The sequence below is a fragment of the Dasypus novemcinctus genome, chromosome 23 (assembly GCF_030445035.2).
Source record: "Dasypus novemcinctus isolate mDasNov1 chromosome 23, mDasNov1.1.hap2, whole genome shotgun sequence".
Classification (NCBI taxonomy): Eukaryota; Metazoa; Chordata; class Mammalia; order Cingulata; family Dasypodidae; genus Dasypus; species Dasypus novemcinctus.
Genome location: NC_080695.1, coordinates 45,550,979 through 45,623,067, shown reverse-complemented (window position 1 = coordinate 45,623,067; position 72,089 = coordinate 45,550,979). Strand labels below are relative to the sequence as shown.

The following is a 72,089-nucleotide window of genomic DNA, read 5'->3' as shown; positions in this document are numbered from 1 at the left end:
ATGTTTCCCAGTTGTGTTTTAAAAAGAAGATTTTGGAGCTCTTGATTGAAAAATACAGATCCCTGAACTTCAACTCAAATGTACTTTCTTAAAATTTCTAGGAAAGAGATTTGAGGTTTGTTTATTATTTGGGAGATTCTGGGAAGCACCTCCTACTAAAACTAAGGAAACGAGAGCACCTATGTTAATGGTAGTGTTACGGGTATAATGACATAATGAAATAAGAGAATCTAGTTTGGAATAAGCTGATGAAAGGGGAAGAAGAAAGTGATTGTTTTACTTTTATACCTATTGAATCTGAGGTGACCCAGGTAAAAATATTTCATGTGCACATGAAAACATGATTTGGCATTTGAGAACAAGACAAGGGATCTATTTTTTTTAATCTTTCTTTTTAAAGACACATAAATCACACAAAATGTTACAATAAAAAATATAAGAGGTTCCCATATACTCCACTCTCCACCCCACCCCCCACTCCTCCCACAACCTCTTTCATTAGAGTGGTACGTTCTTTGCTTTTGATGAGTACATTTTGGAGCATTGCTACACGGCATGGAGGGATGCTGTTTTAAGAATCATATATGAAGAGAATTAAAGCTATGAGGTGATGATGTAGAGTAAAAGACTAGAAATGAATCTGAAACAGAAAGTGCGTTCAATTATAAAAAGTGATGGAGGTTTGAAAACTAAGCAGTAAAATCTTTTCTACATCTTCAAAATATAAAAAAATTAGTTAAACCCTTACAAAGTAAATCTAACGGGACTAGTGATATTCCAAATATCCACTCTGTCAAGAGACCAACCACCATTGTACCTTACCCTTCACTAATTTTGTAACTTCATGTTTTGAAGTGTATTTATATATCATCAATTCATAGCAGAGAAATCTACTCTATTACTTAAATTTTATCTGTAGGAAATTGTTCTAAAGCATAAATTTGTCTATTATAAAAAGCTAAGGATGGTCATGCAGTTTTGTATGCATTTAAGTTTATTTTGTCTTTTCTGCTGGATGCTTTTTAAACCACAATACTATATAATATTGAATATTTTAAGACATTTTGTTTCATGATATTTCATAATTTTTTGGTGCTGTTGTTTGAGAATAACTGAGACTATGTTGGTTTAGTAGATTCAGGGCCCTCTGTTTTATTAAGTTCAGAGAAGAATCATCGTTTCCATGTTCAGAATGTTTATTATTTGAAAAATCAAATAAAACTAAACTAAAAAGCCTGGGAGAAATAGGGAGCTCCTGTAATCTTTTTTGCATGTGAAGAGGGTCTTCTTTCCTTATCGCAATGCCTTCTGGGTGAATCTTCAAGGACTCAATAGACATGAATTCCCACAGCTGTTTACTCCCCCTGAGGATGGTCCTCCATGTTCCTCCTCTCTCTCTGGTGTTGCACAGCATTTCAACATGTGCACACCTTTCCATACCCTCGCCAGCAGCTTCATGCCTGATTATTCCTCTTTTTTTATTTTAATTCATTTTTTAAAAAAAAATATTACATTCAAAAAATATGAGGTCCCATTTAACCCCACCGCCCCCACCCCCCACTCTCCCCACAGCAACACTCTCTCCCATCATCATGACACATCCATTGCACCTGGTAAGTACATCTCTGGGCATCGCTGCACCCCATAGTCAATGGTCCACATCATAGCACACACTCTCCCACGTTCCATCCAGTGGGCCCTGGGGGGATCTACAATGTCCCGTAATTGTCCATGAAGCACCACCCAGGACAACTCCAATTCCCGAAAACGCCTCCACATCTCATCTCTTCCTCCCAATCCCCGCACCCAGCAGCTACCATGGCCACCCTTCCCACACCAATGCCACATTTTCTCTGTGGACATTGGATTGGTTGGGTCCATTGCACATCTATGTCAAGTGGGGGCTTAGATTCCACATGGATACTGGATGCAATCCTCCTGCTTTCAGTTGTAGGCACTCTAGGCTCCATGGTGTGGTGGTTGACCTTCTTCAACTCCATGTTAGCTGAGCGGGGTAAGTCCAATAAATCAGAGTGTAGGAGCTGAAGTCTGTTGAGGCTCAAGGCCTGGCTATCATATTGTCAGTCCACAGATTCAAATACCCTAGATATAGCTTAAACCCCACCACCAACTACAATTCCAGTAAAGTAGCATGAAAGCCTTGTGAAAAGAGATCCCATCTGAGTCCAGTTCCATCACGCAGAAACACCAGCTCCAAAAAAGCACCATCTGACATGGCAGTGAACCCCATCTGCCATGACCATAGAACCTGTGGGTCTCTTTTTCCCTCAAAAGAACCAATACCTGGGGTTGTATCTACTTTATCTGTCTCTTAGACTCTGCTCAGTTGTGCATAAGGGCAATCCTTCTGACAACCTCCAGACTCTTTCTTAGAGACTCGTAGCCATATAAACTCATTTCTCCTTTCCATTTCCCCCTTACATTAGGTCAAACAGCATTTTAAAGTCACGTTATTATATGTAGACAGGGATATTCTGCTGATCCGCATTGAACCTTTAATTCAAGGTCATTTTCTAGTTCCATCTTCAGCTGGTATTTGGTAGTGATCCCTTGGTGCCAGGGAGGCTCATCCCCGGGTGTCATGTCCCACACTGGGGGGAATGCACTGCATCTACATGCTGAGTTTGGCTTCGAGACTGGCCACATTTGAGTAACATGAAGGCTGTCAGGAGGAAACTCCCAGGCACAATGCTGCTCTAGGCCTTGTTCTTATTGCAGGCATATAGGCTCACAAGCATAGTCATTAGTATCAGGAGCCCACTGTTGGACCCTCATTCCTTCCTGGTTCTTACCGTTGCACCTGGGGGACTGCCGCTGCTCCCCTAGGGACCACGACAGAGCCCCCCCGGCCAGGAACCCAGTAACCCCCCAGCTGTTGTTTTTAATTGTTTCCACTACATAGAAAACCCTGAGAGATCTACAACAAAGCTTCTAGAACTCATAAATGAGTTTAGTAAAGTTGCAGGTTATAAGATCAATGCGCAAAAATCAGTAGCATTTCTGTACACCAATAATGAGCAAGATCAGGAGGAAATCAAGAAACAAATACCATTCACAATATTAAATAAAAAAATCAAATACTTAGGAATAAATTTAACTAAAGAGGTAAAAAATTTATACACCGAGAACTATACAAGACTGTTCAAGGAAATCAAAGAAGACCTAAATAAATGGAAGAATATTCCTTGTTCATGGATAGGAAGACTGAATATCATTAAGATGTCTATCCTACCAAAACTGATCTAACATTCAATGCAATCCCAATAAAAATCAACACAGCCTTCTTTAAGGAACTAGAAAAACTATGAAATTTATTTGGAAAGGAAAGAGGCCCCGAATAGCCAAAGACATATTGAAAAGAAAAACGAAATTGGAGAGGAATCACACTTCCTGACTTCAAAACATACTACAAAGCTACAGTAGTGAAAACAGCATGGTATTGGCATAAGGACAGGCACACAGACCAATGGAATCGAATTGAAAGTTCTGATATAGAACCTCATATATATAGCCATGTAATATTCGATAAAGCCACCAAACCCTCTCAACTGGGAGAGAATGGCCTATTCAACAAATGGTGCCTGGAGAACTGGATAGCCATATGATTATTCCTCTTGACTCCACTCTGCTGAGCAATCTGTCCTGGCAGTCCCATGCAATAGTCATATTACTACTGCCATTCTAGGCAGACATCCTTAAAGCCAAACCTGTGAAATCTTAATAGAAAAATAAAATCATCTTCTGGAGCAGTGATGCAGTCACACTTATATTCAGTCCTCATTCAACTAATATCTATTTAATGCATCGGTTCACTATTACTATACATCAGTATATTCGTGAGCACTCATATTGGTACATCTATTAGAGTGTGTTCTCGTGAGAAAATCTCATGTGGGAAAAACCTTGATTAATAGATTTTATCAGTCATTATAGTGAATTAATGCATTATGATTCAATAGAAACCATTTTCTCATAAGGAAGGGAATGAGAGGGAATCCTAATTTCACAAAGACCATGCATCTCTGAACACTGGTCAAAATGGAGTTTAGTGTGCATGGCAATTAAAAGTATTAACTAAGGTGGATAACCTGAAAGTTCATAAAATATTTCTGAAGGAATAATGTTTTCAAATTGTTTGTCATATTCAACACAAAATATGTTAGAATTTTAAAAGTCTGAAAAATTTCCAAAAGAAACAATACCCATTATTGAACTCTGGTGATAGATTTGAAAAGGAGGTATTATAAATACAGAGATAGATAAATGAATTAGAGGTGTTGCATTTTACACCTCACCTGCCCAGTTTATCATAATTCAGCTCATTTAATTTGCCTTGAAAAGAGCTGCACAGCTAACATGATTTTTCAAATAACTTTTAGTTTTAAAAGTGATTCCCCAGAGCTTCAATTTGTAAGCCACTTTCAATTAAAGGCACAGTTGTGTTAACAGAAGTAGATGTAATTATTACTCAGCTTAATTCTGTTCAAGATAGAAGAAATGAGAAGGTGAACTTTAAGAATGTGAACTGTGTTCATTTACCCTAGCCAATAGGCAGTGAGATCTTCCTAGGGCAGTCTAGGGTGTTGGGGAAGCTGCCTGGAAATCCTGGACTCAGGATCAGGGCCCCAGCTGGGCAACGTTCCTCCACATGTGGCTGTTAAATGAACAACAGCGTCAGTCCCGCGAGGGCATCCTTGTCTCCCAAAAACATGTAATTCAGAAAACTCTATCACGCTAAGTGAAAGCAAGTCTTCAGGACTGAATTTTGCTTCTAATTACAGCACGTAATACAAGTGTTTTACTTTAGTTGCTTAAGGGACTTTTGCTCCCTCTTAACCATGAATCTGCTTAAGTTTAAAGACAATTTATCAAAATGTACCTGTTCCTCCTACATGGAGGCTCTCAGTAAAAATTAAATTAATGTTTATATTTTGGTCACATATCTTTACTAGAAAGTATTTGTTAATGATATGCTACATAATATGCAGAAATAAATAGATCAATTCTCACAACAGCTCTAAAAGTTGATATTACTATTAATTAATTTTTTTAGTAGCTACCACGATGGAACCTGGGACCTCGTGCATACGAAGCAGGTGCTTAACCACTGAGCCCACTTCATTTTTATAAGGTTTAGACCTTACCACTGCTATCAAAAAGCAATAAAACAGAAAAAAATTTTATGAACCATGGTGTTTTATTTAATAGTATCAACAGATATATTTATTTGATCATTTCAAATATTAAAATTTGGACATTTAAAATATGCTGACTTATATAATTAGGATTAAGTATAATATCTCACAATAGATGTTTAAAATCCTGGCACTCTAATGTGGAAAAGCAAAGAAAACAAAACAAAGCCATAAAAAGACAAGTTCCCTAATTTGAACAGAAATACAGTTTAATGACTTCACCCACTATGGACCATAAAATGTAAAAGCTATGAAATAGACACATATAATAAGCCTCATCATGTCTCTGGAATTTATTGTAGGCATTAATCCAAAACCATTACACAAATTTCAAAATATAGTTTGTTTAAAACTTATAAATGAAAATTACTCTGAAACTTATGATAAACTTGCAATTTTTATCAAATGTTTAGAAAGGAAAAATAGGATTTTGTAGGTAAAATGAGTTGAAGTACATTTAGACAACTTTCTTCTACTTGGCATTGTCTTCATATTGATTGAGATGGTGAATTTTACCATTAGAAACTTAAAAAATATGCTATTCTAACTAAAATCTCCAAGTTGCAATGAATGAAGTAACCAAAGAGAGAGGAAAGCAATCCAAGTGGAGAGATCAACTGAGTTGGATTATTTGTTAGGGAAAGAAGTCAAAGAATATGTATGTGAGTACTTGAACATGCAACATATAGGTACATAATCATACACACTATAGAAAATTGGGAAGACTATCCTCTATCTTTATTAAGAAGAAATCTTGCTCACACAGTTTAGCGAAAACAATTAAACAACAAATCTTTTGGAAAAACTTATATTTTGTAAAAATTCATCTTTCTTTATGTGCATTTAAGTATAATACAACCTAAGACAGAATTATTTTCAACTGTCTCTGTAAATCCAGACACAGGTGGAGTAAGAAATCACAGCTTCACTTAGGGAGACCCATGTAAGTTTGATTATACAGAAAATAAATGACAAAATGCCATGGTCTCATAGACATAATATAAATGTGTTACTCTGGATACAGAGTTTTGTACCTCATTGTTTATTAATAAGTTTATAAACTTCCATAACCACAAACGTTATTGATTGAGAAAAGTCCATTAATAAAAATAACATCCAAGAAAATCAAAGCAAACAGTTTTTTCCCCTCATTTAATACCTAAGAAGTCTAGAGTGTATATGGAGCTAAAAATGTTTTCTTTTATCTATAAACTGTTGAACAGTTTCAGCCCACATAATAAACACTATTATGAATAAATGTTATTTCTATTCCTTAATTTCATTAAAGACTTAGTTTTATTATTTTTATTATTATTATAGATTATTGTTATTACATTGCTTGGGCTCTTGAAATCATAGGAGATTGTGTGTCCAGTGTTAACACAGATGATAAGATAACTTGGGGGGAGTTGAATATTTTATCCCCCTTTTGGTGTTTCATAAAATATGTTAGTATACTAAAAACACAGAGAAATCCAGCAGGGATTCACCTTCTTCAACTTTATTTAACTCTGAAATTCAAATATTTAATTGATCACAGAGCAAATTCAGTCTTTGTACCACCCATTAGTAATACAGGGAGCTGGTGTTCTACAGAACATTTGAGAAGCACTGATCTTTTCCAATATTCTCATTTATAGATAACAATGTCAAGTCTCAGAGAGGTTTAAGTAATTTATCCAAGTTCCTATAACCAGAAAATGACATAATGTGGTTATAAGACCCAGATCTTATAAATGTCAGTTTCTTACTCATCCCACTAGCACACAATATAATCCTATGTGTCACAGCAAGAGTAAAATTGTCCTGGACCATTAACTTACTTATCTGGCTTGAGAGGACTATAAATCCATTGAGACAAAAACTGTTCAACTTTGTTCATTAATACACATACTGCAGCTAGCTTGCTGTCCAGAAGAAGCCAAGATGTACTTGATTTGTTAATAAAAAATAGATGAAAGGATGATGAACTTTGACAAAAAATGATGTCAGTCATTACTTTAAGGATATTTTGGCTGCTAAATAATGTTTTTTTTTCATATTTTCTTTTAATAAAGAACTAATGCTATGAAAGGAGTTGCCTTTGATGAAATGTATCTATTTATGAAATAACAATTAACAGGTTAAGAGTGCACAAGACTCGTTATTCAAATTATTCCTCTCTTGCACTGAAAAATGAAACATCTGGCTTTACATAGGGTCCTGAGTTGTGTGTATATGGTTGATTTGAATTTTACGATTATTTTTGTGAATGGGAATTATTTTTTTTCTTCATTTTTTTAATGTTACATTCAAAAAATATGAGGTCCCCATATACCCCCACCGCCCCCACCCCACTCCTCCCCCCATAACAACAACCTCCTCAATCATCATGAGACATTCATTGCATTTGGAGATACATCTCTGAGCACCGCTGCACCTCATGGTCAATGGTCCACATTATAGCCCACACTCTCCCACAGTCCTTATTAAGGATACAGTTGTGCCTTTTTTTCCCCATGGAGCTATTTATTATCAATGCAAACAACTTTTATGCACATGCAAAGTTATTAGACATACATGTGGCTCAAGAAATTTAGAAAATTACAATTAATTAGAATTTAAATATCAAACATTGCAATTGAACTTAGTCTCAATTACACAGAAATGAATTCATTGTATTTTATAGCATTTCTGAGTAAAGACCCATTTTATTTTTAATGAGATAACAATGACAATAATATTTTAAAGGCTTCTTAGGTTGCTTAATTTGTATATCAGCTATATTAAGATGAATAATGACATTAAATGTAGACATTTAATATAAGTGAATATTTGTACATATATGATGCATTACAAATAGTTCATATTCACATGGTTTCTGGATTTTTAATTTATACAGCAAGTACCAGATATTCAGATTTAATTAAAATCCTTAAAACCCACAGGCCAAATCAACAGGGAAACGGACTATTTCAAGCAGTTTTATTGAAATATTTAGTAAAAAATAACCATAATTTTCATAAATGTGTCTTGTTTCAAGGTTTTATAGTTGGAGTCAACATACTACATACTGAGAAAAATCGTTCCATCCCTAACTGTTTACATATAGTTTATAGATGTTACAATACTTATTATCCAGTTCCTTACATAAACATTTCTTGACTTGTTCTATAATGATTTATTTTATGCTCAAGATATAATCCTAAATTTTTAGATATAGCTATTTGATCATTACAATCAGATCTTTTTGATATTTATTGTTCCAGAAATGCGAGGAAACATGCTGGACTAATATATATATTCACAACATTTAAAATATAATGTCAGAAATCTATGCAAAGTAATCATATTCACATTGAAACAAAATGTGAAATAAAGTGACATAGAGGATTTTGATATTACTTAACATTTGCAAGTTATTAACTCTTAACCACATTTCATAACAAAGGTAATATATAATGCAATGATATACAATTATTCTTTGCAAATAAAATTAAGAAATTGATGGTGCAATAATGAAATAAAGGAATATTTTTAAAAATTTCTGTTGCATGAAAAATGTGGATTAATTTACTTAAGTCATTCTATTGCCTGATTCATACTTTACCCCCACCCCAAGATAGCTCTGTCATCTGTTTGCTTGCTGTTTTTGCTTGTTGTTTATTTGTTGTTGTTGTTGCCCATTGCTTTAGCTCATCTGCTACTTTTTTTGTTTAACTTTTGTTTTTTGTTTTTTTGCTCATTGTCTGCCTGTGGTCTGTTTGTTTTTTCTTTAGGAGGTACTGGAAACTGAACTCAGGATCTTCATGTGGGAGGTGGGCACTCAACAACTTGAAGCACATCTGCTGCCAGTTCTTTGCTTTTGTTCATTGTCTCCTTCTTGTTTTTGCTCATTGTCTGCTGGTTATCTTTTCTTGTTGTCTTTTCTCATTGCCTACTCTTGTTTTTGCTCATTGTCTGCTCATGTTTTTGCTAAATGTCTGCACCCCATATGTGTGCTTCACGTGAACCTACCAAGATCTCTGTTTTCATGCCCTATGGAATGTCTTAGTTCTGAAATCCCTGGTATCACCCTTCATTTTTCTGTCTCTTTGTGGAGTGCTCTCTTCATTCTCTGAACTGCCATCAGAGATTCTCTCCTGTCCGTAAGTCCCAGTGAAGCGTATGCCTGACTAAATGCCAGGTGTGTTCTCAGGTCTAGTGGCTGCACAACTTGTGCCCTTTTCGAGTTGGGTTCTAACAATAGCCTTAGTAAATGCTTTTTTTTAATGACTACATGCATCATGTGCACCTATAGAAAATACAAGGCAGTTAATAAATATGTAAAATTCAAAAATTATTCACACATTAAAGAGTTTAATTATAAATGTGTTTAAAATTCAATGTGGAAAGCAAGATATGACCACAGCTGCATCCCTGATCTCTTTAAGCATTTTCCCCAGATTTCATATATCAGTTAATAATTAAATATCAAGAAAACAAAAGAGCCAACAAAATTTGTTGAATTCAATGAGGAGATTAAAGAAAGAAGAAAGAGGCAAACTTGGGGGATCCTAACATTGCCTATGATCCCAAAGGGCTAACAATTTAATGGGGTTCAAAGGACCAAAAAGCAGAAGAACAAAAAGCAGAAGAGGAACAAAAAGCAGAAGAGAAAGGAATGAACATGAATTGATATATTCAGGACTTAGAGAAGGGAACATCTTGAGCAGTTCTAGAAGTATAATAAGGATAATTAGGAAAGTACAGGAGGCAAGGAGAATGCAGTAAGCGTTTATTTGAAAGTGAAAACTTATAAGGCATTTGAGGGACTACATCAGTCTGAATTAAAAGAAAAGAGACAGAGATATATCTTTTGGGATTATGAAGAGTCCTGAGTACCAAGAAAATGACATTGCATAATGGCACAGCACTGAAGGATTTTTAAGACGGTTTTAATCACATGATCAAAGTGACATTATGGAACAATGAAGAGTGTGACACTGTGATTAAAAAAAAGGCAGAGACAGAAACGTCAGTTAGAGAGTTATCACTTTAGTTCAAGAGAATGGAAACATTGTGGAGAACAGACTATTTTGAAATGAAAAATAAACAAGTGCCATAAAAAAAGAAGTGCCATAAAAAGCTTTCTTGCAAATTTCACTTACTTTAGGAAGTATTTTAAGATTTCATGATAACTGTGATGAGTTCTCTAGGAAAGGAAGTTGTTTTTTTTTTAATTGATTTTGTAAAAATATTACATTAAAAAAACAATATGAGGTCCCATTCAACCCTACCACCCCCACCTCACCACTCCCCCCCAGTAACACTCACTCCCATCATCATGATACATCCATTGCATTTGGTAAGTACATCTCTGGGCATCTCTGCACCTCATGGTCAATGGTCCACATCATGGCCCATACTCTCCCACATTCCATCCAGTGGGCCCTGGGAGGATTTACAATGTCCGGTGATTGCCCCTGCAGCACCATCCAGGGCAACTCTAAGTCCCAAAGGCGCCTCCACATCTCATCTCTTCCTGCCATTCCCCATACCCATATCAGCCACCATGTCCACTTTTCCCACTCCACTCCAATGCCACCTTTTCTCTGTGGACCTTGGATTGGTTATGTCCGTGGCATCTCTATGTCAAGAGGAGGCTCAGATTCCACATGGATACTGGATGCAATCCTCCTGCTTTCAGTTGTAGGCACTCTAGGCTCCATGGTGTGGTGGTTGTCCTTCTTCAACTCCATCTTAGCTGAGTGAGGTAAGTCCAATAAATCAGATTGTAGGAGCTGAAGTCTGTTGAGGCTCAGGGCCTGGCTATCATATTGTCAGTCCAGAGATTCAAATCCCCTAAATGTATCTTAAACCCCAACACCAAGTACAATTCCAGTAAAGTAGCATGAAAGTCTAATGAAAAGAGATTCCATCTGAATCCAGTTTCATCACGCAGAAACACCAGCTCCAAAGAAGGGCCATCTGACATGGCAGTGAACACCATCTGCCATGACCATAGAGCCCGTGGGTCTCTTTAGCCCTCAAAGGAACCAATACCTGGGGTTGTATCTACTTCATCTGTCTCTTAGATTCTGCTCAGTTGTGCATAAGGGCAATCCTTCTGACAGCCTCCAGACTCTTTCTTAGAGACTCGTAGCCATATAAACTCATTTCTCCTTTAGGAAAGGAAGTTTTGACCTTATTTTCACTTATTGCGCAGAACATAAAAAGACCAGGCAACATTGGTGAAGGGAAGCTGGGACAATCCAAAAGTTTGGGGAGTGGCCCTGTTCTCATATCCACTTCTAATATCTCTTGACTCTCATAACTATCCCTCCAACCTGCCTCAATTCCATTTATATGACCAACATCCACTCCCCTGTGTCTAGTTCCTTGATCAAAAAATCTAATAGGGTTCAGTTGATCATAAATGATTAATTGGTGGTTGGCTAAATCACATATCCATTAGTCATTATTTATTCCATTTCTAGCATCTTTATTCCCTAATTACTTGCCATCAAAATTTTGCAAGAGCTGTGATAGAATAGAGAATTCTTTCAAGTTTTAACATCCAAGAGATGATAGTGTAGCATCACAAAATTTATGGTCTGTCATTTTAAAAAATATCCTAAAACCAAAGAACTGACTTTAAAAATAGAGTAATAATGATTTTCAAGTGACTGCAACTTGTTAGTAAAATAATATATTTCTAATTATGAGCCCCTATTGAATTATATTCTCTGGAGGACAACCCCTTCCACGATTCAATTATCTGGTCATAGAGTATTTATATGAATACAGAAAGGGTAAAAGCAGAGAATTGAGAATTGAATTTGTCTTAATATTTTAAATAAGTACAGATAATGTAAGTTTAATGTCTATTAAATAATTTCCCTGTAGTTTTCCCAAATGTGGACTCATAAACCCACTGTCTGAACAATTTTAGTTTTCTGCAAAATCAAATACTTACATTACACGTTCAATTATAGACTAGATTCAAGTAAACAATGTAGCACTTAATGAAAGCAAACTAAAAAATAGATAGCTTTCAAAACCATAAAGAGAGCTGCATTACAAAGAAAATAAATATCTTGCATTTTTCAGAACTATGTAGATTCATATAATAAGCTAGAAACCCCAAATATTTCAGTTTCCTTCACAATTTATGTGCTAACTCATGCTGTAACAGTCAATGGGAAAAGAAGCACGCTGTTACGAGTTGGAAGTTTCAACATTTGCAGCAGACATTCAGAGAATAAACCCTCCACATTTGGGAACAAATAAGAAAACAAGGCATTAAAAAGATTAGCTAAGAGGCATGACATGAAAAGATGGTGGTGAGAGATGTTCCAGGGTTTCCTCCCAAACACAAAATCTTGAAATAACCAGCAAAAACTGACAGAGCCATCTTTATTTGAGTTTCCAAAAACAAAGCGCTGCAGTAACTGGGTAAGTTCCAAATCTAGAAAAAGGTGATTTAAAAACTGCAGGAAAACTGTTGCTGGTTCTTTCCTCACCTGCTTCCCAGCACAGTGTGAAGCCAGCCCACAATCTCAGTGTGGGTCTCTGTTCTGGGTGCTGGAGAGAGCCCCTTTCTGTATACTGGTGTCAGCCAGAAGGACTGAACCAGGACACTGTCCCAGAACCTGACCTGTACGCAGGAACAACCCACCAGCAGCTAAATCAGTGTAAGAAACAATCAAATTCTAAAAGTCTGAGACAAAGGATTATCAGCTTTCAGAGATACAGTAAACTGTGTATTCTTTCTGTAATATTTCTGCAATTTTCCTATAAGTTTGAAATTATTCAAAATAAAACATTTTATGTTAAAAATTAAAAATATGTAGTAGAGTGATCAGGAGTAGGAAAAAAGACTATTTCATAGGGAAAAGAGGGGTCATCAGATCCCTGTAAAGAGGGAAAACATTAAGATCAAGAACAAATGCCCAGGACAAGACATACTTAGAAAAGACCAGACACGGCCCTGTTCAGACTGTTCTTCAGGTTCACTGAGAAAAGGAGTAAGCTCCAAAGGAGCTCAGTACCCAACACAGAGTCAACCTGCAGGAACTGTGAAAAGTATTTTTAGTTTGTATGTTCTTTGTTTTTGTTAGCTCCTGGTACTCAAGGAAACCCCTATCCGGTCATATAACTAGGTGGATAAAAGCTTAAGGATAGACATTTCTAGGGCTATATCACTGATTTAATATATTAAAATATTAAAAATAATAGACAATAAAAAATATTGGGAGGAGAAAAAAAGAATAGTGGGGATGGAGAGAATAGGAGAGAGTAGAGATCCAACCTACTCTTCTTCCATAAAGGTTACATTTTTCAATATGAGAATATATAATAGCATATTTTGAATCAAATTCCATTCTCATTCTACTTCTCCAATTTTCATGGCCAGTGGGCTTGAGAGTTCATTTTATCCTCACTTAAATAAAATCTTATTTTTATTGTCATACTTTTATGAAAAACATCTTAAAAAATAAAATAAAATGTACATTGTGTAACAAAAGATTAAAAGGCATATGAAGAAACCAGAAATGACGGCCCAGCCAAATGATTAAGGTAAAAAACAAAGCAGCTCAATAAAGACCAGACTTTTTGGCCACACCATTCAAAGACATTAAACTAAATGGTCAAAAATATTCTCAAAGACCTAAAGAGAAACACTGAGAATGAAGTAAATCCTATCAGGAAAATGATATATGAACAAAATGAGAATTTTGATAAAGAAAAAGAAATTCTAAAAAGGAGCCAAACAGAAATACTGGACCTGAAAATTACCACAACTGAAATTTTTAAAAAATTACCTACAGGGGGTCAACAGAACATTGGAACTGGCAGAAGAGAGAATAAGTAAACCTGAAGATAGGATAAGTGAAAGGATTCAGTCTAAGATTAAGAAGAAAACAGATTAAATAAAAGTGAATAGAGCCTATGGGACTTGTGGGGCACACAGAGCATATCGAAATATGTGTTATTGGAGTCCCAGAGAAAGAAGGATAGAAAGGGACAGAAGGAATATTTGAAGAAATAATGGCAGAAAACTTCCCAAATTTAAGAAAAGACATGAATATAAATATTAGAAAGTTCAGCAAAATCCAAACAGAATAAATGCAAAGAGATCCATAAACAGAAATATAATCAAACTGTCAAAAGCCAAAGACAATGCGAATATCATGAAAGCTGCAAGAGAAAAACAATATGTCAGGTACAAGGGGCCTTCAATAAGATTCAGTGCCACTATCTCATCAGGAACTATAGGGGCAATAAAGCAGGAGGGCAACATAGATAAAGGACTGAAAGAAAATAATTGACAAGTGTTTTATATGTGGTAAAACACTCTTTTAAAATGAGGGAGAGATTAAGACAACCCCAGATAAACAAAGCTGAGGGAATCTGTCACCATTAGAACTCTTCTACAAGCCAATGCTAAGGCAGGATTTTTAAATGGAAAGACACTAGATATTAGATTTTATAAAGAGAAAACAAAAGATTACTGGTAAAGGCAACTACATGGGTAATTATAATTACCATTATTTTTGCATTTTTGGTTTGTAAGTTACTTTTTACTCCTTACAAGATCTACAATGCAAAAAAATAAAAAAAGCAATGATATATCTATGGTTTTGAACACACAATGTCTAATGATGTACAAGAAACAACATAAAGGTAGGAGGACAGAGGAGTATAGTAACAGTTTCTGTGTTATTGACATTTGGTATCAAATCAAATGAATATATTATAAATATAGGTTGTTAAATTTAATCCCTATGGTAAACACAAATAAAATATCTTAAAATACTCACAGAAAAAAATAAGGAAATGGAAGAATTGAGGGACAGAAAAGGAATAAGACTTACGAAAACAGATAGAAAATACAGAAGAAAATCCTTTATCAGTAATTATTTAAAATTAAATGATTAAACATTCTAGAAAAAAGGCAAACATTGGCAGAATGGACAAAAAACATGACCTAACTATATGCTTTCTACCTTGAATTCAGAGATACCAGTAGGTTGAAAGTGAAATGATGACAAAAAATATTCCATGCAAATAGTAAGCAAAAAAGAAGTGGGATGGCTATGTTAATATTAGATAAAACAGATTGAAAAAAAAAACTGTTGTATGAGACAAAGTAGGATCCTCTATATTGATAAAAGTGTTAATTCATCAGGAAGATGTAACAATGATAAATATATACGCTCATATCAGTGGAAAGCCAGAATATATGAAGCAAATATAGACAGATTTGAAGGGTTAAATAGATGGTTCTCCATTAATACTAGGAGACTTCAGTATACCACTTTCAGAAATGGATAGACCATCTAGGCAGAAGATCAATATAGAAATAGAAGACTTGAACAATACTCTAAGCCAACTAGATATAATTAACTGGCAAAGAAAGAGAGAGGATGCAAAGAAACAAAATCAGAAATGAAAGAGGTACCATTGATTCCAACCCCACAAAAATAAGAAGGATTATAATGTGATATGAACAGTTGTATGCCAACAAATTAGATAACTTAGATGACATGGGAAAATACCTAGAAACACAAAAACTACCTAAACTGACTCAAGAATTGCAGACCTTAACAAATCTGTAACAAGTAAAATAACTGAATAAGTAACAACAACAACAACAACAAAGCCTCCCAAGAAAGAAAAACGAGGACAGGAAGACTTCACTAATGAAATTTACCATATATTACAAAAATAATTAATACCAATGTGTTCAACTACTTCCAAAACACTGAAGAGGACAGAACACTTTCTAACTCATTCTCTGAGGTAAGCATCATCCTACAAACAAACAAAAAAAGATAGAGATATAAGAAAAGAAAATTGCAGACCAACTACCATTATGAATATAGGTGCCAAAATTCTAGAAAACAAACAAAAAACAAGAAGTAGCAAACTGAATCCAATGGGATTATACACCTAAGAGGGATTTATCCAAGTAATACAAGTATTGTTCAATATATGAAAATCAATCTATATAATGAGCCACATTAATAGAATGAAAGCCAAAAAAAGAAAAAAGAAAAAGAAAAAAAAAAAAAAACAAAACACATGGTAATCTCAATTGACACATCAATACCAATTTGCAAAATCCAATATCCATTTGTTAAGAAAACTGTATTAGTCGGCCAAAGGGGTGCTGATGCAACATACAAGAAATATGTTGACTTTTATGAAGTATATTTATTTGGGGTAGAATCTTACAGCTATCAGGCCATAAAACACAAATTACTCACCTCACCAAATTCTGTTGCCACCTGTTCGAGCAAGATGGCTACCGACATCTGCAAGGGTTCAGCCTTCCTCTTCCTCCTAAGACTCTGTGTTCCCAGCTTCTTCCAATCTTAGCTGTAGGCTGTGATAAGTCTCGTCTCTTCCAAGCCCATTTCTCTGTGGGCTCAGGTGCTTTGCTCTAACTACTAGGTCAGCTATATTCTATCAGGCTCTCTCTCTTCCTGGGGCCTCTGCTGTGTCTATGGAGCCATCTCTCTTCCTCTGTGTTCTTCTTCTTTGTGTATTTACTTCCCGGGGCTCCAGCATCAAAACTCCATCTCTCTCTTCTGCCAAGTCATTTTCTAAACCTCCTACTGATGTGGCCCAATCAAAGCCTTAATCATAATTTAATCAGGTAACATGAAACCTCTGAACATAATACAATCTAATATGCCTAGAGGAAGAGACCAGTTTATAAGCATAATCCACTATTTTTGGAAGTCATAAAAAATGCCAAACTGCTACACTCAGAAAACTTGAATAGATGGATCTTCCTCAACATTCCTCAACATGAAAAGGAACATATTTGAAAAACCCACAGATGTCATCATGCTGACTGGTGAATTACCAAAATCTTTCCCCCTAAGATTAGGAACAAAATAAGGATATCCATTTTTATCAGACTCTTCAGCACTGTTCTGGATTTTCTAGCCAGAGTTAAGTAGGTGAGAGAAAAAAAATACATTTAGTTTTCCAAATTGGAATGAAAGTAAAAAAAACTTTCCCTGTTGGCAGATGACATGATTCTACATGCAGAAAACCCTGAAAAATCTTCAAGGAAGATACTAAAGATAATAAATTCAGCAATGTGTCAAGGCCCAAGACAATCTTAACAAACTCATTCGTGAGTTTACACATCAGCAATGAACAATTCAAAAGGAAATCAAGAAAACTATTCCATTTACAATTCTAGGAATGAAATTAACCAAGGATGTAAAGGACTTGTAAACAGAACACTGCAAAACATTGCTTAAAGAAATTAAAAAGAAGAATTTTAAAAGTCCTAAATGAATGGAGAAAGCTTCTGTGTTCATGGAGTGGAAGACTAAATATTGTTAAGATGTCAATATTACCCAAAACAATTTACAGATTCAGTGCAGTCCCAATCCAGAGTCCTACCTCATTCTTCACAGGAATGGAGAGACCAATTTCCAGATTCCTGTGAAAGGGCAAGGGAGTCTGAATAGATAAAATTACCTTGAAAATGAACAACAAAGTTTGAAGATTTACATTTCCTGATTTTAAACACATTAGAAAGTGACAGTTATCAAAATAGTGTAGTACTGGAACAATGACAGACAAATAGAACAAGATCGATTTGAAATGAGAGTTGATCAACAAACCCCACTTCTATGGTTAGTTGACTTTTGACAAGGATGCCAAGTCTGTACAATGGGGAAAAACTCTCTTCAACAAATGGTGCAGGGATAGTTGTAGATCCATATACAAATGAAGGAAACTAGACCCCTCCCTCACACCAGATGCAATAATTAACTAAAAATAGATCAAAGGCCTAAATATAAAACTACAACTACAAAACTCATAGAAGAAATTATAGAAGAATATATTCCAGACCTTGTGTTCCTCAACTTTACAGCAAAAGCATGAGCAACGAAAGAAAAAGATAAGTTGGACATTATCAAAATTTACAAAAATATTATGCGTCAGAGTCATCATCAAGAAAGTGAAAAGACAACTTATAGAATGGGGGAAATAACGTATTTCATAAGGGTTTAATATTAATACATACAATATGTAAGTTCACCTACAATCCAACAACAAAGACAACTCCATTTAAAAGTGAGCGAAAGACTTGAATATGTATTTCTCCTAAGAAGGCACATATGACCAATATGCACATAAAAAGATCCTCAAGATTGCTAGCCCCCATCCCAAGGAAATGCAAATCAAAATCACAATGGGATGTCACTTTACACTATTATAATTAATAGAATCACTATTTTTTTTAAAGCAGAAAACAGCAAGTATTGGCAAGGATATGAAGATGCTTTCATTGTTGGTGGGAAGTAAAATGGTGCAGCACTGTGGAAAATGGTTTTGAGTTTCTAAGAGAGTTAAATTTTGAATTACCACATGACCTGACAATTTCATTTTGAGATGTATACCCACAACAATTGAAAGCTAGGACTACAACAGAAATCTGTAACCAATGTCCATAGCAGGATTATTCACAATAGACAAAAGGTGAAAACAACCTAAGCGTCCATCAACAGATGTATGGATAAACAAAATGTGGTGATATGTATAATGGAATATTAATGCACTGTTAAAAAGGAATGAAGTTCTGATACACGTTACATGTGGACAAACCTTAAAGGTATCATCCTGAACGAAATAAGCCAGACATAAAGGGACAAAAACTGTGTGATCCACTTATATGAAATAACCAGAATATGCAGATTCATGGAGACAGAGAGTGGATTACAGGGTGTGCGGAGCAGGGATGAGGGTAGGGAATGCTGAATGGGTACAGAGCTTCTGTTGGGGGTGGTGGAAAATCTTTGGTAATGGATTTGGGTGATGGTAGCACAAACTTTGTGGATGTCATGAAAACCCATGAACTGTGTATTTGAAACCAGTTAAAATGAGAAATTTTATGCTGTATATAAGTTGCCACAATAAAAATTTTTAAAAGATGTTTATTTATTTCATCAGCAATCTTTATTGACCCACCACTTTAACATTTTAATCATAAAATCACGTGATTCCTTAAAAATAAAAAAACAAAATATTTTGAATATTTATAAAAATTAAAACTGGAAGAAAATTTTTATCTTTTGCACCTTCATAGGAAAATAATTGAATATATATTTTCAGAAATCAGAATGTATTTGATAAGGTGGACTCTTTGGAGAAAGTATTTTTAAGTATCCCTCTTTCCTCCCGTATCTTGGCAGACAGTAATCAAATCAATTTTTCCAATCAAATAAAAATTTCACAGCAAAACTCTCGGGCATTCTTATTTCCCACTTTTCCTTATTCTCTTCGCCTATCATCACCGGCTGTTACTTCTACCCCCCATTTGCATTTCAAATCCATCTATTTTCCCCTGTCTGGTCATAGCTACACAATCTTTGATCTGGACTACTGCTCCGGCTGCCTGACCAAGATTTTTCTCTTGCCAGTCTCCATAGTGTTCTCTACTCAGTTACCCAAGTGATCTGTTTAAAATAGAAATCAGATTATGTCTTACTTCCCTGACTAAAACACTTTAATGCCTTTCACTTGGCCTGAGAATAAAATCCTGACTACAAAGTCCTTCAACATATAGTTACACCTAATTTTCAAGCTCATTTCATGGCTCTTTTCTAAATGCTCATACCACTCCACTTATTCTTGACTTCTGGTTTGTTTCATGAATATGCCAGGTAGGCTCATTCCCACCCACAGTCTCTAAGCTGGCAGTTTCCTTTGAATAGAATGCTTTCCTCTAGATCTTTGTGTGGCTCACCAGGGCATATTTTTTTCACCATTCTTTCAAAGAATACTTCCATTCTAAAGGAGAGTCAGCACAGTTATTCTACATCTCAGAACTGTTTATTTACTGAAAAGTGTTTATCACAATCTGTAACCATCATGGTTACTTAGTGTTTTCTTGTTTATTTTGCTCCATCACTCAAATGTAAATTCCACCTAATCAGAGACCAGAACTGTTCTATTCTCACTACACTATCTAGAATACTCACAGTCTAGAGGATGGATCATGGCTATATAAGAGGTGTCCAAATAATTGGTGATGAAGCAAGGATACCCAAAATTCATTTTTTTTTTGATGATGGGTAGGAGGAGATGAAATAAAAAGTACATGCGCACACTGCTGTGAAAGTCACTCCACATAGTAAACAACATAAAGTGCTCTCCCATGAGTCACAAGTGCAAACTCAATAAATGACAACTATAAATTTGAAATCAAACTCCTTTTCATGTGTGAAACTCTCAAAGTAAGAATCAGCAGAATTTATTTAATGATTGACAATTCTCTCAAGTAATGACAGAGCAGCCAGCTAGTATGTATAAAATTTTCGATGCCTTTTAAATAAGTGCGGACAGAGTAGGTGACTGTCCACAAGATTTGACTTTATAAGACCATAGTTCTATAAAATCTACCCTTCCCCTGCCTTTCTCAGATCTATCAATTATTGAAATTCTAAAGACAATCAGATTTGTTAAGATCAATGGAGAAAATTTGTGAGAATTGCTTTATTTTAGAAGAAAGTAAAATGAAAAACTATGAAGTAATTTATATAGCACCCTTCACTTAAATTTAAAACCAGTTAAAATGTCCAAATATCCCAGGATGTTACTCTTATATTAAAATCGACACCACATAAATCTGGATTCTCCTGTCAGAAAATAGTTAACATTGAATGCCTAAAATTATCTTGTAAGAGAAAATTTACATTCCTATAAAGATCTCTTTGGTGTGAGATAGAAGACAGGACTTACAATATTTTGCATATTCCCATTGTCCTTAGTATATTTCAAACAAGTCGGGAATGAGGGAGTCATGAACTGATAGAAGGCAGTTTGAATAGGAAGCAGGAATACATTCTTTGCTCATCAAATCAGAGTTTAAAAAGCACCTTAACAAAATTTTAGAGAAAATCTCAATCATTGAATAATCAACGTAGAACTATGTATAAAAAGTAGTTTAACATGAGGTCATTAGGAAGATAAGTTAATTATACCATCGAGAGAACACTCATTTAGAGAGCATCCATTTTGTGCAACATTCTGAGCTGTCATTTCTGGGTATCACTGAAGGAAATTTTCTGTAAGCATATTCAGAAGTACATTGAAGCTCACTCTTGTCCAATTTCTCATTACCTATCAATTTATTCCCACTTATCATTCAAGTTGAGAAATTTCATTAATATTGTTAATGTAATAGTAAAGTGCATTGAAATATATTAATATTCTACATGTATTTATAAGGATTATTGTAATCATAGAAGGCTAACCTAAGAGCTCAATATTCAGTTAAAATAATATGCTATCAAGATATTTAGTATTTCTCATTTTAAAAGACTTAAGTCATTTTCCAGATATTTAATCCTCCTTTGGATGCTTTCACACGCCTGTTTTGAGAGTAGCACACAAAGGAAATTGCAAGTAGTCCATTTTAGCTAAGAACTCTGGGCGGCCCGTGTGTTTGGCTCTGTGTGTGTGCTGGTGAGTATGAGCACGGGCAGGCAGCGGCGCCACTTCATGGAGCTGGTCCACGTAGTCGCAGGGGTGGATCCTGAGCTGCCGAAACCGCTGTCCTGCTCTCTGCGCGGGCTCCTTCAATCCCATTGTTATTTTAGGTCCGCTCGGGTCTAGCCGCACGTGGAGCCCGAAATCCGGGCTGGGCGCTACCGCGGCCTGGGCCGAGCGGCTTCACCGCAGTAACAGCGGCGCCCGCGGCGGCGGCAGCCTCTTCCCGGACAGGAGAGCACAGGCGGCCGAGAGCCCACACGGGCGCTTAGAGAGCACGGCAGACGATACTGATAGTGAAGAATGCTTGAAGCTCCTTACAAGACTTGCCTAACTGTATCTCTCCTCTACTCCCATGAATTCACCTTGATTCCACTGTGAACTGTCAATCATAAGCATGAGAACAAGTTGGGCAGTGCTAACGGCCATGAAGAACTTAGCAAAAAAATGCTTTGCATTTAAACTTTAGATCTTCTTACATGGAAGAGGTCAAATCCAGTTAGAGCAAAACACCTTTACAGCAGAGGCCATATAACCAAAAAGTCCAAAGGCCCAGCCCAGGGGACCATTTACTTCAATGATGTTCAGTTCAAAATTCCACTGCCAATAAAAACATTGGAAATTCCCCTTTAAGTTGTAACAGGATTTGACTATTAGGGTGGGTTTTGATAAAGCTTCTTAATAAAGTTTAAATTGTTAATCGATTTTTTAAAAAGTGCATTTTAAATTACTAAACACAAGTATGGAGAAAAGGAATTTTAAAAGGACATCTTAAAGTAACGTGATTTTAGTAATTTTCTATTGGCTGATTTAAACATCCCCCTGAAAAAATTAATGTGAAGTATATCATATTCCCAACTTTTTATCAAAAATTGATGAATGATTGTAATGTAAAGATCATTTCTGTATTTTTTAGAAAATCTTTGTTTAAAGACTATCTCCCTCACAAGTGACAAATATCATGTATAAAATAGCGCAAGTAAAGAGTTTACTTAACTGCTACTTCCTTTTTTAAAAAGATTTATGGAAGGAAGATTCAAATTTAATGCTTATTAATCTAGGAAGCTAGAAATATTTATATCCTCCTCTTTAGTTTGGTTGTCTTTGTAAAACTTTTATTTCCTTAAAATAATTGTATTTTTGTATACATAATATTTATTTTAAGTTGCATCAAATACTTTTTGGAAAGCAAACAGGTTATCAAGTTTTTAAAAAGTCTAGGTAATCATTTTGTTAATCATTTAACTATATACCTTTTGAATAAGAGCTTATCTATCTATTCATGATATATAATGTTTGTTTACTACATATCTATCAATTACACAAATGCATATGTGAAAGGCTTAATCAGTTTTAAGGAACTTTTACTTGACATATTAATACTATATTTCAGAATGCTCTGAATAAATTAATATCTGCAAAATTTTTGAATTGTGAATGAAATCAGCAATGATATAGTAAAATATTTCATATGTTTAATAATGGTAAGAGATCATTTTTACTAATTACAGTAATTACAAATTATAAACATCCTAAAAATGTGGAAAATGTTTTTCATTTAATCCTACCTTGTAAAGGAATATCATTCAATAAAAACAAGTAATATTTACTTTATTTCTAATTTTTTCTCACAACTACAAATCACTGATTCAAATTCCTCCTTTTCTCAGAATAAATATAATGTAAATTTGCTACTGCAATATTTTTTATTTTCTTTACCTTTTCTTCTTTTCCTTTCCTTTCCCTTTTTCCCTCCCTCCCCTCCTCCTATTCCTCCCCCTTCCCTCCTTTCCTTCCTTCCTCCAACCATCCTTCCATGTTCCTTCTTCTCCTCCTTTCCTATTTCTGTCTTCTTTCGGATATGAAACTGACATTGCCACAGATTTTATGTTTCATGTTCTACTCCATCTGTGGAGTCTTTTATATGTGAGGGCCAAGGCCTAGACATAGGAGCATGGTTTCCACATTGGACTGTGTCTGCCTGCTAGACTGCTTTGTAAGATACCTGGGATTTATACTGTACAGTATAATTTTCTAGTGCATTTGCCAGTAGTAAATGTTAACAGAAAACGCTATTAAAGGGAGTAAAATAAAAATGCTTCCACATTTAGAATTACATTGGTGCCACGTGAATCACTGCAAATCATTGTCACTAAAACAGGCTTGAATAATTGCTGCAAGCTTTCCCTTGAGGTAAAATAAACTGATCAGCTTTATGACATTGATTTTGAATAGATGCCAGTAGGTGATGGTATTAGATGGCTCACCCTATCTCAGAAATTAACTATCTCTAGTGATTTAGCAGAGTATAAACTCACAACAATTGTCCAATTTAACAAAGAAGTTCTTAAAAATAAAAATATGATTAGTAACAAGTATTGCTATATATAAAATCAGAATGAATAGTTTCTATTTCAAGCAAACTCTAAATTGGAAACATATCCAAACTAGGTAAGATTTCCCTGCTAATTAATTTATTTTACTAATCTTCTGGTATTTTTCATAGTTATGATAAAAACTATATCACTACTTTAAAGTTATGTGGGTATAATTAGATAGATAGATAATTTCTTTTCACAATGGTCGTTCAAGAATAACTTTCTCCAAGGTAATGTTACGGATTGAATCATGTCTCAACAAAGAGATGCTCAAGTCTTAGTCCCTAGGCCTCTGGATGTGATCCTATTTGTAAAGAGGATCTTTGAAGATGTGATTAGTTAAGGTTGGTGCCATATTGAATAAGGGTGGATCTTATCCAATGTGACTGCAGTCCTCATAAGCAGAGGAAATTTCAAACTCATTACCAGGAGACAGATATGGAGAGCAATGACCACGTGACAGAGGCAGACATAGAGTTGTGGTCTGCCTGCACAACACCACCAGGTTACTACAGACTTCAGAGAAAGCATCTTCTTACTGAAACCTTCATTTTGGACTTCCTGTTTCCAAAATAGTGAGCCAATAAATTACTGTTGTTTATACCAAATAGTCTGTGATACTTTGTTACAGCATCCCTGACAAACTGAGATAGCTAATCTAAAAAACCTTATTATCCATATACCCATTGTTGGCCCATACAATTAAAAAATAACTTATGATGGAAAGTGGCTGTGGCTCCTTTGATTGGGCTCCCATCTACCATATGGAAGGCCCTGAATTCACATCCCAGGGCCTCATTGTGAAGGCCAGCTGGACTGTGCCTGTGGAAAGCTGGCGGCCTGTGCCCGCAGGAAGCTGGCCCAGCAAGATGACACAACAAAGAAGACAAGCAGACACAGAAGAATGTGCAGTGAATGGACACAGAGAGCAGTCAGCAAGCAAGCCACAAGGGGGGAAATGAATAAATGAATGAATGAATGAATGGAAATAAATCTTTTTAAAAAAAAGACTTTATGATGACTTCCACTTCCACTTATGAGGTAAAATCTGCAAAATAAAACAGCAATCCCACTTTAACAAGGAGAAATACTAGAGAATCTATAAAATCACAACTTCTTAATAATGCATCAGGGAGCTGATGCTGCAAGGTGAACACGTAATCTGAATTCAAAGAAGGACAAGCCTCTTCAAGGAGAGCTGGGACATGCAAACTGCTCACTTTCAGCTGAGCACAGGAGGAACAGATACCAGCTTCCACGGAAACAGGTAAAAATAAATCAGTTAACATTTTAGCAAATTGTTAAGGCCAGGTGTAGGTCTCAGATAGCTCAAAGACCCAGACATAAGGGGAGTATGCATTTCCTTTCCACCAGGAGATTGAGAGAAATATTCCAGACACAGCCGGAGCCTAGAGAGAGTCCCTCCTCGGGGTTCTGTGGAGGGAACAGTCAACAAACATATGACCATGCACCTCTCTGAACCCTGTACTCTTGGAAATCAAAAGTCTTAAAATATCAAAAAGCCTGCAGGAAACATGGGTGAAAATGAAAAAAAAAACAAATGAGTCAAATAGAAAACAATTGGAAAGATGGTAGTTTTAAATTCAGTCATTATTGATAATTACATTAAATGTAAATAGCTTAATTTCCCTACAAATTTTTGTTGTTTCTATTTCCCTGTGAAGCTAGTGGAAGGGTTCTCTCAGTGAAGAAGGCACCTAACTTTATACTACAAGACACACAGCATTTTCATTAAAGATGTTGAAAGAATTAATACAAGATGCATAGATATCTTAGTGCCCTTTTAAAAGTTTTGATAAGTAAGACATTTGATACAACATAGCAAAAATATTAAATTACATTATTATTATGCCTTCATGGAAAATAAAATATACTGAGGAAATTAAAAACTAGACAGACAAATGTCCATAAGTTGAGTAGCTAGTCACATGAATGATTTTCTTAGAATAAAGGAAATACAGCTTTATTTTAAAATACTTTAATATTAGGGAAATTGGGTTAGTGGAGAAAGTAGAGCACATCAGAATACAAATAAAAAGAAATTCCCTGAAAGGATAGCAAACCTTTTTTTAAGTGTTATACTATCACCTCATATAAATGATAGAGATTCCAATGCCATGGCCCATGTGTTTAGTCTTTTTAAACTTCTTCTCACCAAATTCCATGCTGAAATGAAACTCTTATTTATTTGAGTATGTATATTTAGTTTAGCTGAGAGAGAGTGTGTGTATGTGTATGTGTATAGTCTCCTTCTCTCTCTAAATATGTACATATTATATTTTGTGTGGTTTTTTTCCTGGTGAATTTAAGAATATTTACTGTATTCTAGTTTCCTCTCAGCAAGTTCCATGCCTTCAGGTCAGATTTTGTAATTTCCAGGATACACTAACATCATTATTGTCTACATATCTGTATTCTATATTTTCTGGATATTTGTTCATTTATTTTGTTTTGTTTTGTTTTGGTAGTTTTACTTCAGAAAAGAGGCCGTGTCAAGAGTGACAATGTGTATATTGTATTTCTTGCCTCTGGTCAAATATCAAATCAAACCACTAATAAAAAAGGAGGATAGATGGCAGCAGGAATATAAGCAGCATTTCAAATATCCTGATCTTTCAAGGTTTTACCTAGATTTTTAAAGTTAGCAGAAAATCTAGATCATACATATTAAAGTGGATCGCCTTGGAACTGCTTTGTTAATCATTAATATTTTGCATCCTATCACTTTGAATGAAGTTATTGTTTACTGTGTGAGGTATTCTCACCAGCTTTCATTTAGAATAAGGGACTATTACATTTAAGAGGACCTAACTGTCCATTTCCAAAGGAGAAAAATGATGCTCCCCAGGTGAAAGCAAAGGTGGGAGAGTCATAAAGCCACAGGGTCCTAAAGCCAGACCACCTTGCTTTCCAACACCAGCTCACAAGCACTTTGATGTTCCATTCAATGTTTAATACTAGTGACTCTTAACACCCACAATTGTAAAACAGGGCAATCTGCGCACTTCCTTTCTAATATGGGAGTTGGGATAGTTATAACAGGATAGTTGGGATACTTACAAAAGTTAATTGGTGAAGTGTATTTGTGATAAAGTATATTTTTGTGCCTCTGTATTCTATCAGTATTAGCAGTGTGACTGTGACCAGGGCAGGTTAATAACATTCCAAGTTCTCTTCTTTCACTTTTAAATACCCAGGATACTAATGCCTCACTAGCATTGTGTGAGGGGAGAGGAAAAAACAGTTGTAACATGCTACAAGCAAGATGTGGCACAGGATAAGTGCTTATTTTTGTTTTAATCATTGTTGTAGGATATAAATCTTAGGGAAAATCTCAGTTTGGAAAATTGCAAATTGGAAATACTTTGAGGTACATGAAAAAATACTGTAATGAATTTAAAACTTTGGCAATCTGTTGGTAACTTATTTCAACAGTCTTTGTACCCTTTGGTACAGATTTTATTAAGGTTAATTCTACAGATTCCTCGTATAATCCATATTTCAAACTCTGAAACAAACCTTTAGAATAGACAAATGACAGCCTATAAATCCACTGGAAGTAAAGAATGACACGAACCATTAGAATGGTGTGGGCATCAGAAAACAACCATTTAAAAAAGAAATAACACATGAAATGCTCACTTTAAATTTGTCCAAATAAACATAAATGAATTAAATAATTAAACTAAATCTTACACTCTTGAACAAGGTTCATTTCAATGATAAATACAGTAGTCTTGTTCTTTTAATGAATTATAATGTTTTATTAATAAATAGGTTGTAGATAATTATATTTTTAGAGCTGAAGCCCATCTGTATATATAGAAGAGTTTGCAGAAAAATTATTTTATGAGCACCTCTTTGTATAAAAACCGAATGAAATGTCAGAAGCTATTTTAACAGGAATAGAAAAGAGCATTCATCAATTTTAAAATAGCTAAAATATTAGTGAATTTATTAAGACTATCATAAATCAATTTTATAATTTACTAACTACAGATGTTCACAAAATGTATCAAAGTAACAGATTTTTCCAAATATATCCTACACAAATAGCACCCACAGTATCATTTTATAGTGTCATTAAAATGACCCTTTTCAAATAAATTGAAAAAAAGTTGCATACAAATACCTGTAATCAGTAGGGAAAGTTAACTAGAATGTGAAACAGCCCTGTATTTTGAGTCTAGTGGAAATCTGGCCTTTCAAAAATATGCATGCAATTACATCCTTGCAAACTGTTTATCTCAATTCATAAGATCACTTATTAAAGCTTACCCATGTATTTGCTTATTTGCAACTGCTTATTAAAGGAGATGAATATCAACATTAAGCATTTTTAGTGCTCAAAAACATGTTCTAAAATAAACCACACCCTCACTGGAAATTCTTACTTTGCTTTTACATGCACAATCTAACACCAAAGAAGATTTGTGATTTTGAACTTTGTCATCCCATTTATCAGACTATTAACTCAGTCACACATCTGTTTTTAAAAGGTTAGAGTCTCCTTTGCAATGCCTACTTCCAATTAAAAAAAAAATACATGAATGAAAGCACTGAAGATACTGCCCTTTGTTAGTCCTGATGTTAACAGCTTTTGAGACTAGAAATAAAAAGGCATATAATAACCATAATCTACTTGGGAATTATGGTTTTCTATAGTTTTGGACACTTATAAGAATATCTGCTATGACTCAGAGAGAATCTGGTAATCTACAAACTATTTTTTTGCGCTTTCTCATGCGAACAATCCAAAATTTTAGTAGTTGTTTTATACAAGCATTCCATTCATTGACTTTTCTATTTTCTCATTAGTATTTCTTTTAAAATAAATATGTCATCAAGACAGGTTTTCTAAGATCCAATTACATGCAAATCTTAAACACAGTTTTAGAATAATATTATTTCCTTGGATAATAAGAACATCAATTTATTTTTTTTCCTTTAAGAAAATTCCTCAATATAACAAAGTTGGCAGCAGAAATAGTTGACCTTACTTTGGTATTCCAGGTGAAAACCAGCAGTGGCCACACTAATATCTCGTTGGAAATGTCAGTAGAGTCAATTGGAAGTGCTAGGACCATGCTTCCTATAAGAAATAAGGTAGATTTCACTTTAACCAATGCATTCACTTTTTCAAGTATTAAATATGTGAGGCTATTTTTAGGCTTATAAATCGCCGTAGTTTGTCTGATTTAATGTAAGGATTGGCATTTAGCATTATATATTGAGTCTTTCTACTGTTGATGGTACAACAAAAAGTTCGACTTCATCTTCTCTACCCTGCTCAAGCACAAGACGTGACTAGCTTTATATCATGTCAGTGAATATAAAATCTTATTATATTTTAACGGTGCATTTGGTTTTCTATATTGCTTTCTTTGAACATGTAATATTCTGCCTTTTTGTTTGTTTGTTTTGATTTGACATGTACAAAGAGGGAACAAATTCTCAGCCTAATGGGGCTGAGGGAGCAGTCAGTCTGAGGAGATGTGGATCCAATGGATTATTTTTATGCTGTTGCTTTTGATTATATATCTCTTTTCCATTCTTTGTGAGACTCATACTGAATCATGTTCCCCCTGAGATCTGTGAATAAATTCAACAAAGAATGTGTGAAAAGGGAAATATGGGTTTATTTTTATATAATGCTCTTTTTACTTAACATGTCCTAGCCTGTGTCACAGCAACTCAGGAGAATTACTGATCCAAGGACAAGGGCGAGAAAGCAGCTCTCACACTGGAAGATGCTGAGATAAAGAAAAATGGTCATGAGTCAGTTTAAAATATTTTGGCTCAATGAATTGTCCCGTGGGAAAATGCTACGCAAGTTTTAATCATTTTTTTTCCTTAAACACATATGCTTGATATTCTAATATATTAAAACTATTCCCTAGGTAAGCACTGTGTACATAGTAGTTGTCAAGGAACTATCCATTCTATAAAACTCGCCACAGTACAGGCAAATTATTAGAGGAAGATATGATGAAGATAACTCCAATGTATGAACAAATAATATTTATGTAGTAGAACAAAGAAATAAGTTGATTATTCAAAACGTATAAACATTAATGAAAAGATAAGATACTCTGCGGCGGCTTGCTCGGTCGGTAGAGGTGGGGTCTGGCTGCGGACGAGGGGTCGGTCCAGCTCTGGACAAGGGGTCGGTCCCGCTCGGGACGAGGGGTCAGTCCCACTTGGGACGAGGGGTCGGTCCGGCAGCAGACGAGGGATCGGTCTCACAAGGGTTGCGCGGTTCGGCTGACGGGGTCGCCCGGCAAAGCCGGCGACCAAGGGGTCACCCGGAGAAGCAGGCGACGAAGGGGTCGCCCGGAGAAGCAGGCGACGAAGGGGTCGCCCGGAGAAGCAGGCGACAAACTGGGGACAAGGGAGGCCAGGCCCTTGTCGAGGGCTCTCAGGACTAGAGGGCGCACGGCAGAAGAACTACCGCGGAGACAAGGTAAACACGCAAGTCCAACTTTATTGAGGGAGAGGCAACAGTTTTATAGGGGCTGGGGAAGGCTGATTGGTCGAAGCCACGCCCTGTTCTGATTGGTTGCCGGTGAAAGGTCAGTGGGCGGTACTGGATGGGGGAGGGGTGGTGGTTAGGGATTGGCTGTCGCTGTTGCTGGGGGAAGGGGCAGACTTGAGTTTCCCGCCCACGCCTAGCTGTTGCTGCTGTTGGGGGAAGGGAAAAGGGCAAACTGGATTTTTCCGCCCACGCCTGGCTGTTGCTGCTGTCGGGGGAGGGGAAAAGGGCAGACTGGAATTTTCCGCCCTGCGCCTGCGCAGGGAGAAAGAAGAAGAAGGGTGCCGCCCCACAGGCATCGTGTGGCGCCATCCGGGAGGAGGGGCGGCCGCGGAAGCATGGCTGCTGAGAAGGGGAGACCCGAGGGCACTCTGCGCCCATGCCGAGCTCCCTTCAGGGGTGGCGGTGAGTCCGACAAGCCACCCTATTATGGGGGCAGCGGCTTGGCCTGCCGCGGCTGCTCCCCCGCCAGGCCAGCAAACCACACTTCAGCCCGAGGGGTGACCGCAATACTCTATAATTCTTCATGTCTACTTACACAATACCAATGTCACAATATCATCCAGTAGCTTTAAATAAAGAGTTCCATGAAAGGACTCCTGCTGTCTCTTGATTATCCTAAGGCTTCATAAACTGAAAGTGTCCAAACCTGATCATAACCTGCCTCTGGCTGACCTCCCTTGTTCAATGTCTCAGTCAACAACACTATCAATCTCCACCCACATCCTAGCATTGGAAAGTTCCTTCCTCTCCATCATGCCATACTGCTCTCTAATCAGGCCATCAGGCCCTTAGTAGCCTGCTGCCTAAATCCCTCCCCCTTTCACTCACCCCATCTTTCCATCTTCGCAACTATCTGGTTCAAGCCACCAATTCTTTTAACCAGGATAAGGGTGATATTTTTCTAACATGTTTACTGAACCTACATTTGTCCCAATCCAATTAATATGCTGTTAGGCAGTTAGAAAGCTCTTTTATTGGACTTACCCTGGCCAGCTAACAGGGAGGTGAAGAACGTCAACCACTACACCAGGGAGCCAAGAGTGCCTACAACTGCAAACAGGAGAGCTGCATCCATCATCCAAGTGGAATCTAAGCATCCTCTTGATACAGAGGTGGAGCAGACATAACCATCCCAAGGTCCACAGAACGGAGGAACAGAGTATGGATTAGAGTGGACTTACTGATACTCTCTTCTGGAACTAATGTGATTAGTAATGGAAGTAAATGTAGCACTGAGATGGAGAAAGTGGCCATGGTAGCTGCTGAGGGTAGGGAGTGGGAAGAAGAGATGTGATGTGGGGGCATTTTCCGGACTTGGAATTGTCCTGGGTGGTACTGCAGGGACAGTCACTGGACATTGTATTTCCTCCCATGGCCCACTGGGGGAGTGGGGGAGAGTGTAAACTATAATATGGACCATTGACCATGTAGTGCAGCAGTGTTCAAAGATGTATTCACTAAGTGCAATGAATGTCCCATGATGATGGAGGAGGTTGTTGTTATGGGAGGAGTGGGGTGAGAGGGGTGAGGGGTATATGGGGACCTCATATTTTTTTAATGTAACTTTCAAAATATAATAATAATAAGTAATGGGGAAAAAAAAGAAAAATATAGTAATAGTTTTTATGATTTTCCAAGGAGCTTGCCTAAGAGCTTCATATACTATATTTTTTTTTAAAAATAAAAAATAAAATAAAATAAACATAAGATTATGTCATATTAAAATTCTCACAGATTCCCCATCATTGTAAGATGAGTTTCAAATTCCTTAAATTGGCCTACTGAGCCTCCTCTCATTCTTTTTCACAATTCATTTCTCCTGTCACATGGCATTCCCTAAATATAGGCCTAGAATGCTTTTTTACTTCATCCCTAGTGCATTTCCCCTTTCTTATTCCTACTTGTACAAAAGTAACCACTTCTTCCTTAACTAAGCCATTCACTATTAACTACCATGGGTTTACAACCTATGTAGATCTATTAGGCACCTCTCCAAATACACCAATTACTTTTTGACTCAGGACAAAGCAGAATGCTTCCCAATTAGGACTGAGCTAAAAAAATACCAGCTTCTTTAAATACTTTAGAAAGATGAACAGACCAATCTTGCCACACCGAATATGAGACCGTTAAAGTTTCAGTCATCTATTCTTTATTTCTACTGCCATCATGCTAGCCTAAGCCACCTTCATATCTTACCAGGACTACCGAAATCGCCATCAATTTAACTTCAAAATCACTATTTGCCATTCTATATACTCCTCCTCCTGCATGCAAAACACCTTTTGACAAATGCATATTATTTGTTAATTTTGTTCATAAACATGTGATATGGGCTATTTCCTTTAAATATGTGTTTCTTCTCTCTTCATATTTTTTAATATTTATTTTTTTTAATTTTTAAAGCAGTTTCATTGAGATATATTCACATACCATACGATCTATCAAAAGTGTACAATCAACTGTTTTAGTATAGTCATAATATTGTGCATTCATCACTACAAAGAATTTTATAACAATTTCGTTACTCTATGGACTATTTCTTTTATTTAAACTCTGAAGTAACTTCAATATGCCCTGTGGGCCATTCTATAGAGTTGGGGGGACATTTCATCTCTAGCATTACTGAGGAGTCCTTCTCTGCCCCAGATATTAAATAGTCCCAACATTTGGTCCCCTGCTTTTTATTCCCAATGTCCTCCTTTTCCAAGCTCATATTATCCCTTGAATTCTAGTGCTTCCAATACTCTCTTGCACATTTTTACAGAATGCGCTTTGCCAGTTAAGGCCCTGACCCTAGAATCTAGCCTAAGTACTTCACGCTGCCATTTTCATTCTGAGGTACTACCACCTCCTTGTGGTGCTGCAAGGATATCGTGATAAATTATGGACTGATGGCCGGGCCAAGGGAAGGTCACTGACTTCCAATCTTGGCAGTCATTTTAACCTGTTGAACTTCGAGCCTTCATCACCATCCTCTCAGCTTCTTAAACAGTGAGCATAGACTTTTAAATGTCCAAAGATGGAAGAGATTTTACCCTAGAAAATGGACACCTGCTGCTTTTAATCCAAGCCAAATGTTAACAACGATCTGGCAGTCTTCCTGGAATGAAGAAGAGAAAAATACCAGTTGAGCGAGACGCAAACACTTTCACAATAGTATAACCTGTCACAAATGCAAATGAGTTTTTAAAAAATTCCATTCTGAAAATACCTTAAGGACTTCTTGTTCAACTAACACAAAAAAATGTTTCATTGGGTTTAAAAGTTTCACCTACATTTCAGACATATAAACTTAACTAGTCATTTTAGCATTTTTGGCCAATCAGTACACTATGAATCTCAAACCATTATCAGCATGTATAGTAGGAACAGAGAAAAGGAGAGAAAAATATGTATCATCCACTCCTTACAAGATAATATGTGAGCCTGTGTGGATGACACATGTGCATGGAAAGGGGCTTTTGGAAATGGGATTCCTGACAGAGATTTAGGGTTTGTGCCGCAATCCATTTACTCACAGCCAAAGCGGGTTGACTTCCAGGAGTCTTTTCGTTCCTGCATCATTAGTGCATAGTTCACCCAAAGAACGCTAAAAAATGTGTTTCGAATGATAGACACTTTGAAATGTCTTCAGGTGTTACCCCTTTATGACCCTGGTAAATATATCTTCTAATTGAATAGTTTGGGAGGAGAAGCTGTAAGTTTCTCCCTGCTGGTGAGCAGAAATATACAGAGAGACTACTGCTGACAGCTACATAGTAACTAACAGAAGCACATGGGGCAATGCAGTAAGTGGGGGAGCCCAGGCCTTTGTTCCCAAGGAAGCAATCTTCCTGAGTCAAACCCTCTCCTCTGCCAGAAGCAAACTGCTGGTGCCAAGCTGAATAATAGAGCCCACTCTGTGGCCACGAATCCCAAGGACTTAGAGTGAGACTTGCGCAGGCCAGGGAAAGAAGCAAGGACGTGAGGGAGAACTGGACTGTGCCTGTGGTTGGACCAGCTCTAAACCATTCTATACCAAGAAAAGAGACATCTACTTAAAACACCTGTTCTTTATCTATTTATGATGTTTGCTGTCCTTTTGTCCTTTCACTAGGTTTTATTTTTATATTTTGGCTGATATTTGTAGAAAATACAAAATTACTATAGATCTAACTAATTTAACCAAGAAAGTTTCCATTGTACCATTTATACTACATTTTTCTGGCTTTCCTATGATTTGTGTTAATCTGTGACTTTTCCGACCACATTACTCTAATATTTTAATTAACTGTAAATCCTTGTAAGAAATGTTGTCCTTCCTTGCTTTCCTACTATGGGTGTCCTGTTACCGAGATGAGAATCAGCTCAGTTCTCACCCCCTCATAGAAACCACTCTTGGCCACCAGTGTTTGTAGTGGGATATATTTTCTCTGTATTGAAAGATACAGCTTTCCACTTCTCATACAATGCTTTATACTTGGTTCTTTTTTTTTTTTTTTTTTTTTCAAATATAGCCTTTTTGGGAGATCAGACCCTCACTTATCTTTATTTTTGAAAGCCCACAACCCACAGCTCAGTAATTCACACATGTAGGTATTCAATACACATGCACTGGTTGTTTGACTGTTCTGTTTGTTCATTTTCCTTGGTTGCATTACTGTGGAAGGGTTCTGGATAGGGAATCAGAAAACCTATTTCCAGTCCTGGCACAGATGGAAATTAGCTCTGGCACCTTGACTAAGTCACTAAAAAAATTGAAATATATTCCTACGTCGATAAAATTATAATAATTCTCTTGTAGGAATTTGTAATGAATGAATTGTGTATATGAAAGTATTGTGTATATTTAAAGTATCATGCTCCCTCTACTGTTATTAATTGCAACAAGAAAACTCATAAGAAGTCCTGTGTGTAATTCTGTTACAACATATAATCATTTGCTATTCTACAAAAATTCTAGGTCTTGATGCTTCAGGTGGTAGTAAAGACATGCAGGTATCCCGGGAGGGCTGAGAGGATTCTGCGTACCTGGGCACCCAGACCAGAGCTGGACAGAGGGCATGCCCTGCTCCACCTCCTCAAATTGGATTTTTTGCTTTGGGCTCTTAACTGAGTGGACTGTAAGAAAGAGCTTATTTCTGCCGTATGAAATAAAATTGATTTTTTTAAATTGCCAGATGCAGAATCTGTTTATCACGTTGTTTTACTGTGACCTAGAAAGACAAATAACTAAGAAAATGGAGAAAATTTTATTATAAACCCTACAAATTCTACCTTCAGCCCACTAATATTTACTTCCCCTTAACACTCTCAGCTACAAGTTGTCACCAATTTTGCTATATTTTTTGCATTTATAATTTATAACCTGTCTACCTCCAAATTTGATTTTAAATGGCTTACAATAAAAGACCAGATACATAGGACTACTCAAATGGAAATGAAAACTCAAAGCACAGAGCTGATTAAAGGAGTTTGTCAGCAAGTCAATCTTTTGTTCTGAATTCTTTACCTCTGCCACCGACTTACTTTTTTTGTATTTTACTCAACAACTAACTTTTAAAATATGATTAATTTATCTTTCATGAATGTTTAACAATTTTGTCAGAACAAAATGTTTAAATATTGATTGCTTAATATTCTGACTGATTTGTCATTTTTTCCATATAAAGAGTTTTTTTAAAACTCTTTTAAAATTTTCAAATGAATAGTTGCAAGTAGACAACAACTCCCATATATCTACTAGCTATATATTCATCTTGATTCTATCTGTCCATCTATCATATAAAATGATTTTATTCTGAACAATTTGCAAACAAATTGCAGTCATGATAACCCAATATTCCTAAAAATTCCCTTGTATTTCTTAAAATAAAGTAGTTCTCTAGAAAAAAGGGGTGACATTGGGATAACACAACCATCTAATCCACAGACCACATTGATTTTTCACCAATCTGCCTACAATGTCTTCTATTCAAAATGATTCAACCTACAAAAAAATCAGTGCATTTAATACCATGTCTCTTCTTTTCCTCATTCTTTGTCTTTAATCAGTTTGACACTTTTGCAAAATGCAAACTGTTACTTTGTGGTATGTTTTTCAATTTCAGTTTGCCTCATGTTCTTCATGAGTAAATTTAGGAGCTGTACTTTTGGCAAGATATCACAAATGTGATGCTATACTTTTCCTTTTTTTTCCTTTGAAGATTTATTTATTTATTTTAACTCTTTGCCCTCCTCCCTCCCTGCTGGTTTTGCTGTCTGTGTTGTCTTCTCATTTTCTCTCCTCTAGGATTCACTGGAATTCGACCCTGAGACCTCTGATAGGGAGAGAGGTTCCCTGTCATTTGTGCCACCTCAGTTCCTGGTTTCTGCTGCACTTCACCTTGACCTTCCCCTTGACTCTCTTTTGATGTGTCATCATCTTCCTGCATGATTTACTTGCATGGGGCACTGGCTCACCAGGAGTGCACTCACACGGGCACTACTTGCCATGTGGGCACACTTTCTCTTCTTTTTCACCAGGAGGCCCTAGGGATTGAACCCAGGTCATCCCATATGGTAGGCGGAAGCTCTTTCACTTGAGCCACATGCACTTCCTGATGCTGTATGTTTCTTAGGACATTGTATCATATGGCACATTATCAATCGTGTTCAGAAGCTGGCTTGTAAATACTTGCAGGAGCTAATTCAGCACATTTCTTCCCAACTGTGTATTCACTGATATTATATTGATGTCTTGAAATCTGGCATGGTGGGCATGCTTACACCACAAAAATGACAAATGCTACAAATCTGGATTTCTTTTTTTTGAGAACAGGTTTAACTATGAACCACTGATTATGATGTCCCATTTTTGGTGCTACCAACATAACCTCTTGGCTAAGATATTTTCTGCTAGATTTCTCTATTACGAAGTTACTATTCTCCTCTTCTGTATTAGGAAGTTACTATTCTCCTCTTCTGACGATATGGGGTGATATATTGAGATTAGTAAGTGTCCTGTTCCTCATCAAAATTTTACCCACTATTTTTAGCTTCCTTAGCTACTAAAAGTCTGTGCTGAATCAAATGATGGTGACCTAATTCCATCTTCCTTCTACACTTATTAGGTGGCATTCTATAATAAGGAAAACTTACTCTTCTCCAATTCATTCATTCATTCATTTATATAAGCGTGGTTTCATAGATTTCTATTATACAAAATTGTTCATCTTGTATTTTTGTCCTGCCACTGTCTTGGAGTCAGCATTTCTCCAAGGAACGCTGTTTGTTTAAGGGACAATGGTGTTTTCAGTGATATGAAAGAACAAAGACTTGGGTACTTGGTTTGTTCATTGCCACTAGGCTGTTACTGTTTCTATACCTCCTACAAGTCAGAGGTAGGAAATACATTATACATGTACACACACACAGATACACATACACACATTTTATTTATTTCAATATCTAAAAATATTAAAACCATGAGTTTATGCAAAATTGCCTCTAACTCAAATACAGCACTAAGAGGTTCATTCTATCCTTCCTCTTTGCCATTTTTCTTTTTTTTTACTTTTTTATTTTTGTTTTTATTTTTATTGAAGTATATCATTCGTACATGAACACACATAAACAATACGTGTATAGTAAGAATTGCGAAATTACAAAATAAACATATATAACATCACACAGGGGTCTCATATTTCACCCCTCCACCAACTCTCTGCATTGCTGTGAAACATTTGTTACAAACTATGCAAGATCCATCATCAAAATATTACTACCAACTATATTCCTAATCTTACACTTGGTGTATTTTCCCTCAAACCATACTATATTTTTAAAATATATTTCTGTTACAGATATTGTGAACTTGCAAAATAATTATTTTTTCTAATGCTCTTCTCAGACAGGTAGAAATCTGGTTCATGTGAACCTCCGTATTTTTCTTTTTGTTCACAAAATTCCCAAGCATATGCTTCACTGGCATTTCCTGAGCCCACAACCCTACCTAGCTACCAGCATACTCAACCGCATTCTTGCTCAGCTCCTAACTATGCCAAACACATCCATACATATATGGAAAGAGCACGTCAGCCAATATGAAACTTTAAGATTCATTCTATCCCTCATGAAATTAAGATTATAAAGAAATGTGGCTGAGTTCACAGGGCATTAAAACTCTCATTCTTCACTGCTTCAGGGATCTGACCATAATGAATAAAGAGAAGGTCACTAGCCAGAAGGGAAATGAAATTTCGCATTTTAAATTTGGAAAAATAACTTATAACTCTTGAAAGAGGCAGGGCTGTTGGTAATCTGACTTCGGGTAAATTTAGTAAGCCCTGTTTGCCTTGCTTTTTCTCTTATCCTGTTAGAACTTGGGACTTACTTATATGCTGAGGTATGCATGCAAAAAAATTCAGAGTGAAATAAACATAAAATAGATTCCAAATTCATTTACCCAGAAAGTGGCAGGGCCAAAGCTGGAACTCCCAAGGTACCTGTAAGCAGCCAAAACATTAAGAAAGAAAGAGAGAGGTCTATTCATATAAGAATAATAGACAAAGAGGACTTCAAATAATGGTTTGAATGGCAGGACCACACCACAATGGCTCTGCTTATTATATACCAATGCAATGAATATAAGACTCTCACTAAACAGAAGGGTCATTCCTTTTCCCTTGGGGAGAAGTGAGGAAAAGAAGAGAGTGACCCAAAATTTTCATATAAAACTAAGAAAGTCACAAAAATCCAATTGTCAATGGACCAAGACAGACAACCAATGTGAGACAATGAATACTCTTTTTTCCACTACCATTATATTACATGAAAAATTATATTGTAAAGAGAATATAAATTAAGGGATTTTCATGATGACTTTTTCTAATTGAACATGCAAATAGAACCATGACATCCACAATGGCCACAACCATAAACTACCTCAAATTCATCAACATGGCTCTTGCACATAGGTATTTTTTCTCACAGAATACATAAGTGACAAAGCAAAGTAACCGCTAACATGGGCTCACTCACGAGAATATTATTGTCTCAGAGCCCGGAAATGTCCATAATTGAATTTCTTTGTCATAGAAAAATTCTATATCACTGCCTATTGAAGATCTCCATGATCTAAGCCTTTGATGTTAAATTAAGAAATGTGTGTACTGTGTTAAACTTCAAAAAATGTCTATTTGAAATTAAATGCACATTGTTTAAGGGAATGTGTTTTAAATTTAAAGAAATTCAAGTTAAGCGAATGTGAAAGTATATTGCCATCCTGACTCTTAAGTTTGTTGTTTGATTTTTATAATTTGCTGACTCTTAAGTTGTTAGAAAACTTATTTATATAAAATAATCTTATTTTACACTCTTTCCATTCAACTAAATTATTTTAATTGAATTTCTATCTTCATTTTTTTAACAAACCAATTTTAATGAAACTCTTAAATAGAATCCATTCAAAGTATACACTCAGTGGTATTTGGTGTAATCGCATAGTTGTGAATTCATTACTTCAATCATTTTTAGAGCATTTTCCTTATTACAATAATGATAAAAATTTAAAAAAACAGCCAACCAAAAAAACCTCGTCTCCTCTCAATCTCTCTGTGCTTCCAATACCATACACAGCTGCTAATCTGTTTCCAGCTCTCTAGTTTATTTGAATTTATATTTTACAAAAACAGTATTATTTTGATGCCCCGTCCCACCTGCCTGAGCCCGGGTCCCGGGCCGGTGCCTTCCCCACCGGGTCCAGCCCAACACCAGCACCCACCACCCGGGCCCACTCGGGCCCGAGCACCTTGCTCTCCCAGGCGGACACCCGCTGGTCCACTGCCCGCGAGGCCTCTGGCCCGTGCCCCTCTGGCCCCAACAGCAGGCAGGAGCCTCCTTCCCCCGGGGGGGGGGGGGGCGGGAGGGGGACAGCAGGGCCCGTGGGCCGGGATCTGTGCTCGGGGCACCAGGGCACACGAGGGCAGGGCGAGCAGAGGCGCTGGTCCTGGCAGCCCGGCTCAGCGTCCAGTTGGGCTGGGAGACCGAGGCCCAGCGGTGCAGGGTGTCACTGGCGGCGGGCAGGTGTGCGGAGGCCGGGTCTCGCTAGCGGGAGACCTGAAGGAAGCGGCCTCCCGAGGGGATCTCCCCCACGGGGCGCGCGGCGCGGGTTGCAAGGGTCCCTCCCGCCGGCGGCAAGCGCCCAGGCGCCTTCTGGAAGGTCTGGCCGAGCCGGCGGCCGTGTCGCCCTCGTCTCCCGCCAGGCGCATCTGCAGGAGCTGGGCGAGCTCCACCGTCAGCAGGCGCTGGGGACAGCGAGGCCTAGGCCGGCTGAGGCCGGGACGCCTGGAGGGGCTCGGGGTGGCAGGGCAGCGGGCCGGGGCCCCAGCTCTGCGACCCAGGGCCTCTGCGAGGGGAGGCCCGTGCCGGCAGCCCGGCAGGGCCCAGGCGCAGGTGCGCCGGGACCGAGGCCACGCCCACCGCCGCGGCCCGGGGGCGCTTCCGCTGCGTGCGCCTCGGGGCCTCCCGCTGCGGCTGGGCAGCCCCCGGTGCCAGGTGCAAGGGCCTCTGCTCTGGCCCCAGCTGCGCAGGCCTGCGGACAGCCTGGCCCCGATCCGGCCACCTTCCGCTCTCCGCCTGGCCCCGCGGTCGGCGTTTGCAGCCAGCGCGGCCGCCCGCATCCGACGCCGGCTCGTGGCCGACGCTCCAAGGGAGAGCGGCCGCTCCCGCGCAGGGCGCGGCGGTGTGGCGTCAAGGCAGGGCGGCGTGCGGGGCGACCCCCGCCCTCCGGGTGGGCGTGGCTCCTGAGGGCGGCCCCGCCGGTCGAGGGCAGAGCCCGGCGGGGCCGGGAACACAAGGTCTGGACGCGGGGACCCGCTGCGACGGCCCAGGGCGCAGGGCCCGAGCTCCGGTGGGAAGGCGTTCGGGGTGCGGGCGTGTGTGAGTGGGGGTGGGGGGCCCGCAGGCCGGGCCCTGGTTGGCCTCGCCTCCTGGGCGCGACGGTACCGGCTCTGGGTTGCCGGCTGGGCGTGGTGGCAGGTGCTTGGCCCGGGCGCGGGGTGGTGAGGCCGGGCCGGTGGGCGGGCAGGCAGGCGGCGCCTGCGCTCGCGCCTGAGGCGGTCGCTGCGGGAGAGTCGGGGGCCGGCCGGGCTGGCAACGGGGGTGCGCGTGGCGGTCGGGGGTCTGCAGGGCGCCGTCCGCGGACTGAGCCGTCTGTGGCGCGGGGACCGCGCCGTGGGCCCGAGGGCGGGGCCGGGGCCGGTGGCGTGAGGGCAGGCGAGCGGCGGGGGTCCCGGGAGCCAGTGGCGTGCGGGGGAGGTGGGGCCCGAGGCCAGAGCGGCGGGCGGGTGGAGCCGGCTCTTGGGGCAGCCGGCGTCGACGGCCATAGCACCCTGAACGCGCCCCATCTCCTCTGATCTCGAAAGCTAAGCAGGGTCGGGCCTGGTTAGTGCTTGGATGGGAGACCTCCTGGGAATACCGGGTGCTGTAGGCTTTTGCCACGCGCCGCCCCTCTCCACCTCTCACTCGCGCTCCTTTTGCCCGCCCCGAGCCCGTCTCCCTGCAGCCCTCAGGGCCAGGTATGCAGGCCCCGGGCCCCTGGCCCCCCACCCCAACCCGCGCGCGCCCTTCCCTGGCGGCGCAGCCACGCAGGCAGCCTCGCAGGCAGCCACGCAGGCAGCGGCCACCCAGTCCTTTTTTGGAGCTCGCAGCCCCGCACCAACCCACACCTGGCTGGGGCACGCAGGGGCCCGCGCCCACTGAGCCTGGGCCCAACAGCCCAGGCCCGCTAGACTTGTCGTAGTCCGGCGAGCCCTGCCTCTGGCCCGTGCCCTGGAACCGTGCACACAGGGCCTGCCCCTTCTCGCCTTTCCCTGCCTTGCCTGGCACCACGCCGATGGGCCCCATGCCACAGACTTCCTGTGGCCCCCTGAGCCCAGGCGACAGGCCCCACCCAACCAGCCGCCCACGCCCTGTGGCCTCTCAGGCAGCGGGGAAGCGGGCGGCGCTCTCCCTCGGCCAGTGCGGTCTGTACCCCTGTGCCGACCAATGGGACACGATCCGGAGCCCACGAAGCAGACACACAGGCGCACGCACGCACGGACACTAGCACACGTGCCCAGGGCCCATCGCTTCTCCCGCACGGGGCTGGCGGCATTCAGAGCCCAAGGCGCCTGAACACACCGCCGGGGGAGGCGGAGGCCGCCAGGGGGCCACCTGGCTGAGCCCGGGACCCACCTGGCTGAGCCCGGGTCCCACCTGGCTGAGCCCGGGTCCCGGGCCGGTGCCTTCCGCGCCTGGTCCAGCCGAACACCAGCACCCGCCACCCGGGCCCACTCGGGCCAGATCTCCCTGCCCTGCACGGCGGACACCCGCCGGTCCGCTGCCCGCGAGGCCTCTGGCCCGTGCCCCTCTGGCCCCAGCAGCAGCCCGGGGCCTCGCCCGTGGGCCGGGATCTGTGCTCGGTCCACGAGGGCACACGAGGGCTCAGCGAGCAGAGGCGCTGGTCCTGGCAGCCCGGCTCCGCGGCCAGTTGGGCTCGCGGCTGGGAGACTGAGGCCCAGCGTTCCAGGGTGTCACTGGCGGCGGGCAGGTGTGCGGAGGCCGGGTCTCGCTAGCGGGAGACCTGAAGGAAACCGCATCCCTAGGGAGATACTTGCTAATTAAATCCAACAACACATTAAAAAGAATTATTCATCATGACAAAGTGGACTTTATACAAGGCATCCAAGTTTGGTTCAACACAAGAAACTCAGTCAGCATAATACACTACATTAATAAACCAGAGAAGAGAAATCACGTGATCTTATCAATTGACACAGAAAAGACGTTTGATAAAATGCACCATCTTTTCTTGATAAAAGTACTACAAAAATCGGGATAAAAGGAAACTTTCTAAACATGGTAAAGGCCATATATTTTCTTCAATGGTGAAAGACTGAAAGCTTTCCTGCAGAGACCAGGAACAAGACAAGGATGTCCACTGTCACCACTCTTATTCAATTTAGTGCTAGAGGTTCTAGCTAGACCAATCAGCCAACAACAAGAAATAAATGGCATCAAGATCTCTATGTGGAGATGATATGCTCCTATACCTAGAAAGTCCTGAAAAACCTGTAACAAAGCTGCTAGAACTAATAAACAATTTCAGCAGAGGGGCAGGATGCAAGATTAATATGCAAAAATCCATAGTGTTTCTATACACTAGTAATGTGCAATCAGAGAAGGAAGTCAGGAAAAAAATTCCATTTACAATAGTGACCAAGGAATCAAATATTTAGGTTAAGTTTTTAACCAAGGATATAAAGCACTTATATCTAGGAGACTACAATGCCTTGGTAAAAACAGACAAATAAACAAAACTTAAAATAATAAATTGAAGAACATTCCATGCTCATGGATTGGAAGAATAAATATTATTAAGATGTCATTTCTACCCGAATTGATACACAGATCAGTGCAATCCCAAAAAATTGTTTAAAGAAACAGAAAATACAATTATCAAATTTATTTGGAAGAGTTAGGGGCCCCAAATTACCAGAAACATCTTAAAAATGAAGAGCAAAGTTGGAGGACTCTCACTTCTGAACTATAAATTTATTACATAGCTAAAGTGGTAAAAAAAAAAAATTAGCATGGTACTGGTATAAAGATAGACACATAGACCAATGGAACAGAACTGATAGTTTAGAAACAGACCATCATATCTATGCCAAGTGGTGTTTGAAAGGCTGTCAAACCCACCCAGCCAGGGCAGAACAATTTATTCAATAAATGGTGCTGGGAGAACTGGATATCCATATCCAAAAGTAAAAAAGAGGACCCTTATCTCACACTTTATACAAAAAATTAACTCAAAAGCTCCTAGAAGTAAATGTAGGGAAACATCTTCAAGAACTGGTGGTAGGTGGTGGATTCTTAAACCTTGCCCCAAAAGCATGAGCAATGAAAGAAAACATGGATAAGTGGACCTCCTCAAACAAAAATACTTCTGTGATTCTAAGGACTTCATCAAGAAAGTAAAAAGGCAGCCCATTCAATGGAAGTATTTGGAAACCACATATCTAATAAGGGTTTGATTTCCATTCATATAAAGAGATTATACAACTCAACAATAAAAGAGCAAGCAATCCAATTTTTAAAATGGGCAAAAGACTTAAAAAGACATTTCTCCAAAGAGAAAATACAAATTGCCAAAAAAGCACATGAAAAAATGTTCAATATTCCTAGCTATCAGGGAAACACACATCAAAACAGCAATGAAATAACACCTCACCCTGCACAGAATGACCATTATTTAAAAAACAGAAAACAGTAAGTGCTGGAGAGCATGTGGAGAAATAGGAATACTCCTTCACTGTTGGTGGCATTGTAATATGGTGCAGCCTCTGTGGAACACAGTTTACTGGTTCCTCAGGAAGCTAAATATAGAACTGCCGAATGATCTAGCATTTCCTCTACTAGGAATATTTCCAGAAGAACTGAAAACTGTGACACAGACACCGATGTCCATAGCAGCTTTATTCACAATTGCCCAAAGTGGTAACAACACAAGTGCCCATCAATGAAAGAATGGATAAACTAAAGTTTATTCCTAATTATATACATATGATAGAATACTATGCTGCTATAAGAATAAATGAAATTGGGACAGAAGTGATAACATGGATGTACCCTGAGAACATTATGCTAAGTGAAATAAGCCAGGCACAAAAGGACAAATATTGCATGGTCTCACTAACATGAACTAAATACGAAGAATAATCACATGGAGTTAAAACCTAGAGTGTAGGTTATTAGGAGATAAGAGGAAGCCTGAGAAGGTATACTGATGCTTAATATATGTAGAAGGTTTTGTTTTAATTAACTTGACTGTAAAAATGTGGAAATGGATGAAGTTGATGGTAACACATTACTGTGAGTAGAACTAATGAAGGTGTTTTTTAAGTGGGAATGTGGCTGAAAAGCATAGTCTAGGGATGTAAATGTCAATTGAAAGAAACCTAGAGAATAGTCTAGGGACTGAATGACATAGTGAACCCAGAGGTGGATGAGAATTGTGGTTAATAGTCCAAATGCAAGAATGTCCTCCTGTGAACTAGAACAAGTGTACATCACTATTGCAAGGAGGTGAGAATGTGGAGAAGCTTGGGAAAAGTACAATTAGTGTAACCTATGGACTATAGTTAACAGCAATACTGTAAAACTCTTGTGTCATGCCAAAGATGTACTGTGTTAATAATAGGAGAGATGGAAAAAGTATGCCAAATGTGTGCTATGGATCATAGTTAGTCTTAATAGTCTGATAATATCTCAAAATCTGTAACAAATGTTCCACAACAATGTAGTGTATTGGGGGAGGGGTGTTGTATGGGAATTCCACACATGTGCATGATTGTTTTATAAGTTCAAAACTTCCTTAAAAAAACATATTTTGAAAAAATCAGTTATAGGTATGGTCCATGCTGGAGCAAACTTCCTTTCCTTTTGTGGATAGACCTGTGAAACCTGGAAAACAACATATTTGCTTCCAACGCACAATGATGGGACTAGTCTTAGGACAGATGTTTGCATTGCAGAAGGAAGAAATTAGAAGGAAAACAGCAAGTCTGAAACATATCAGGGAAAGCTCCATTAGATCCCAAAGTCTGCGTGTCATCTGTGGGTTGATGCTGTGTCCTCCACGCCTGCTGGAGGCAGCCTGTCATTCCAGGCACTGGGGCAGATCCACACTCTCCGCCCAGCGGAGGCCCCGGCTCTCAGAGCACGGAGGGGGAATGGGATATAATCCTCAATGCTTTTATTTAGAGATTTTGTTACATATGAAATTTTATTGTACTTCTAGTTTTAGCTTCTTACTAGGAAAAAAACACAACAACACATTTTTAAGACAAGAAGAAGATTAAAGAATCTATAACCTACTTCCTCATTTTTCAGTGAGGATCAATTAGCTATCCTACACCTAACTGATAGGACTTTCAGAAAGAGGGAACAAAGAGAATGGGTGTTAGGTGATTACAAGAGAAATAATACACTTTCCCAATATGTTTCTGCTCAGATTGCAAAGGTTTACGTAATTTCACACGAAGTATCTGAAACTTATTTATGAAACTTTGGAACAAATGAATGAAAAAACTTGGAAATAGAGAGATAGAAAATAAGTTTACTACAAAATTATGAGAGCAGCCATCCAAGTGGTTGGTACTAAGGCAAAGAGCCTGTCTGCATTATTAACTCTGCATATTTTTCTGGAAACAGAATTTCCAGATCTTTGTTGCCATAGATTTAGAGTTTAAATTGACATTATAAATTTACATAATCTGGCAAATGATGGCTAAAAAATAAAGATTTTAAATGAATGAAAACCTGGGCATCTTGATGATTCTGATAATATAAGGCAATACCATGATCTTACAAAATTCAACAGACTATTTAAAGAGACACACATTTTAAAAGTAAAATTCAAAAAAAAATAAAAAACATGTCAAGCAAAAAAGTGATTTTTCAAGTGCATTTTTGAAGACACTCATTAACTGCTAATAAATATCATTCACAACAAATTTTAAAGGGCAGAAGTTAAAAAAAAAAACACAATTAGCCAGATGTGTTTTGAACCTAATGATTTCACTTATAAACAATACAATTAGTATCTGAATATATTAAGTAGGTACATGAATGCTTCATGCTGGTTACTAAATTGCTTTGTTTGTCAAATGGATATATTACTTTACGCAGAAATAAATTTATAAAACTCAAATTAGGAAACCGTGTAAAATAATTTCAAAGACTTATTACTCAGAGTAAAAGTATGAGACTAATTAAAACTATATTCAAATGCTTTCCAAGACCTAAATGAAAGGAATAATTTCCTTGGAAAATAGAGTTTCAAAAAATCGATTACAGCACAGAGGCAAGAGTTTTAGGAAGAGAGATGAAGAGAGAAACACATAGCCAGAGTATCATAGATTAATTCAATACAATTTCCTATTCCTGATAAACACAAATCTCTAAACTAAAAGGGCTTAGTCTAGGTCCAGCATAGTGGACTTCAAAATGTATTAAGTTACAACTACAGGCCATGCCATTTCTGTGGAGGAGAAATGTCCCCATATATACACCACATGTATAATATAGATACATATGTCTTTATATGTAATGATGTGTGTATATATGTGTGCATGATATAAATATCTATTACATATATATATACACACATATGTAATGGTATGATCATGAGTTGAGTACTGAATTAGAGCGAAGGAATGAATATTTGTCCTGAAAAACAGATCAAGAAAAATGGAGGATCTATGGATTTTTAAGTCACTGAGAACTGTCTTAACGCAGCAGAGTGGGTAGAAGGAGAAAAACCTGTATTCCTCTTGCTAATTCTTAAATTGAGTCAAGGAAGAGTGATAAAGAAGTATACCTGCTGTCATCAGTAAACAGGAGGGCTGCAACTGGTTCACACTAGTTAAGGAGACACAGATTTTAGCACCTCTTCCTAACCTGGCATTCAGGGACATCATAGTAATGCTTGAAATTGACCTTGGAAGAAGTATTTTTTAGATAGAGCTTGGCAGAAACTATAAATGAAGTCTTGATTATTTACTTATTTTTTTTTCTACCACACAGGCATTTAAACATTCATCAGCATACCACTTACTAACAAATTTCCATGGATTCACTAATGAACAGGGATTTCTTCAAGAGCCTCAGTGAAGCGTATTGTGCTATATCAAGGTGGTTTGGCTGGTGTATTTCCTAGACACCCTGTCCCTGGATGGTTCTAGATTTAAACTCAGCCCAAAGATGAACGTGCACGCTATCTGGAAGGCTGATGTGATGCATGCAGACTTCACCCCTAGAAGCCACTGTGCTCAGAGCAGCTGAAGGCCACCCCTGAGGTGCCCTTGGGTGGACTTATCCTCATCGTCCCCCACTTCACACCTGGCTCCCCTTCTGACGCCCGGGTCAGCTGGCCAGCAGGAGCCTCAGATGCAGGGATGGTAGCGCCGTGGAGGTAGGAGGTTCCTGTGGACAAGCTCCCTCTTTGCACTTCCATCTTTGGTACTGGGTGTGTATGGCCCCTCTGATTTTTCTATAAGCTTCCCTGGTCCACCTGCACCATCACTTAGAACTGGCTCGTAGCTTTGTCTGATCCTTTCACTCCTCCCTCCAGAAACTTTCTTCTCCACCTCCTCCTTAACATTTGTGTGTGATCTGATTCCTGTAATCAATCTTGGCAACTGCAGAGGTTGTGCTCCCAGACTGAACTCTGACTAATTCAGAAACAGCATCAGGGAACAAAGATGCTCACATCACTTCTAGGTCCTGAAATACACGGAATAGGAGATTGAGAACAATTTTGTAGCAGTAATTGTTGTAAATAGGCATGCAAAGATGGATGCATTTAATTATGATAGTCACATAAAGGGCAGCATTTCTCTCCAGGGATGTGGTCCCCGGCACTTTCCTCAGCAATTGCAGAACTTCCCAGCGCACCCAGGCCCTGATGCTAAAAGCACAAACACGTGGTAGCCTCAGTGAATCAGATTGCATATCAGGTTAGTTAGACTCACAAGCCACTGGTGTGCAACAAAGCAGTAGACATGTGTTACGCTTCACCTGTCCCTGGCAGAGGCTGCGGTAGTGCTCAAACCTTTCTAAGGACAGGAATCACCTGGACACTCACGGAACCATCCAGGAGCCTTCTCTAAGCCTGTCCAATCAGAACCTCCAGGGAAGGAGCCCAAACACCTGTGCTACAGGTTCATTTTGACAATAGGAAGTCCTCAGAAATTTGAGTATAGATGGTTAAGTCACAAGGTTACGCGATTTTGTAAAATTTACAAAAGGAAGCTATTTTATCCACTACCAGTAAGACGCCTGCCTCTTCCCCACGTTCATCTCAGCACGCGTGGTCCTGCCCTTCTAGCTAGGTGACCTGGAGGGCCGCAGGCACTTTTACCATTGAACTGAGGGCAGGTTCACTTGCTGAATTATTTCATTTGACTTTGTAGAATATCTTCCCTTACTTCGGAGTCACTTTCCTGTACAGTTGAGTCATTCCCAGTCCTCTTGGCATTAGAAGAGCTTTTAGGAACACAAGCGCATGGCTCGCGGCTTGCCGGGCCACAGGACAAAGGCCGCCCGCTGGCTGCACAATGGGGCTGAAGGTTCCAGGTCACTGAGGCTGGAAGTCCAAGGCCAGGGGCTGGCCAGGCCACACCCTCCCCAGGCAGTGCCCTCCCTGCAGTGCCAGGCCCGCGCCCTCCCCAGGCTTTTGCCCACTTCTCCGGCGTCTGCTCTGCCTGTGCTCGCTGACTTCTCGCTCCTCCCTGGAGCTTCTCTGTATCTGAATTTATCCCGCCCCTAAAATTCTCCAGGAATCTGGAGTAAGGGGTCCCATATTCCGTCGGGCAACCCCTTAACTAAAGGTAGCGCCTTCAGGAGGTCCTCCATGCACCTGGGTCCTGCCTGGCACGTGGATTGAGGCTGAGGACAAGTGCCCTGGGGGCTTCCTGACTCAGCCTCCTGCACCTGCCACCGGCGGATTCACGCGGGAGCGGAGGAGCCGCTGCTCAGATGCCCAGGACGCGGGCAGGTCAGTCAAGCACGGGAGAAAGGGCCGACGCCTGCGTGGACACAGGAAGAAAACGTTTATGTTCTTTCACTTACCAGCCAAACCCTAAATAGTACATGTGTATCCAACAATTAACTAAACAGAAAATTCAGATAAAAGGAGCATTATGGAAAAAGTATAAAGATGAGTTTTAAAAAAACAATGGAAACATGGCAATATTTTGGTATAAATTTTAACCAAAATAACAGATCATACGAGTTCAGTAACACATTAAGAGAAAGAGATGAGCTTTGCCTGGTGAATAAACTCTTGATGTTTGATAAACCAATAAATTAAGAGGATTAGAGCATACGAACCCACTGGAAATATTTTCAATCTCCTGATCATATGAAACGAAACACTGACATTGAGCAAGATAACCTAAAACTAAAATAGGCCAGTGCAGTGAGGACACTGACAACAAACTAGGTATTCAATATCACTTAAAAAATACTTCAGATAGCAAGCACACAAGATAATTGAAGTATTCTAAAATCTTACAGCTTATATTCAAAGCACACTTTAGAGCATCCCCCCAGTTTTACAATCCAGTAAATGTAATTCATATTCCCTGTAAGTTATGAAGAACAAAAAACAGTGCTAAGCATTTATTGATAAATAACACATTTCAGACAACAATGTTGGAGGCAAGAATTATCTTTTATTTTTTCTACAAAAGATATCATAATAGTTTTGGCAAAGAGTATGCAGATGAAAATCCAGGCAAATATATATGTTAGAGGTGTTGTCAGGCAATTAATTAATTTTTCCCCAGATTTGTGATGATTTTTAATATTGCTAAATTCTGTAATTTATTATAATCTCCCCTCTCATAAATAAGTATAGACTGTAAATAATTGTGCACTCATAAATGTATTCATTTTATTTTAAATAGTCATCTGTACTTCTATTAACTATAAGTCCCTAAATTTGGATTTACCTTTGCTTATAGTAGATAGTCAATGAATATTTGAATATATACCTAATTTCCTACAAGGGATATTTTCCTTCTTAGATACCAATGAACTGCTCTCAGCTTGTGCCTGAGACTTGGGGTAAAAGAATGGGAGAGAAATTGATGGGCATAATTTCCTTCACCATGCTTTACTGGTGGGAGCAACCTTGGTTATCTTTTTATTTTTGAGATTTTAATACATTAACAACTAGCTCTTTCCATGTTGACTTTATAAAATGAGCTTTTTTTAAAACAATAATTTCTCATTAAAAGAAGAGGTCAAGGAGTGGATGTGGCTCAAGTGGTTGAGCTCCTGCTCCTCACATGGGAGGTCCTAGGTGCAGTTCCTGATGCCTCCTAGAAACAAACAACAGCAACAACAACAAAACAACAAGCAAACAAATGGGAAAACCAGCTCAGGGGAGCCGATGTGGCTCAGTGGTTGAGTGCTGGCTTCCCACTTATGATGTCCCAGTTTCAATCCTTGGCCCTGGTACCTCAGAAAAAAAAAAAAAAAAAAAAAAAAAAAGATAGAGAAGGACTATATATACTTTTCCAGAACGTCAAAGAGCTTAAGAAAAATGTGTAGATTACCTAACATAGTAGGAAATTAATACCTGATAGTAAACCTACCTTATGGGTCTTTATTTTTGATAACTTAAAAAATGTTTCTTGAAAAATAACTTACATACTGTAAAGCACACGTATCTTAAGTACAAAACTTGAGGAAGTTACACAGGCACACACACAACTGCCAAGGTCAGGAGACCCAACCTCCACAAGGCCTTCCCTGGCTTCCCAGTCCGTTTTCACAGGAATTGCTCACCCCCAGAGGTTGTTGCTCTTCTAACTTCTATGATAAATAAGTTTTGAGTGTGACCCCAAATTAGCCCTTTGCTGCATTTTCTTTCCCTCCGGCAGGTCTACACGTTCTCTGAGGGACATATTAGCACAACTGTTTCACTAGTTTTCCAGAACCCCAATAACTAATACTTGTGTTAAATTATTAATGACACATTTTCCATTCATATCAGTTAATTAATAGTTGGTTAAAAACACCAAAAATAAAAAATAAAAAAACCCAACTTGTATAATTAAACAGGATGCTTCTCTCTGGCTCATGTCTGTGTGTGACTGGCTTGTTTGTGTGTAGTGTACCTGAATGCAAGTACTGGTACACAGATATTCTAATTTTCTCTATTTCAGAGGCCTACTGAAAGGAGAAAGAAGAAATATATTTATTGGCCTGATTTATTTCTTCTCTACAACCCTCTACTAGAATAGTTATAACAGATTCCTTCAGATTGGTCCAGGAAGACTTTCTTGAAATGGTAAGTTATCGGCATAATGGTGTATTAGTCAGACAAAGGGATGCTGCTGCAAAATATCAGAAATCAGCTGGCTTTTATGAAGGGTATTTATTTGGGGTAGAAGCTTACAGTTACCAGGCCATAAAGCATAAGTTACTTCCCTTACCAAAGTCTGTCGCCAAGTGTTGGAGCAAGATGGCTGCTGACGTCTGTGAGGGTTCAGGCTTCCTGGGTTCCACGCTTTCTGGAGCTTGTTTCTCTCCAGGCTCAGCTGCCCTGCTTGCTCCACAAGGCCAGCTGTTGACTATCAGATACCGGCTCTATCTCTCTCCCCGTGGCTCGATTCTCTCTGGGCTCAGCTGTTCTGCTCCTCTGTGTGCTTACTTCCCGGGCTCCAATATGAAAACTCCAACCTCCCTTCTCTGCGGTGCAGTTTCTCTGTGAGTTCCCATCCACTGAGGGGGCGGGGACTCAACATCTACTGAAGTGGCCCAATCAAAGGCTTAGTCATTATTTCATCAAGTAAAGTAAAACCTCCAAATCCAACACACCCTAATATATCTATACACCCAGAAGATGAGAACAGTTTACAAACACAATCCAATATTTATTTTTGGAATTCACCAGTAATATCAAACTGCTACAAATGGGAAGAGTGAGAGAGGCAGGGGTGGGTAGAAGAGTGGTAAACACTCAAATCTAAGGAGAGAAAATATGCAGCATATGCAGCATGCATGTAATGGAATTAACAAATCATATTAAAGATTAAGTAAACTAAGCATGTATTTGGGTACATGTGGAAGCTGGGGAATGGGAGGCAAGTGGAGAATAACAAAGACAAAGAGAATCAAGAAAGGTTATAAAGGGCAAATAGATAAACTTAGCCAGTAGGAGTCAGATTGAGGGTGAGGCACGATTTCTGTGGAAAACAAGCAGATAATGGAGGTCTTTCACTTGATGAAAAAGACAGACCTTAGGATTTGACCCATACTTACTTCGTCAGAACTTTTAATTTGTGGTGCTTTAGCCAAATATTTAATATTGTCTCCTGTGGCAAAAAACTCCCTCTTTTTTTTTGTTTTTTATTTTTAGCTTATGTCAAGTAACACTGTCAAAATCCTTTATTTTTGTTAGGTACAGCATAGCGCCATCCTTGGATTTTTGCCTTTCCCTGAAAAATGTGCATTACTAAATGCTGCCTTAGGGGCCTAGTATCTGAGTGCAATCGGCAGTAGGCAGTCCAAGGTCTCCCCTCGTTTTCTCACTGACAACAGGTTTTGCAGTTACTTTGAGTCTGTAAATAAGTTTTAGGAGGAGGCTAGTTAAATGTAGATACTTCTAATTTAACAAATTGCAGTATTTAATCTATCTTTTTAAACCGAAAGTCTCCTATATTCCAGAAAGGGAGTCTCCCTTTTTTGGGGTCACTTTCTGCAGTCGGGGTCCAACTTTAACCCGAGGGACAGCACTGTGGTTAAGCTTAATTCATAACTCAGACTCTAACTGAATAAATTGCTAATTCTGTTACTTGGGCAAATTACTTTACTTCTTCAATAGCCTCATTTGTAAAACAGAGATAATAGTACCACCTCTTTCAAGAACTGATATGACTATTAACTGAGGTAATTCATGCGACACTGCAGACAATTTAGCTTTTAGGTCACTTCTGTCACTTGCCCTTTGTACATTTAGTGTGAACATTCCTCCTGTTTTGTTTCCTGAAGTTTTCTTACCATTTCCCAGTATGAACCATAGATTTTAAGATTACTTAAAACCCATTGCAAGAATCCAGCCTCCTGTAAATGTAGATATACCCATCCTCCATCCTGCAAGCGAAGCTCGTATATTCATGCTCTGCTGTGAATTCTGCATTCACGCTGGCTTGCTACACTTATTTTCTTTAGCTTTCTTGGCACACAGAAAACTACAATAGCATGTTTCAGCTCAGAGATCTATGACTTCCTTCATGTCAATTTGAAAAAATTTGCACCAGTGCTGCTGAGGCTACTGCTCAGATGATTCACTAAAATGGCTAGTTTGTCACAGTTAACTTCAGGCAGCCTTAGAACCACAGGAATACTGGCAAAATTTCAGCTTCACTCTTCAGATATTTAGACCTTGGGCAGACATATTAGCCACAATGTTTATGGAGTGTGCCTGGATGGAAAGAAGCAACTGGAGTCATTAGCTAGACCCCTGGGAAGGGCCCACGAGGGCTCCAGAAATGTAATACATCAACGCGCTTCTTCAATTATGCAAATACACTTTTTGTAGAGTCCATGGGCATTCAGATTTTGAAGAAGCAGATTTTTTTGAGAGCAAGGATTACTTTATTTGCTTGTTAATAAATGTATTTACACAAATTGTACTCCTACATAGTTACATAGTATTCTTTGTCATGCTTACTCCTTCCCATACCCACAGCCTCCCATGACAAGCTTCCAACATCTTCTGCGTATCTGGTGGAAAAAGGCAAAGGACAGAACTGTCAGCCACTTGTACCTTGAAGCCCTTCAACAACTCCCCACTCCGATGAGAGGGGCTGTGTCCTTCGAGAGTTCACCAGGGCCTGCAGGACTGCAGCTGGCCGCCTCCTTCTCGAGCTGCAGCCATGACGTTTCCTTCATTTCCTTCTTTATTTTCAGGTTTATTTTTATTTTTTTTTATTTTTACACTTTTTAAGTTAAAGTTAATAGATCACAAAGAATGTTACATTAAAAAACATAAAACACATAAGAAGTTCCCATATACTCCTTTCCCCACCCCTACCCCATCATTTTTGTAAATTGTATTTTTTGGAAGATATACATCACACACAGAACAATGTTACATTAAAAAATGTAACAGGTTCCCGTATATCCCCCCACCCCCTCACCGTACTCCTCCCACACCAACCAACCTCCCCCATCATTGCGGCACAGTCATCGCACTCGGTCAACACATTTTGGAGCACTGCTGCACCGCATAGATAATAGTTCACCCTGTAGTTCACACTCTCCCCCAGTACATTCAGTGGGTTAAGGCAGGATATGTAAAGTCCAGCACCTGACCCTGCAAAATCATTTAGGACAACTCGAAGTCCCAAAAATGCCCCCTCATCACATCTCTTCCCTCTCCCGGCCCTTAGCACCTACTGTGGCCACTTTTTCCTCCTCAATGCTATAATTTCTTCTATTACTAGTCACAATAGTTTTATAGTAGAATATCAGTAAGTCCGCTCTAACCCATATATATTTTTAAAACATTTTTAAATACTTTATTTTTTTAGAATTAAAAAAATCTTCCCTCCTTCCATGAATCCTCTGCTCAGGTTTTCTGCTGGGTCAGAACCAACCCTACCTCCCTAACCAGATGAACACCTCACCTAGTTAACTGCTGAAAACATAGAGCTATCAGCTTTTTAGTTTTTTTTTTCTTAGATTCTCCCATTGGACAAGCTACTCCTTTCCTTTGGCATACGTATTTCAATCTGCAGTTATTTACGTGCACATTTATTTGCTTACTGCCTTCCCTCTTAGACCATCAGTTCTGTGACAACGGGCACAGCGATTTGTCCCGGCTCAGCTCCTGCTCCTGCTCCTGGCACTGCACCCGCCTGGGGCACAGATGTCGGGTTGGGTCAGTGCTGGCACTGAGCCCAGGGCTCCAGGAGCCAGGGCAGTTTATCTCAAGGAACCAGGAAGGAGGGATGGCAACGAATTCAAGATCTAGAAACCTCCTGCCTTCTGAAGTATGTTTTGGGAAGTAGGATGCAGGGTCACCTGTCTGCCAAAATGACCCATTAGGGATGTGGTTTTGTGAGCTAAGATTAAGAGCTGAATTTAAATGTGCTTTCAGGGAGGAGTTCACACTGATACTAAAATTCTCAGGAGGTTTCCAGCGAATGGAAGTGGCAAGCATTTAAGATCCCCTAATATCTGATCAGGTGAAAAAAATGGATGCGCACTTCTAGTTTGAATAAATGACTGGTGTTTCCAGGGTCTGCTCGCGTGTCCCCCTCCTGAAGCTTTGGGATTCACTGTGGTGGTAGGTGAAGAGGCTTGTGGTGGCCACAGGCAGTTCCTTTCAGTAGCAGCTGGTATAACCGTAGTGAACTGTTGGCTGATGACAGTGCTCAGGACACCATGGGGTCCTGACCTGGGGTGAGAGTGGAATGTGACATGGTCTTTTCAACGGACTTCTCCAAATATAGGTCTATGTTAGGGAACAGACGTGTTGACTCTATTTGGTCCATTGGCTACTTTATTTACGAATTCTTTACAAATGTATGATCTAAACAACTTCTTTGAATTCCAATGATACAGATATTATTTAATTATTTGGATTCATATTCTCACATTTATTCACATAAGGCTATTAAAAATTTGAATACAGGGTACCTGAGGATATACTGGTGGTGGTTTTGTTACTTTTTCTTCCATTTTTTGGCTTATCATTTTCTAAAACTATAAACAATGATAACTACACTACAAACTTTTATTTTGTCATGGGCAATCGTAGGTAATTTACAGGGACACTTCATTTTATTTAATCCAGTCCATGGCTTTCGATGTATTATTAGCAGAGAATAGGTCTCTTAGGAGTATTTTTGAAATAAATAAACATGAAGATTAGCATTCTAATTCTAGGTCTGCTAGGTGTGCTCACTCTCTTTCACAACTAGTATCATCTTAAAAAACTATGCAACCATGAAAAAGTTATTTTCATCTTCAAAAGGAAGGAAGTAGCTTTTATTCTTTCCTTTTAAATCTACATTTCTAGCAGTAGGTAATCCAGTAATTTTTAAAGGTAGATAAATCTGTTTTTGTGTAATCTTAGTTTTTGGAAAAGTAAATCCTGATATTAGTAAATCTATTTCAGAAAACTTGTGTTTTTATCCTCTTTTTGGCCCCTTGGAATTAGGCTGCTACATTATTTTTCATTTCATTCCTACTGCTTCCAATGCTAACATAGTGAAGTCACTTGGTAATCATCCTCTCAGTGAATCAGGATTTGAAGAACTAAATCCATCTCCATGTTCTCTTCAGGTGCTGCAAATATCTGAAGACTGCTTTCTTACGCCCTCATCTTCTCTCCGTAAATACCACCTCCCATAGTTTAAATACACCCATTTACTTAATCATCCCTATTTTAAGCGAGATTTAGTAGAATGGTCATGGGAAAAAACAGTTTAGTTTAACTTGGAAACTTACTTTATAAACTAGAGCAAGTTATTAACAGTTCTCAAAGTCTTGAGAGTGTTGTGAGCTATAAAGTTCTATGAACACGTCAACAATATTGCATACCTGACATCAGGTAATGAGTTTACTCCTACCACAGTCTTATTAATTGGTAATTGTTATCGGGTTTATTTTGATTTTGCTAATTCTCCAAATCCATCACTCTAAATGTACCCATGTCTTTATTTATTCTGTTTAAAATGTGGTGCTGAGACCTGGACCTCATGCTCTAGGAATCTCTGTCCATGGTAGAATGCTGTGGGTTTCTGTGAGCTTTACATCTTTATGAAGGCTAAGTCAATAGACATTGTCTATGGTTGTTCCCAGACCTATCAGCCCAGAAATCAAAAAAGAAATTGAGACTATTCTGACATGAAATATAGTTCTAACTAGATAAAAGAATCCCACTGATAGTTTCCTTTTGTAATCAATCACAATTTACTCTTATTTTACCTTTTTCTCCTCAGATTACACTGCAACAATATCAAGTTTACCAGTCTCTAATTATTGGTACCATGTATACCCAATTCAAAAAAAATGGTGGGCCACTTTTATATGGCTGCAGTCTTCTTTGAACAATTCTTATACCTCTAACAATTTTTATTATTGCCTGGATATGGTTGACCTAAAAACTGAATTAATTTAAGGATGAAGTGCTCTTTCATTACTTGGGACTTCAGTTCCCTCATTCGTATTTTCCCCACGTTTTTACTACACTTAAAACATTAAGTCAGCATTATGTAAAATTGATTTTGTTGGTACTTCCTCTCTATGAATTTTAGATTTATGTAGCTAGCATCACAATCAGCATCCAGGAAAAGTTCCATCATCACAAAAACCTCTAATACTCTATTCCCTTAAAATCACACATTTGTCCAATCCCCACCCTGGTAGTCATAGTCTATAGTTAAATTCTGTATTTGTCCTCAATCCAGAATCTGTTTGTTTCTTTTTCCAGAATCCTCAAATAGTTTCTCTAAATTACCTGGAAACAGAACTCCTCTTGAAGTCTATAGTTGAATTCCATATTTTCCCTCAATCCAGAATCTGTTCTTTTTCCCCCAGAATCCTCAAATAGTTTCTCTAACTTACCTGGAAACAGAACTCTTCTTTAATTTGAATATTTTCTCTTAAAAAAATGATTCAGGAGAAAAACTAGAATAGACTCTTTATATAAATGAAGGTACTCTGTTCCTGAGAGTAGACTTTGATAGGAGGAGAGAATAAAGTAATATTTAGAGAAACCGAGAGAGTATGTGGGCAAAACAGTAAATCAGGGATCTCAACAAGAGACAAATTTGGCTAGTATTTTTTTTTTTTAATTAATTTTTTTTATTGACTTTGTAATAATGTTACATTAAAAATATATATGTGAGGTCCCATTCATCCCCACCCCCCCACCCCCCCTCTCCCCCCCCAACAACACTCGTTTCCATCATCATGACACATCCATTGGATTTGGTAAGTACATCTTTGGGCACCTCTGCACCTTATAGTCAATGGTCCACGTCATGGCCCCCACTCTCCTCCATTCCATCCAGTGGGCCCTATGAGGATTTACAATGTCCGGTGATTACCTCTGAGGCACCATCCAGGGCAGCTCCATGTCCCAAAGACGCCTCCATCTCTCATCTCCTCCTGCCCTTCCCCATACCCATCGTCCACCATGTCCACTTTTCCCAATTCCATGCCACCTTTTCTATGTGGACATTGGATTGGTTGTGTCCATTGCACCTCTATGTCAAGAGGAGGCTCAGATTCCACATGGATGCTGGATGCAGTCCTCCCATTTTCAGTTGTAATCACTCTAGGCTCCACGGTGTGGGGATTGTCCTTCTTCAACTCCATCTTAGCTGAGTGTGGTAAGTCCAATAAATCAGATTGTAGGTGCTGGAGTCTGTTGAGGCTCAGGACCTGGCTATCACATTGTCGGTCCAGAGATTCAAATCCCCTAAATATATCTTAAACCCCAATGTTAACTGCACCTCCGGCACATTAGCATGAAAGACTTATGAAGGGAGATGCCATCTGAGTCCAGATTCATCACACATACACACCATTTCCAAAGAGGGGCCATCTGCCCTGATAGTTAACCCCATCGGCCATGACCATAACTCTCATGGGTCTCTTTAGCCTTCAAAGGAACCATTATCTGGGGGTTGTATCTGCTTTATCTGTCTCTCTGACTCTGCTCAGTTGTGCATGAGGGCAATCCTTCTGCCAGCCTCCAGACTTTTTTTAGAAACTCGTAGCCATATAAACTCATTTCTCCTTTCCATTTCCCCCTTACTTTAGGTCAAACAGCATTTTAAAGTCATGGTATTTTATGTAGACATGGATATTCTGCTGATCCGCATTCAACCTTCCATATAAGGTCCTTTTCCAGTTGCATCATCAGTTGGTATTTGATAGTGGTCCCTCGTTGCCAGGGAGGCTCATCCCCGGGTGTCATGTCCCACGCTGGAGGGAAGGCATTGCATTTACATGCTGAGTTTGGCTTCGAGACTGGCCACATTTGAGTAACATGAAGGCTGACAGGAGGAAATTCCCAGGCACAATGTTGCTCTAGGCCTTGTTCTTATTTTAGGTTTATCAGCTCACAAGCATAGTCATTAGCATCAGGGGCTCACCGTTGAACCCTCACTCCCTCCCGGTCCCCGCCGCTGTACCTGGGAGACTGTCGCTGCTCCCCTAGGGACCACGACAGAGCACCACTGGCCAGGAACCCAGTACCCCCCCTGCTGTGGTTTCCAATTGTTGCCACCATGAGTATATCCAATCATTACCATGCACCCTGGACATATGTTCTGTATAGCTCCCTGTCAGCCATATATCACCTGTCATTGGTATCCCATACCAGTATTCCTCCTTTGCCATTGTTGAAACACTCTGTGATCCAGAACTCCCCGAAACTTGAGGCCCAATATAATGTCATGGTCCCTTACTAGGGAATGGCATATAGCGATGGGTTTAAAGGATAGATAAAGAACTTGGATAAAGTTAAATAAAGAACTTAGATAAAGAATGTTGACTTGAAAAAATTTCCACATCCTATCCTTTTTCCCCCCCCCCCCACTAATTATTCAGCATTTCTTCATAGGAGTCCTAGACCACAGCAATGCATATATACAATATACAGCACTCCCATACATCCATCACAGAACCTTTTCCCTTCCACAGCGATACTCTTACACCCTATTCACATCATATTTACTTAAAGTGATGTACAGAGTCTGAGACATTAGCTTTCTAACAAGGTAATATCTGTGCTTACATTATGGTGCATACTTTAGGATACACAGTTCTTTACATTTTTAGTTATCCTATGTTTTACATTATGGTTTACATTATCAGTCTATCATCTCCTATATGTTATGGTGTAATATTACATGTTTTATATCCATCCTTGTGTACTCTCAAGAAACTCCTCTCTTGCCCCCCATTTACTTTGGTTCCACACATTTAGCGTCCATTTTCCCTTCCACCTTGGTGCCCACAGTGACAGCCAACCTCCGTTTCCTGAGGAGCCACTTCCAGAGATAGATGGAATAGTGTTCAGGGCCTAACCTGCTCAACTGCCCCAATGCCCTGGGGGCCACCCTTTCTCTCGAGGGATAGAGTTCCCTCTATTTGGTGGCATCAGTCCTCCCCAGGATGTGGGTCCACCCCCACTCTCACTACTTGGGATTCTACCCCATGGTATCACCCACTCTGGCAGAATGAGCATTTAGACATTCCCCAGGAGCCCGTCCTGCTTCAGACCCTCCCCTCCGAGCATTCTAAACAGGTAACCCTCTTTATTATATTTTGTTATGATTTTCTCGGCATTTTACTCTCCACCACCTCCTGTCCCTCTCCTGTGTTCGTATGCTACCCCTCCCTCCCCCCACTTTTGGGCACCGTTACCCAACCGTCCCTCCCCAGCCACCCTCAAACCCGTAAAGCCCCAACAAAAGGTAACCCCTTGCCCCCATTTTATCTCTTCTTTGTGTTCATACTTACCACCCTCTCGTCTTAAATTGCACCCCTGCAGACATCGGCTCATATCCTTCCTCCACCCTCCGATTTCCTGTAAGCCTATCGTTCAGTCTTTTGCTATCTAGGGCAGCTTGGTTATTTCATATCATTGAGGTCATGTAGTATTTGTCCTTCAATGTCTGGGTTGCTTCACTCAACATAAGGTTCTCAAGATTCATCCATGTTATCACATGTGTTTGTAGTGTGTTTGTTCTTACAGCCGAGTAGTATTCCATTGTGTGTATATACCACATTTTATTGATCCACTCATCTGTTGATGGGCATTTGGGTTGATTCCAACTTTTGGCAATAGTGAACAATGCTGCTATGAACATTGGTGTACATATATCGGTTTGTGTCCTTGTTTTCAGTTCTGCTGGGTATATACCCAGTAGTGGTATTGCTGGGTCATATGGCAAATCTATGGCTAGTTTTTTGAGAAACCGCCATACTGTCCTCCAGAATGGTTGGATCCTTCTGCATTCCCACCAGCAGTGGATGAGTGTTCCCCTTCCTTCACATCCTCTCCAGCACTTGTATTCTTCTGTTTTTTTCATAGCTGCCAATCTTATGGGTGTAAGATGGTATCTCATTGTAGTTTTGATTTGCATTTCCCTGATAGCTAGAGATTTGGAACATTTTTTCATGTGCTTTCTTGCCATTTGTATTTCTTCTTCGGAGAAGTGTCTGTTTAAGTCTTTTTCCCATTTTTTAAATGGGTTGTTTATCTTTTTATTTTCAAGATATAGGAGTTCTTTATATATGCAAGTTATAAGTTTCTTATCAGATATATGATTGCCAAATATTTTCTCCCACTGTGTGGGCTCCCTTTTTACTTTCTTGACAAACTCCTTTGAGGTGCAGAAGGCTTTAATTTTGAGGAAGTCCCATTTATCTATTAGTTCTTTTGCTGCTCGTGCTTTTGGTGAGATATTCATAAATCCATTTCCTATTACTAGGTCCTGTAGATGTTTCCCTACACTGCTTTCTAAGGTTTTTATGGTCTTGGCTCTTATATTTAGGTCTTTGATCCATCTTGAGTTGATCTTTGTATAAGGTGTGAGATGGTAATCCTCTTTCATTCTTCTACATATGGCTATCCAGTTCTCCAGACACCATTTGTTGAATAGGCCACTCTCTCCCAATTGAGAGGGTTTGGTGGGTTTATCGAATATTATGTGGCTGTATATGTGAGGTTCTATATCAGAGGTTTCAATTCGATTCCATTGGTCTATGTGTCTCTCTTTATGCCAATACCATGCTGTTTTCACCACCGTAGCTTTATAGTATGTTTTGAAGTCAGGTAGTGTGATTCCTCCAATTTCGTTTTTCTTTTTCAGTATGTCTTTGGCTATTCGGGGTCTCTTTCCTTTCCAAATAAATTTCATAGTTAGTTTTTCTAGTTCCTTAAAGAATGCTGCGTTGATTTTTATTGGGATTGCATTGAATGTGTAGATCAGTTTTGGTAGGATAGACATCTTAATAATGTTCAGTCTTCCTATCCATGAACAAGGAATAGTCTTCCATTTATTTAGGTCTTCTTTGATTTCCTTGAACAATCTTGTATAATTCTCGTTGTATAAGTTCTTTACCTCTTTAGTTAAATTTATTCCTAAGTATTTGATTTTTTTATTTACTATTGTGAATGGTATTTGTTTCTTGATTTCCTCCTGATCTTGCTCATTATTGGTGTACAGAAATGCTACTGATTTTTGCGCATTGATCTTATAACCTGCGACTTTACTAAACTCATTTATGAGTTCTAGAATCTTCGTTGTAGATCTCTCAGGGTTTTCTATGTATAGGATCATGTCATCTGCAAATAATGAAATTTTGACTTCTTCCTTTCCAATTTGAATGCCTTTTATTTCTGGTTCTTGCCTCAGTGCTCGTGCAAGTACTTCTAAGACAATGTTAAATAGGAGCGGAGACAGTGGGCATCCTTGTCTTGTTGCTGAGTTTAGAGGGAAGGAGTCTAGGATTTCTCCATTGTAAACAATATTGGCTTTAGGTTTTTCATATATACTCTTTATCATGTTCAAAAAATTCCCTTGTATTCCAATCTTTTGGAGTGTTTTTATCAAGAAAGGGTGCTGTATTTTGTCAAATGCTTTTTCTGCATCAATATATATAATCATGTGATTTTTTTCCTTCAATCTGTTTATATGGTGTATTACGTTGATTGATTTTCTTATGTTGAACCATCCTTGCATACCTGGGATGAATCCCACTTGGTCGTGGTGTATAATACGTTTAATGTGTTGTTGAATACGATTAGCAAGTATTTTGTTGAGTATTTTTGCGTCTAGGTTCATTAGAGAAATTGGTCTGTAATTTTCCTTTCTTGTGATGTCTTTGTTTGGCTTTGGTACTAGGGTAATGTTGGCATCATAGAAGGAGTTGGGTAATGTTCTTTCCGTTTCGATGTTTTGGAATAGTTTCAGCAGGATTGGTGTCAGTTCTTTCCGGAATGTTTTGTAGAATTCACCTGTGAAACCATCTGGCCCTGGGCTCTTCTTAGTTGGGAGATTTTTGATAACTGATTCTATCTCTCTGCTTGTGATTGGTTTGTTAAGATCATCAATTTCTTCTTTCGTCAATATGGGCTGCTTATGTGTTTCTAGGAATTTGTCCATTTCCTCTAGATTGTCATTTTTGTTGGAATATAGTTTTTCAAAATATCCTCTTATGATAGTCTTTATTTCTGTGGGGTCAGTGATGATATCGCCTTTCTCATTTCTTATTTTGTGTATTTGCATCTTCTCTCTTTTTTTCTTTGTTAGTGTTGCTAAAGGTTTGTCAATTTTGTTAATCTTCTCAAAAAACCAGCTCTTGGTTTTGTTTATCTGTTCAAGTGCTTTCTTATTTTCTATTTCATTTAGTTCTGCTCTTATCTTTGTTATTTCCTTCCTTCTTCTTCCTGTTGGGTTACTTTGTTGTTGTTTTTCTAGTTCCTTCAAATGTGCAGTTAGTTCTTCAATTTTTGCTCTTTCTTCTTTTTTGATATATGAATTTATGGCTATAAACTTCCCTCTCAGTACTGCTTTTGCTGCATCCCATAAATTTTGGTATGTTGTATTGTCATTATCATTTGTTTCAAGGTAGTCATTGATTTCTTTTGAGATTTCCTCTTTGACCCACTGTTTTTCTAAGAGTGTGCTGTTTAATTTCCAAATCGTGGTGTGAAATCTGGGCTTCTGTCCCTTGCAAATCTCCAGCTTGACTCCACTGTGGTCAGAGATAATGTTTTGTATGATTTCAATCTTTCTGAATTCGTTCAGCCTTTCTTTGTGGCCTAGCATATGATCTATCTTGGAGAATGATCCATGTGCGCTTGAGAAAAATGTATATCCTGCTGTGTTTGGGTGTAGCGATCTATATATGTCTATTAGATCGAGCTCCTCTAATATACTATTCAGATGTTTTGTTTCTTTGGTGATTCTCTTTTGAGATGTTCTGTCCAGATTTGATAGTGGTGTATTGAAATCCCCCACTATAATTGTAGATGTATCTATACTTTCACTTAGTTTTTCCAGCGTTTGCCTGATGTATTTAGAGGCACCCTTGTTAGGGGCATAGATATTTATGATTGTTCGATCTTCTTGACAGATTTTCCCTTTCACTAAAATGTAGTATCCTTCTTTGTCTCTCACAATTGTTTCACATTTAAAGTCTATTTTGTCTGATATTAATATAGCTACTCCTGCCTTTTTTTGGTTATTGTTAGCTTGTATGATTGTTTTCCAGCCATTCACTTTCAGTCTCCATGCGTCTCTGGGTCTAAGATGTGTCTCTTGTAGACAGCATATGGATGGGTCATATTTCCTTATCCAATGTCCCAGTCTGAATCTTTTGATAGGTGAGTTTAATCCGTTGACATTCAGTGTTATTACTATCAAGGAATTATTTGTGTTAGCCATATTTTGATTGGATTTGTGTTTGTCATATTTTGTTTGTATATATTTTTTTGTCTTTTTTGTTGTTGTTGTTGGTCTTATACTCTCCTCCAACTTTGCCTTTCCTGTTTTTTCCTTTCTTCCTGCAGAACTCCCTTTAGAATTTCTTGAAGGGGAGGTTTCTTGTTGGTATACTCTTTCAGTTTCTGTTTGTCTGTGAATATTTTGAACTCTCCATCATGTTTGAATGCTAGTTTAGCTGGATAGAGTATTCTTGGTTGGAAGTTCTTTTCCTTTAGTACCTTGACTATATCATACCACTGTCTTCTTGCCTCCATGGTTTCAGAAGAGAAATCAGCACTTAATCTAATTGAGCTTCCCTTGTATGTGATGGTTTTCTTTTCTCTTGCTGCTTTTAGGATTTTCTCTTTGTCTTGAGCCTTGGATAATTTGATAAGTATATGTCTTGGGGTGGGCCTGTTGGGGTTTATGACTTGTGGAGTGCGCTGTGCTTCTTGGATATGGACATCTGTCTCTTTCAGTAGATTTGGGAAGTTTTCAGCCATTATTTCCTGCAACACTCCTTCTGACCCCTTTCCCTTCTCTTCACCTTCTGGAATGCCTATAATACGTATGTTTGAGCGTTTTGCATTGTCATTCAGGTCCCTAAATCCTAATTGGATTTTTTCTATCTTCTTATTGACCCCTTCTACTATCTGTTTGATTTCTGATGTACTGTCTTCCACATCACTAATTCTCTGCTCTGTCTCTTCTAGCCTGCTGATATTTGCTGCAAGTGTATTTTTGATTTCTTGAACTGTGGTGTTCATTCCCATCATATCTGTTATGTTTTTGCGTATGTCTGCAATTTCCCCTCCAAGTGATGTCTTCATGTTGTTAACCTCTTTCATTACTGCATCAAATTTGTCGGTGATAAATGATCTGAGTTCTTTCATTGCTTGTGCCAAGTTTTGCTCCCCTTCGTGATTATTGGTTTGTTGATTGGATTCAGTCATGTTTTCCTGATTATTGGTTTGGTTTGTAGATTTTTGTTGCTTTCTGGTCATCTCTTTATTTTGTCGAATTTAATCAGTTCCTTAGCTTCTTTGTCTACTTTTGGAGGTTAATTAGTTGTTATTTTTGCATAGGTGTTATATCTTTTCTTTGTCACTTTTTTCTTCTTATTCAAGTTACTTGTTGTTGGTTAAGTTCACTTTAGAAGAAAGTATTAGTGTTGGGGAAAGGCAATTGTGTCAGCAAGGGAAAAGTGTAAAGTAGTATTAGTAATGTATGTTAACAAAGCAAGAATATGAGATCTGGGAGGATGGAGGTTAGATTCATGTAGATTGTATAGAGTTATAGCTGTAGGTAGAGTACCTTTTATGAAGTAGATGACTGAATATAGGCAGAATATGGTATGAACTACAAAGCTATTGTTTTCATGAGAGAGGGAAAAAGAAAAGAAAGTTAATAGTTTCAAGAGTGGATAACAGACAGAAAACAGGACAAAGGTATTAGAAATTAAGAGTTAGACAGTTTGTGGGTCAAAGAATGGGAGGTGGGGGGTGGAATATAGGAGAGACAGTAGATGATAGTGGATATGAAGATGCAGGGGAAGGGGGATAGTGTAGGTAGCCTAAATCAGTTCACACAGAAATGAAATTTGGCTAGTATTATGATACAGTGTGAAAGGAAGCATGATCTAAAAGCCAAAATACATAGATTCTCATCCTACATATGAGGAGGTTTAACTAAATCATCTTTATGGCTCTGGTTAAAACTGCTGTCCTCCAGTTCTGAGTTGACTTGGTTCACTGGTTACTGTTTGTATTTTCCATATAACTAATTAGTATATAGCTGGAGTGCCTGTGTTGTCAGGGCTAGATGACCATAATTAACTACTTGATGGAGTCTACTAGGCATCAGATATTAAAACACTTGTTCAACATGAGCTCAAATTAAAATAAAAGACATCATTTCATTTAAAGGGTGTTTAACACCTGATTTTCCTCACATTCAGTTGGTATTTAAATACACACCTGAAATAGGTTTTTTCCTTCGTTTTATAGATTATTAAATGTCATGAAAATAGAATTTGTTCTTACAGTAATCTTATTTCTATATGTATTTGTACAGTAGTATTTTTCATAAACTTCTTCTATAGCACACTTATTGGGTTTGAAACATTCTTGAAAATAACAATGATAAAGCATAACTTGGTTCTTTGGTTCAGAAAAAATATTATTTTTCTTTTTTCTTTGTTGTTGTTTAATTAATATTTACTAAGTCCGGGGATTTCCCTAAGCATTTTTTTTTTGGCATCAAAAGAGAGCAGCTGGGGAAGCAGACTTGGTCCAATGGATAGGGCATCTGCCTACCACATGGTAGGTCCGCGGTTCAAACCCCGGGCCTCCTTGACCCATGTAGAGCTGGCCCACATGCAGTGCTGATGCGCGCAGGGAGTGCCGTGCCACGCAGGGGTGTCCCCGTGTAGGGGAGCCCCACGAGCAAGGAGTGCGCCCCATAAAGAGAGCCGCCCAGCATGAAAGAAAGTGCAGCCTGCCCAAGAATGGCCCTGCACACATGGAGAGCTGACATCAACAAAGAAGACTCAACAAAAAGAAACACAGATTCCCTTGCCACTGACAACAGAAGCTGACAAAGAAGACACAGCAAATAGACACAGAGAACAGACAACTGGGGCGGGGGAGGAAGGGGAGAGAAATAAATAAAATAAATCTTTAAAAAACTAAAAATTAAAAAAAAATGAAAGCAAGCATTTCATCCAGTGTCTGGCACATAATAACTGTTTAATAAAAAAAAAAAGGAAAAAAAAAAAAAAAGAGCAGCTAAACTTTCCAAATTGGCAACAGTTAAGGTGAACAAGTCTTATTCTAATATAAGGAAGACAAATCAGGGTAGAACCAAAATTATTTAAATGGGGTTGCCAGCATTTCAATTTCCACAAAGCTTTTAGCCTGCTGTTATCTTTGTTTTCACCACTATAACTGTATCAATTCCAAAGCTGCTTTTAAATTGAACGTTTAAATAAATGCATTGTCAATTCGTTATTATGGTAAAGGGAATATTTAGTTAGAAACATGGATGTGGAGAAATGATACATTCGAGTTGTTTTTTAATACAAGTATACTTTCATTATCCGTCTTGCCATAACCCACGTAAACCTAATGACATCCAAAAGCAGTACTGGCAAAGCCCATTCACAATATGTTCTTTTTAAAGCTAGAGTAAATTGTTGTTCAAAAACAAATGGTATTACAGTGTCTGACTGACTTTGTATGCACCTAGCACCTCTGAACCCTTTAGCTAAAAGAACAAGGAAAGAAACATAATGATGTTAATTAGCATCAAGCCCATGCCGAAGAGATTTTCTTTTTGATATTCAACTTCAGCTTAAATGAAATATGGGGTAAATTGTTGGCAAAGTATTTAAACATGAAATGAGCTGCAAACTAATTGGTTCCTCAATGGATTTTTTATGAACAGCTTTTAAATGCTATATAAACAACATAGAGCAAGCCCGATTTCTTCATCCTTTGTACTTAGATGTCCTTAAGCAAGGGAATGACAATAATCACCTTTTTTCCTGTCCTCCAATCCTGTCCCTCACCCTCTGAAGCTGGAGTTAGAGAAACACAGGGTCTTCTGGATAACCTTGAAGGGCTGTGATCTCCCAAGCTGAGGTATGTTTGTTCTGGAAGTGCATAAATGCGCAGATTGATATTTTCAGCAGGCCAGTGTTTCACTTGCTGCCAGAGCAGAGCCGTCAGGTAGGTAGACGTGCGACTATCGATAGTACTTTCTTCTCATTCCAGACACTGAAATGATGTTTTGTTGGATGTAAGGACAGATGTATAGGCATTTGATGACACATTAGATGCTTATGAACAAGGCTGAGATTGAAGCATCAATTCTTTTATAACATGAAGTGACAATCCAGAGGAGAAATGTACATTAAAACTTGGTACTCCTAACACAAACCCGGTGCCCAAACAACCCATTGTGCTATACTTCTTTTCCCTGTATATTACTCTACCTCTGTTTATAGAAGAAGTCTTTCTCTTCCCTGGTGATCATGTTCACTTTTTAACTGTTGTTCAAACAGAACATCTCAGGTGGATTCCTATTCACTCCCCGGGGAAGAGATCACCTACTGTTGTGAATTTTCTCCTTAAATGTGGTCCACACTCTTAACACGTTTTCCACATGCCTTATCTCTCTTTTATTTTGAGAACCACAAGGGCAAGCATCATGCCCTATCATGACTATGACTTTGGTTTTTATACCATAATTCTTAATACACAGAGCCTTGCCTAGAAGTCAGTACATAGATTGTGAATGAATGTAACAGCAAAAACGTTTCTATAAGGACTATGCATAGTAATGACAGTACACACAAATTCTGATTGTCCTGTGAGGCAGCTCATCATTTAATCCTAGATATCAAATAGATTGAAGAGAATCCTGGGAGAAAAATGTCAGGGAATGGAGAGCATTTCATGAAGAAATTCCTATGAGACTGACAAGGAATAGCTTGAGTCTATCTCTTGCCTCCTATAAAATCCAACCCTTTCCCCCTGACTATTACTAAATGGTTTTTCTCCTGCTATCCTGACATTTTTCTCACCTGCAATATATATTCCATATTTCTCCCAAAGGAATTATTTTAACCTCCATATGTGATATATTCATTCTGGCTTAAATTTCTTCAATCTCCCCATACTATTCAAAGTAATATTCAACCACATTGGTATAATATGTAATTCCCCTTCAACTACCTCCCATGCCTGTCGCCACACTTTTCCTCTGAAAAACTCCAGGCAAGGTATATACTCCTATCCTGTTAGGCCTCTGATGGGAATGAACTTTCCTTTATATCCTTAACTTATCTTCTACAAAATTCAAATTATGTCATCTCTTCTAAGAAACTTTCTTTTATACCTTATTTTGATTTGTGTTTCTATAGCAACTCATCAAGCATTTCCACCATGAGGCTGGCTGCAAGCTGCTTGAAGCTAATGAATGTGCTTCAAATATAGTAGAAGAGAACATTATTTGACTCTATGTGTCATACATATACAGAAATCAATATTAAAACTTGTATTGCATCACAGAATATTCACTGAACTGAGGCAGTTTGGCAAATCAAAGAATGGGGAAAAAAAAGAAAAGATGGTTTGCATCCATCCCTGTTTTTAGTTAACTTTTCAGTCCATGTAACTAGCCAGAATTCTGAGCTCATAATCCTATAAGGGACCTACCTGTTTCAACTTAATCTTGCTTCAGTTTTTTAGCATTTGAATTGTGTTACTAGGAAGGAGGTGGGTGTTAATGAATTGTATTACAGAATTACATAAAACGTTTAAAGTGTACATACTAATGGAAATGGGGGTCTCCCCTGGCTGAGCCCGGGTCTCGGGCCCATGCCTTCCCCGCCGGGTCCAGCCCAAGCACCAGCAACCGCCACGCGGGCCCGCTCGGACCAGAGCTCCCTGCCCTGCCCGGTGGACACCCAACTGTGCACTGCCCGCGAGGCCTCTGGCCCCTGCCCCTCTGGCCCGTGCCCCTCTGGCCACAGCTGCAGCCCGGGGCCTCCTTCCCCCGGGGGGGACGGCAGGGCCCGTGGATCTGTGCTCGGGGCACGAGGGCACACGAGGGCACGGCGAGCAGAGGCGCTGGTCCTGGCAGCCCGGCTCCGCGTCCAGTTGGGCTCGCGGCTGGGAGACCGAGGCCCAGCGGTGCAGGGTGTCACTGGCGGCGGGCAGGTGTGCGGAGGCCGGGTCTCGCTAGCGGGAGACCTGAAGGAAGCGGCCTCCCGAGGGGATCTCCCCCACCGGGCGCGCGGCGCGGGTTGCAAGGGTCCCTCCCGCCGGCCGCAAGCGCCCAAGCGCCTTCTGGAAGGTCTGGCAGAGTGGGCGGTCGTGTCGCCCTCGCCTCCCGCCAGGCGCATCTGCAGGAGCTGGGCGAGCTCCGCCGTCAGCAGGCGCTGGCGACAGCGAGGCCTAGGCCGGCTGAGGCCGGGACGCCTGGAGGGGCTCGGGGTGGCAGGGCAGCGGGCTGGGGCCCAGCTCTGCGGCCCAGGGCCTCTGGGAGCAGAGGCCCGTGCCCACGGCAGCCCGCACGGCGCGGCTGTGTGGCGTGAAGGCCGGGCGGCGTGCGGGGCGACCCCCGCCCTCCGGGTGGGCGTGGCTCCTGGGGGCGGCCCCGGCGGCCGAGGGCAGAGCCCGGGGCGAGGCCGGGAGCGCGAGGTCTGGACGCGAGGACCCGCTGCGACGGCCGAGGGCCCAGGGCCCGAGCTCCGGGGGTAAGGCATGCGGGGTGGGGGCGTGTGTGCGTGTGTGGGGAGGGGGGCCGGAGGCGTGCGGGCGCGTGGGCGGCAGGCCGGGACTGGGGCTGGCCCCGCCTCCTGGGCCGGGGCGTTACTGGCTCAGGGGCGCCGGCTGGGCGTGGT

General features: G+C 39.3%; 1 long non-coding RNA gene and 1 pseudogene across 1 annotated transcript; both read left to right on the top strand.

Annotated features, from left to right (window-relative positions):
• The first annotated feature begins 41,974 nt into the window (after nt 1–41,974).
• LOC131275727 (5S ribosomal RNA) lies at nt 41,975–42,093 on the top strand (annotated as a pseudogene).
• Nucleotides 42,094–48,230: 6,137 nt separating this feature from the next.
• Nucleotides 48,231–57,349, top strand: LOC131275580 (uncharacterized). Its single transcript, XR_009183005.2, has 3 exons — nt 48,231–48,618; nt 52,382–52,506; nt 54,910–57,349. It is a non-coding gene; the product is annotated as an uncharacterized lncRNA (long non-coding RNA).
• The last annotated feature ends 14,740 nt before the right edge of the window (nt 57,350–72,089 follow it).